Genomic DNA, 70,213 nt, shown 5'->3' with positions numbered 1-70,213 from the left:
AAATCCATTCCACAGAAATAAAACCTAAGCCAAGCAGCCACACAAGGTATAGCAGCAGCTTCTTGTTTACCCCCTATTTCCATAGTAGTTTTAGGCTCCATTCACAGCACCTGGATGTACACTTGGGTCACACTGATCTTTCACCAAGCCCTTTGTCGAAGGTGAAATGCTCTGAACACCAAAGCATGGGCTGCCTGGAGAGATGGAGAGTAAAGACAGAGTTGCTCTCAAGACATCTCACTGTGATTCACTTTCAGCATGCCCTTCCTTCAGGATTGGTGTTTTGCAAGGTACAGAACAGCTTACAGCTGGTTGGATTGCAAGAGGCATAAACGCCAGAAGCATAAAAACACATCTCCAGAGCTGCAAAGTAGATGTCTTCAGCCAGTCCCCAGGACACAGAACTGAAGCTAGTAGGAGATTGGGAGCCTTGGGGGTCAGAACATGTGGTGGGCAAGGCCAAGCAGCACATTATTTTGACTGCTGAAAGGTTATGGCAGCAGCACATCTGCCAGACTGGAGCAATCAAAGTCATTTCCAGTACTATGGCAAACGATGCACCTCCAGAAGAAAGCTGCATGCCAAACCATTTCTTCATAGCCAGGGGGTTTGTAGCAAATAGAAGGATGAATTCTTTCTGCTGATGTTATCCAGGCTTGTGCTCCTGCTGCAGTCTTCCCCTGCTAGGCTTTATTACACCATCACATCCAGTGCATTCCCAGAGGCTCAATTTCCCAGTTTATACATGGCAGCAGCAGATGCATTCCCCAGGCCAAGCAGGGAAGAGGAACAGCTATCACACCCTGTGAAGCAAGACCATGCACCACCTTGGCAGTTCCCTGTCATGGGCTTCAGCCCTTCCAGGCTCCATTAGTGAATCTGGGCCTGACCCAAGTTCATTTACACAGACTGGAAGAAAGCATGAACTTGGCTACAGCAGCCACAGCAGTGTGCTGTACAGAGCCAGAGACAAGAGAGATGCTGCATATGAGGGCATCAGAAGGAAGGGCTGGCCTTGGCATATAGAGATCTGAACACAAACATTCCAACTGAGCTACAGACACTCATCAGGACACAGACGTGCCATGCTGGAAGTGGGTTGTGTTATTTGCCAGGGGGACAAGCAGAAATTCCCACCCTGTGACACAGCCACCCTGCATTCAGCAGCAGCTACCCAGAGGTTGCTGTCACTGTGCTTACATTTCAGGATGCTCCTGTGAATTATGCTGGGATTGTATTTGGGTGGCAAGGTGAGTATAAATCCAAATGTATCATCACATCCATCCACAAATCCCTCCTCTTTTCAGGTAACCTGGCCACATCAGGCCTCACTTGCTGCAACCTCCACTTTGAGTGAAGGCAGATCTTTGACAGAGAAGCTTTTCTTAACCAAACCTCCCTCTGCATCTGAGGGGTGCTGCATTTCCTCCCCTTAGTGCTCACATCCATGGTTTTCCAGAGAGTGTTTCCTGTGTCCTGGGCTGCAGAGATTAGTGTGCTGTTTCATGCTGACCTCACAAACCCCCTAATTTCAGAGCAAGCCTTCGACTCCCTTATTTCCATCAGGAACATGTGCTGCCTTCCACATTCAGTCAACATTTCCAGAGAGCAGCTTGAATTGCTAACCACTTGAAAGGCAGGCTGATTGCTACAGAGAACACTGATTACTATAAATCATCCACTCTCCTGGGACACCAGCAGGACACTGCTGACAGCTGGGAACTGGGATTTCAGGGCTCAATACCAGGAGCCTGCAGAACAGCCAAGGGACTGGTAAGGGGCACAAGCCACACACCACTTAGCACAGGCATGTGACACTATAAATACAGACCCACACCATCGTACAGGGAGTGTTTGCTTAACGTCTTCACTCATGCTACCTTGGGTATCTCTGTAAGCCAACAGCACTGCCCAGAGCTGCCCAGGCCCTTCACAGGTTCTAGCATCGTTTGACAAAGCTCCTTTGTTTCGGTGCTGCTGCTTCCATCCCTCCAGGAGAGGCAAGCTCTGTGAGCTCAGTCTGCTCACTACAGCAGATCCCAGCACATCTTAGTTTAAGTCGGCTGGCCACCCTTCCTGCAGATGCTCAGGGGTGATCTAAGACCTCTAACAGCAAGCATGATTTTAGTCCCTTGTAAAGAAGCAGAAGCTTTCCCTTTTGAGAGAAAAAAAAAAAGCATTGTCCTCAAAAAGAGCTCCAGCATTTTTCTCCCCTAGCTGCCTATGCCTTCCATCCTGGACAAGCTGCTCAGATCTCAACCACAAAACTCCAGTGCAGGGGATATGGTGGGGCCCAGCCTCTCTGCAGCATGCCAGCAACTGCTACAGCTATTTTAAGCTTCCTCTAATTGACTTCATTTGCATGCAGCTTACTCTGTAGGGCAGGAACTCTTATTTCACTCAGCATTTACACAGCACCCAGCAAGAGGGACTCCTTGTCCATGCTTAAGGCTCCTACACACTAAATAACAGGAAGAGTCATGTACCCAACTGTTGAACTGTCTCTGGCTGGGGGGATTAATACAGCACCCCAGGAGCATTAGAAGCAAGGTCTCTCAAGGTATTTGAGTGACACAAGTCACACACCATTTTCAGTCATTTGCCCTTGGAAGACCTTTCTTCAGATCCAATGCAAAGTTGTGATGTGTCCATCAGACAGGGCTTCCCTTCATCTGCTTCAGACACAAAGCCTCTGGCTGACTAACACCTCTAGGAAGCTGACACTCAGGCACCTCGATGGTGAGGAAAGTAGATTAGCAAACCAAAACACCACTACATTCATGCAATCCCCCTGCCAACGCTTCTTGAACCATCTCACACTCTTCTTCCCCCAAGATCCTCCTGTACCACCAGGGGCTTCACTACATCCCTCATTTTAAGCATCCCTGCTCAAAGTTCTCAACTCCCTACCTGTGCTTCTCTCTGACAGAGGAGAATCCCCAGTCCTTAAATACCCCTCTTACACCTTTTCACATGGTCTAAAGCACAGAACCCAGGCCTCACCAGCCCTTCCTCTATTCAGCAATTCACAAGACACATTTGCATACATTCACTTGCATGAAATGCCTTTCCATGGTAAAATGTGCTTTGCCCACAAGCAGCACACACCACATCCAGACTGGCTCTTAATTAGCATCGCATAATAAGCACCTTCCGGCTTGAATTTGCTTTCCTCTCCTGCTAAATAGCAGCCACCCCAGCCAGCCTTGCACAAAGGGCTTGCACCCAAAAATAACCCTGATGAGGGCATGAAATCTTGTTAATGGCACACGTCCTGGCTCCTTGTTCAGCCTTTAGGGGATTTTGTTAGCTTCCAGTGACAGATAAAAGGCTACACAGGTACCTGCAAACAGCCCTGCTAGGACACTGCTCTGACATCTGTGCACAGCTGAGGCAGCCATCTGTTCTCCAAACAATCTGTTCCACCAGATCCCTGCTAGTGCCCACTGAAACCTCACAGCTGTCCTGTGAACAGACAGACAGACATACCTGCAGACCAGCCTGGTCCTGCCAGGAGCATCTCATTAAAGCCTCAGCCTGGGCTAACCCTGCTTCTCTCCCAATGCCAGATAAAAATCCTGACCTAGAAAACATTTCCTGTGGAAAGCAGTCAAAGAGCAGAGTTGGAATGGAATAGAGGATAAAAGCACTAGGGAAAGGCACTATGCTTCTTTGGAGGCCCAGGGAGAAACGTAGTTAAGCTTTAATGTGGCATGACACAAGCAGACCCAAACTGTTGTTAGATCATGATCCAGCCTACTGCATCCTCCTGCCTAAGTTCCTAGCAGGGATGAAACACCAGGCTCTGGTCAAAACTGGTCCTTCTCCCCCACTTAAATACAGTGAGTTTATCAGGACAACAGCTTTTACCACTTATTTCTCTTTATCTGTTTGTCCCATGTGGCAACTCATCTGTCTTCTACTCAGCTCATGCAGAGAGGTGAGCTTCAACTCATGCTCCTTCCTCCTTACCCCACTGACCCTTAAGGGCCTTGTAACCCTTCCCAGACTTCTTACTTAGCAGGGTGTGTTGAGCAGATGCTCAACACGAAGCATGACTGGCAATGGAAAGGCTCAGCAAGGGCTCCATCTTCTGGGACACCGGGCAAGCCTCAGGCTCTGGTGACACTCCAGCCCATGCAGGGCTTAGCAGGAGCCTCGGTGCCTCAGAATCAAAGCTCTGATGCATATGCCTTCAGTATGCTCATGCAGCTGCAAATCCAAGCAGCAGGCACCCAGGTAAGACAAAACCTCCGTGTCCTGAACTCACTCAGGCTCAGAGCTCTACCTAAACTCATTTTTCATCATCGACTGGACTGGAATGCTCTGTGCTTCCCACAGCACTCATGATCCAGCACCAAGACAGGTCACAGAGCAGCCAAGTGTGGCTTCCTACCCCTGCTGGGAATCACTGCGTTTGAACAGAGGCTCCAGCTCCAGCACAGAGCAGACCCTAGCCAGCCAGCTGCCTTTCATACCCCTTAGCATCAGCAGTTTCTGTGCTAAGGATGCTGCCTGATGGGCCCAAACCCTTGTCAGGCAGCGCTCATTCCATGTCTGAAGATAACCATTGCTAACACTGAAAGTGCTGGCAGCCCCCCAGGAGAGCTTGTTACGAAATGGAAGCAGAAGGGATGTTCCTGGTGTGTAGGAATGAGCTCATTTCACACACACACACCCCTTTCTTGTGACAGAAACCCAGCATTTCCAAAGCAGCAGGGACTGATGGGCAGGCATTTCCTTTCCCCATTTCCCACTGCATTCAAGGAGATTCTTTCCAAGACTCTGCAAGCATCCCATCAGGAGTGCAGCGTTTTCATATCTGTTTTCTTATCAGAGATCCAACCTGCAAAAAGCTTTAAACCCATCAGACACCCAGCACACAGGAGGTTCACCCACAGTGAGTCTGAGATGGATTCCCAAGGAACCAAAAAAAAAGGAGGTGGGAAGGTGAAGTGCTGCCTGTACTACCACCACAGTACTGAGGCTTGGCAGTGCTGAGGGGCTGTGAGTAGAGGAGTTACTGAATTTAGGCAGGAAGCCCATTCCAGTTCAGGACTAAGTGTCAGCAACCAGGTCAGCGATACCCACAGCTCAAACACTCACCTGGCTCCCTCAGCCAAACCCTCTGCCTAAGACCCCCTCTCCTAATCTCTTCCCCTTGAAAATAACAGCAGGGGTGCACATTGTTCCTCTTCCAGGTGGGATACAGCGATTTTAAGCCACTGCACATGTTAACTCCAACATGAGACTCACAGCTTGACCCCCCAAACAGGGGTTCTGAGCTCTCCTGAGCAGCCAGTTTGTGAAGTCACAGGGTTTTTCCAATCCTTTATTTCTTCACAGAGATTAAGGAGACCTCATCATTGCGTGCAGAGAATTCCTCCCACACACCCCCCTTCAGCTGAGTACAACAAACCCATGTACGTGCCCTGTGCTCTGCTATTAAGAGCATTGTTTTCTTCTGTCCATCACTGTCACAAGACATCACCACATGCAATAACTGGCTTTGTTGATGCTGCAGGCCAGCAAGTCCCAAGCGTTCTCACCAGCACCCCTGCCTCTGAAAACATGCCAAATGTTTTCTCTAGGAGGAAGAAAGGTGTATCAGCTCATCACAACACAATTTGTTCTTTTAAGGACAGGAGGACAGCACAGAAAAATCACATTCTCCAAAGGCATCTTAATATTGGCAGGTGGAACAGTTACAGGACAGCCTCAGATATTAGAAACATCAAGAACTTCTAGGCTGCTTCTCCATACCTCATGTCTCAGAGGGATGTGGGATTTAGCATCAGCCAGCAAGCTAAGCCCTTGGAAATCCTGACTGAGAGCACAGTGCCCAGGAAGTGCAAGTTCCTAAAGCTTGTGGTGAGCAAGGTGTTGTTGGCACTGTTCCTTTGACACACCTCTGGCACAGGTGCCCAGGAACTCCAGGCCACTACCCACTGCTTTTAAAAATGCCAACTACCATCTCACAGATGGGCATTCCCTTACTCACCAAGTGAGACTTGCCTACTCCCCACCGCAGCCCCTCTTACTCCCCCAGCATCAACCCGGGAGTAACCAGCTGGCAACCTCACCAGGCAGTTGCTGTAGGAAGGCAGCGTGGCTGCGGGGCAGAGGCAGCAGCACAGCGCTCCGGGGATGCCGCCAGCCCTCCCGAAGCCCTGGGGAGCTGCTCCGCTGCCCCAGCCCCGCCGCCCGTCCTGCCGCCCGCGCACACTAGGTGGCACCGCTATGAAACGGATCCGAGCCTGGGAGCTCCGCTGTTTGACACCAACCAGCAGCCGAACACAAACCCCCCGGCTTTCGGCCAGGTTGGGAACCGCGTGGGGTTTTGTTAAAGCCACTTTCCCCCTTAGCTGAACGCTGAGAAAGGGATCAAGTGATCAGGATCTGTAGAGCATCTGACGGCAACGAGCGCCGCTCCGAGTGATGCTCTGCGATGCTACAGCAACCCAGCTCAGGCTCAGCTGGCCCCTCTGAGGGACAGGGACAGACACCGAGGCTTTACTTCCCTATAATTGCGTTTTAACAACAGCTACTGCCTGGACTGAAGTTCTAATCAACCTGTGCCTGTCATGCCCCAGAGCTGCCGTCCTGCTGTGCATCTCCTCCCCAGCCCTAATTTTCATAACGACAACATCAACAGAAGCACTGCCACCAGTGCCACCAGTTCTGACACACGCCTCTGTTTCATGATTGGAAGAGACCACTGTCTGCCTTCTCTCTCCCTTGTCCAACTTACAAGCCTGGGATTTATTTCCCCCCCCATTCTACCTTCAAATGCCAAATGCACTCTCTTTTGTTACAACACTGCAGCCAGCAATGGCTGAGAAGTGTTGCCTTTTCGGTTGGCTCCTATACACATACACTTCTCAGCAAAAAAACCCAACCCACCTGTTTTCCTCTCATTGCAGCAGTTTAACAAATGCCTCTACGACAATATAAATACCCACAGAATGTGTACCAGAGGTATCTAGCACAAGCAGAAATTGTACCCACTACAAGCCCCAGAGATCAGAGTCAGCAGCTTGCACACACACTGCAGAGTGAACTAACACACCTACTCACGGTGGAGGATGCACAGGTAGACACATCCCACTCCCACGTTACCCTCTCTCAACTCCACAGCAGTCTCCCCGTGCTGCTACCGCCTCTAAATCCACTCACACCTCCAGGAGATAAAAAGCTGCAATCAGAGTTCGCTGAGATCAGTCCTGCCCTGACCCCACTTGCCTGAGCACAGGGTGCACTGTCCTACACGATCTTCTCCAAACCTAAAGGCACAAAACAGGAAATAAGAATGGATTCCTAATCCTAAACCTGCCCTAACTTCTTATCCCCACTTATCCACCAGTGTCTTCATTATTTCCAACTCCACTGGATATCCATAGCCAGGCTGAGCAGCTCCCAGTGTTCCCTGCAGAGCAAGAAAGCTCAGAGAATCCTGGGTTTTTGCTGCTAAAGATCATTCTGTCCTTCTCTGAGATCGCTGTAATCGGTGTGACAGAGGAGAACCTGAAACAAGGTGACATTTTCTACCTCACTGTGCAAAACACAAAGCAGAGGAGTAGGCTGTGTTCCCAAACTACCCAGCATCATACCAGCTGAACGAGAAAGCACCCGGACAAATACCATGCTGTGTGTGGTGTGTGCACAGTGTGTGGATGGCAGAGCCCTCAGACCCCCAGGGTACCTTCCTGCCAGGGGTGTGACAAAGGGACAGGCCCAAAACTCACTCAAGACTTTTCCCATACAAGTTTCCGTTCTTCCAACACCGCAGCCACAGAAGACACGAAAGCCTTCCCCCTCCTTCCCCCCGAAAGCAAGGCAGGCTGTGAGCACCCCAAGGCATCCTTCTTGTTTCTCCTCCCCATCGTTTTCCAGCTGGGGAGAAGCTTTGGCTGGGACAACGCAGCTCCTTCAGAAAACCAGGGCAGAGGCGTTGGGTGACAAAGCATCCTCATTGTTCTAGCGATTTGTTCTTTCCCGGCTATTTACAGAAATTAGCATCCAGTAATCACAACCCCAACACAGAAGCTACAGGGGAAGAAAGGGCCCCTGATAAGCATCTGCCCAGCTAGAGGTGCTGATCCTAACAGAGCTCGGTCTGTGAATTATTCATTAAGCAACATTTTCCTTCCCTTTTCGCAGTTAGACATGGAAAAAAAACCACAGTATCTGTAACATTATCTGTAACAACTTGCAGATCTGCCTGAAACATGTTTTCCCTTTTAACCGGCTTCTGGTGATGTTCGGGAGAGGGTGGGACTTCTGCCTTCAGAAGTCAGGGACAGGTCCCCAAAGGTCTGTGCAGCCACAGCAGAAGCACTCAGGCCCCAACCCCCCCCAATTCTTGGGGTGCACATCCAGCCTTAAGTTCACATCACACTGACATCCCCCTTTTGATCAGCAGATGAGATATTCGAGTTCATCTCCCGTCTGCCTTCTCTGTTACATAAGCCCTTCAAGCCTCTTTCTTCCCTTCAGACATCCTATCACCCCACTGCAGCGAGGCCATGTCAAACCTCCTGCCAATCCATCCTGAAGAATGGATACATTGAAGGCTGCAGAGCTGTCCATCTGGAGCTCTGAATGAACATCCACTTTCAGGACCCAGCACCAGTCAACAGGACAAGCAGCAAATCACTTGACCCCCACGGTGCAGACATTTCCTAGCCAGTCTCTGACTTGCAGAGGAATATTTGCTGCTCCTTCCACATCAGCCTTTCCACCCCTGTGCCTCACACAGTCCAAGTGGGAGATAATTACTCACACCACAGTTATGGGACACTCAGGAAGCAATGGAAGGGCTCCTTGCAAGGAGCACAAGACAGCTACAGGCAGCTGTCCTTGGCCCTGAGCTGAGCTCACACACACTGCAGGAAACAGCACCAGTGTCAAACACTGCAGCAGCTGTTGCTCCCCAATCTCTGAGCATTCCTGAGCTGAATGAGGCAAGGTAAGAGCCAGCTCCCAGCACTTCAATACCTTCAGCATCACCTTCATCAGATGTGGCTGAATACAACACAGCAGTGACCTGCTTAAACAGACACTACCCCATCCATGGCTGCTCGCAAAGGGGAGCACAGCCACCCCCCAGACTACACCCTAGCAGCATAGGAGAACAGCTATGTGTGTGCTTTACACATGCCATCATTTGCTGCCCACACCCATGACAGACCACCCACCATCCCCCTGCTCAAAGACAGCAGGGCACACACCCCTACAAGCTATGCTCCAGAGAACTTCTTGCTTTATCACCTCCCAGATGCATTATTTGGTCTTCAATTCCAGACACACACCATACCCAGGAAAGGTATTTATGCTTTGAAAGCACTTCCTCTAACTGTGGTGGGGTTTTTTTCCCTTGATTTTCAAAGGTCAGGCATAAATAATTCAGAGCTACATGCTGAAAGAACATGCAAAGCTCGACATTTTTACATACACTAGAGTTAGGGGACCAACTTTCCATTAATAGAGAACCATGGAGCTGGTAATCTGTGTGCTGTCACATGCAGTGTGTAAGCAAAGGAATAATGCAGCACCAAACACAAACCCATGAAGTACTTCAAGGAGTTCAGCTGTGGTAACACACAGGCATCCACCATCCTGTAACACAAGCAGATGCTCACAGGCCACCTTATCCAAGCACAACAGGCACATTAAAAATGCCAATTACTTAATTCCTGTCCCCAGCAAGAGGCAAGGGACAGAGGGGTGGGTATAGAAATACCAGAATACCTCATTCCAGAGGTCAAGGTACTTCCTTCCCACTTGTTATGATTGTTTTCCCACTTTAAACCATCACAATGACTTCATGCAGCAAAATGTCAGTGCTGTGACTAACCACTAATCTTACTTTACTGAAGTAAAATTTTCTTCCACTTAAGTTGCAGTTCACACATGTTATTAGCTGCTGGCTTCTGCTCAGAGTTACTTTTTCTTTTCTCACAGCTGTAAACCACAGAATGGAAATTCTAATCCTAGGCTAAGAAACCCCACCTGCAGAACCAGCCAAAATTAGAAGCTGAAGTAGGAAATTGAAACTATCTGAAGCTGTAGTTTGGAATCAGCATCCATTGAAAGGAAAAAAATAGGTGTAAGCAAGTCATCACTTGGAGTGCATGGAACAGATCAGTGTCACTGTCAGGCAGCAGAGCTTCCCTTGGTTTCCCTTCTCACACTCCTGTATGACTGCCCCACCACATAGCTGGGAAACCTTCCCCACACCACCAGCCAGGAGCAGCTGGGCATTCCACACACAATACAGATCATATTTAACACAAACCCTGCCATCCTCAGCCAGTGCATTCACTCCAAGCATCCTGCTGTGCCAGGAATCCAGAGCTGAAAGCATCCCAACACAAGCTGCTGCATCTAGTTCCAGCCCAGGTGTGAGCAAGCATCCCCTACTCTGCTGTACAGACCTGAGTTCCCCTGGCCACAAACTTCTCCTGCACAAAGCTGTTTCCTCCAAGCAGTAACCTTCCTACCCACAGAGCCCAGACAGCTCAGGAGAACGTGTGTGTCTCAAGCCAAAGGTTGAGTGTTTGGTTGTACTTCACTCTCAAAGCTCCAGTGGGAGGTGGGAAGGGAAGAGCACTTCCAGGTGGGAATTCCCACACTATTTCCAAGTGCCTGTCTGTAAGCTGACATAAAGCACAACCTGGTTTGAACACTCACTGCCTTAACAGAGATTCCCAAGCACCACTGAACATCTCCCTCACAGCCTGAGCTGCATGACCTCGCAATCACAGTCCTAAGCATCAATAACCAGCTACCCTGTCTGCTGCACAGTGATAGCTGTCTTCACCACACACCTCAAGCCCTAGGACCACATCTCATCCAGCTCTCAGTCTGCAGGTTGATTAATTCTGTGAAATTTATTGCCATGACAAAAGACACGAGTCTTCCCCAAGACAGACCCATCACCTATCTGTAAGGAGCAGGAAATGAGTCACCTATATTTGGGATCTACTTTCTCTAGCACCTGTTCCTCATCTGAGACCAGACAAACAAATAGCACAACTCTGAGAATTAGCTTACATACAGGATACACGTATTTGAATAACACACAGAAGAAGGTGTAGCTGCTGAGGGGGGGGTTGGCCAGAGGCCCTGACCCATGAACAGTTTTCTCCACACATGGTTGAACAACAAGAGAAGGAAAACCCTGCTCCAAGCTCAGTGTTCCTGGCAAAGTCACAGTATCTAAGACTAACCCAGCAAGCAAACATCTGCAGCTGGCCAGCACAGTGCAAGTGAGATTGCTCCCCACACCACTTCTCAGCTGAAACATCTCCATTCCTGCCTTTAACCTCTCCATCCTCTCCTCCCCTGCCCCATCCACCTCTTAAAAATATTTTGTATTTTAAGTTAGTTGCAGAAACACAGTTTGGAGCTTTTCCAGGTTGGAGCCTTCAAGTCCTTGTCAGCAGAAGCTTGTGAGATGGGAGGAAGAAATTTGCAAAAATCTGACACCTGCCACTTCCCATTGAGCTCTGGGTGGAAAATGTCCCTGGCCTCTTCCATTTTTAATGTCAGACTCAGCCTGGCAGAAGAGATTACCTCCAGGTAAAGTCATTCAGAACAAGGGTTTTCCTGCCAAGCCCCTCCCCTTCCACCACTCCAGTCCTGTACCAGAGCAGACATGGGTACTGAGCCTGAGCATCTCTTGTTCAGCCTGCTGTATAAGGGGAGGTATGTGCAGTATGTATGGACAGGACTGCTGCCTCCCACATCGCATTTGTGAGGATGGGACTGAACATCCCCATGAAAACCTTGAAGGAACAGAGTATTGTCCTTGGCAGGTCTCTCAACAGCAACCAGCTTGTTTCAGGGGCCAGAAGAGGTGCCAGAAGTTAGCAACGTGAGAGCCTCTGGCTTCCCATTTATTTAGCAGCCCTCAAATGCCTCTATTAGTCCTCAAGGGGAGAATCTCAGGTGGAAAAGTCAGTTTTGTTCCAAAGTCTATAGGATTGCACACTTTAGTTCTTCCCAGCCTGGGCTACATCTGTACTAAGTGCACAGCATCTCCCTGTGCTGTGTATCAGCACCTGCAGAGCATTTCTGCACTGCAACAAGCAAGCATGTGAAGAGTTATGAGAGTTTGCTTGAGCCAGGAAACTACTGGGCATAATCAACAGTTGTCCAGAGCTTGGTCAGCTCAAGGTTAAATACATTTATCTTAAAAGCAAGTCACAAACACTTGGATTCCGCCCCCCCCCCCCCAACAGCCCCTGGTCCCTTTCAGGGAGGTTGGGCATGGAAAACTGACAGACCAGTGTTCCCCTGGAAGGCTGAATCAGCAAGGTGGTACCAGCAGTCTGCAGTGGTACAGAGCTCTTGACACAAGAGCAGCAGCCAATCCCAAGTACAGATAGTGCTCCTTTCAGGTCAGGACTCAAGCAACAGTTGCCTGTGGGCTGCCTAACCCTTGAGTAAATGGCTGATCAACAGGACACTTGGACAGGGAAACCTGGAAGGGACAAGGAGTTCTTGAAGGAGAATGATCTCAGTAACTGAATAGCCCCCAAATGCTTCTCCCATCTAAGAAGTAACAGTTCTGACATGAGAGCAAGATGTTACCAGCTACCAAAGCAGCTAAGTAGAGTTCATGTCAGGTAGCACTGGACTAATTAGTTCTAAAAGCACCTTGATCTCTCTGAAGAAATACAGTTATTGTCCCTGACAACCCAGCAGCTCACTCTGCTTCCTTCCTTCCCTGCACATGCTTATTGGGGAACCTGCACTCCTAATATTCCTCCACCACCTCCTCAGTCTGATGTCAGAGCATCCAAACCTGCCAGCCAGCTACCTCAGACACCGGGGTGCCCCATGGAAAGGGCTTTGGGACATCTTACAGCTGCTCCTCTCCCCCACAGAGCTTAATGAATTCCTTTAGTGCAGCACAAAGCACTTTTTTATCAAAGCCTCAGAAATTTGCTTCAAGTGTCATTTCAGCTGAACATTATAACCTGAATGTTCTAAAATAGAAGGAAATAAAAGCAAAAAGGATGTCATTCTTTCCTCACTAATGCCATAAGATACTGATGCTCTTCATTTATTGATAGAGTGCTCTCACTCCAGCCTAGCAATCTCCACATCTTCATGAATATTTCTATGCACACAGGAAGGAGATCCTTCTGCTTCTCTTCTTACTACAGGGACCATGAAAATTGGTTTCCTTAGAGATGCTAGGCTACTGTAATTCAGCTATCAAGAAATCTGAGCAAAGCCATCTTCTCTACCTGCTGGCCTTAAAGCAGAGCTCCATCAACTCAATCCATAGCCAAGAGAAATCAAGTTTCAGACAGCCAGCACTACCTCTGAGAAAGGTGACTCATTTAATGACAGGATTAAATCACAGCACATGTGCTGTAAGCCTTCTCCAAACACTTCAACCCATCCCACCTCTCAAAAGTAGTCACAGTAGGTGGAAGAAAGTGAGGAACAGAGCAGTAACCCTCAGGTGAAGTTTAACAGGACAGTAACTCTGTTGGGTGAAATTTGTCAGACTCACAATAAAAAGCAAAGAGATTAAGACTGCTTCAGAATTAGTGCAGGCTTGAAGGGGCCAGTCCAACACACCATCCTGGCACCTGCACAAAAAATTCCAACAGCAACCAGGCTGTGTTACCTCAAAGGAGAAGGAAAGAGAAATAAGATGCTCTTGTCAAATAAGAAGAGACAGGCACCTCACATCAGCAAGCTGAAGCAGGGGGCAAGAAAGACAGCTCCCAGTGAGGTGCTGCCTCCTGAGACAGCAGTCTGTATAAAAAGGAATTGCCCCCCAGCTGCTTGGGGAGTTACCAAGCTGCTCCCATTCACCATCACCCTGATTCTTCCAGGCTGCCCACTGGTGCCTGAACAATTCAGACCACCAGACAAGAACATGGTACCGTGAGGAAGGACTGAGGGGACGGCCAACATGGGCTGGCAGCACTCCCTGCCTGAGCTCTTCTGAGCCATGGGGTGGATCTCACCCAGCCACAGCTTGAGAACAAAGGCAGAGCTGCAGAAGGAGCTTGAAGAAGGTGCCCTGCAGTAGCATCACAGCTTCCCATGGCCTGCATACTTTGTTCAAGATTTCCTATCACTTCTCAAGAGTTCTTGGGGTTTAAATGGCTTCAGTTGGTGTAACTGGGACTGTCAGAAAAGGTTTAGTAACTGAGGAGGAAGCCTTTCAGAGCACTTTTTAGCCATGCAGTCAGTGCCACAGCCTTAGTGGCCGTGCTGGGGGTTTAACTGGAGCTGAAAGAACAGGTCTGGCAACCTTCACTCCTTCCAGCTCCCCTTAAATTAGTAATATACGTTAAATGATTATCTTAGATGGCATTATTTAAACATAACCTCACAGGACATTTGCCTCAAGCAAACTGCAGCAGAAGAGCTGAGCAATTACACAGCTCATATGCATGAGTGTGCAGTGTGCTTGCACATCCAAGTGTGCCCAGGCAAGCCACAAGCTCCAGCACTTTGTGAAGCATATGGACATCCAGGGCACAAACCCAAACCCATCAGAAGAGCCTGTACTGAGAAGCCAGGGCTTTAGAATTGATACAGACCTTTTTGAACACGCTGAAGACACCCAACTTTGAGGGAATCAGCACGTTACTGCTTCTGTTAAAAACAGGAGCCATCCCTGGGTCAGGCACCCAGAAGCCTCAGGGATTTCAAGGACTAAAGAGAAGTACCTCAGCTTACCCACACAGAGGTTTGCCTTGCTTTATTTAGCACAACAGGACACTAAACCACAGTCTGCAGCTCACACACAGTGATGGGCAGCATGACACAACACAGTCTGCAGCTGCGACTTGCACAAATCCAGCTCGATTAGCAGCTCGTGCAATGAAGCCCTCACCAAACACAGCAACCCTTGTGCCGAGGATCACACACAGAGCTTAGGGACACAAAGAGAAGGGACCTGCACCATAACCCCAAATGTACCAAGCCCAAGACCTCTAAAAGGAAAAGCAGCCCAGAGTTCATGACGAGCCTGAAAAGTCTCCTCAGCAGAAAGCCCCAGCAACGTAAGGACCCTCAAAACCAAGCTGTTAGTACTCAGAAGTCACAAGTACTTCAAAACACACACCAGTTACCCCAGGCTCCCCAAGCAAAGGATTAGGCAGAGCAGCACCTGGCACAAGGCTCCCTCACATCACCCCCAGCACCTCCTTGTATTTTACTTCATCTCACGTGCTTAAACTGCTCCTCAGCACGCAACCACTATACTCCAGATCTATAAAAGAGAAAGAAGGCTCTCAGAAAAACAGTCTTTCAAAGCTATCACCCCACAGCAAAAACGCAGGTGACCCTGGTTATCTAAAACCTTCTCCACCTCTTTAAACATCACTAAGTTTTACTAATCATTATTTATTTGCTGCACTAATTATAAAAGAGCTACTTAAACCTTACACATAACAGCATCATAAAGTAGACCTTACACCTTTACACATTTAATGTTTGTTAGTTCAAGCAAGCCAGGAGCACAAAATAAGGCTTTTTAACTTAAAAACACCAACAAAAAAGCTGCCTACTTAATTAAAACCTTATTTAATTAAACTAAACTCACATTAAAGCATTAAAAAAACAACCCAGCTTTTCCTTACCTTACAGCAACAGCAAACGAGTTTTCTCTGCTTTGTTTTCTTCACGGCAATATTAGCACACAGAGCGTCACCTAACGAGCTTAATTAACTTCAGACTTTTGCGTTTAACTTTAAAGCTTCAGTCTGACACTCTCCATCACCCCCTCTTGCACTCACGTAAAAATATACCCTAAAAACCCGCAACTTTAAAACTTCAGAGCTCTTTACAACTTCCTCCAGCCAACGTCCCTCACCTAAGAGCCCGCCCGCCCTTCTCTCCCGCTTTTTAAGGTGGGTCCGACCCCACCTGTGGGTCCGACCCTCCCGCTCCACACCTGCGGCCACTGGTTACTGATGGGCGTCCCTGGCCCACCCCATGGCACAGCTGGGGAGTCAAAGCCTGGCCTTTCATTGGCTCCTTTCTCATGGGACCAGAGCAACATCCAGTATTTAAGGGGTGGCACGTGGCTGGGTTTTTCTTCTCTCTGTTCTTTTTTTGGGAGGGGTCTGTGGTAAAACGTAAGGAGGAGGGTTTGTTACTTTTAGTGGCTCTGTCTATCATGAGGCTGGTTGGTAATGTTTCAGTCAAGGTAAGGCTTTCCTCAGCCAAGCTATACTTAGGGCTTTGCTGGTAAGTAAGTGTTGTGCTATAAAAACGTTTCAAGTCTTTATTGTTTGTGAAAGTGAAGCCTTGTGTGCTGAGTCCTGCTTTGTTGTCTTCTGCTGGAAAGCAGCTTACACTGTTCTCAGCTACCCTGACAGCAATGTAAAGCTAACAGCGATTATAAGTGTTGATGCTGTGTATAAGAAGTGCATTTTTTTCCTTAAAGTATAAATTCATTTAGTTAAGAGAAGTATTGAGTGTAGTCCTACAGAGCAAACAGAAATGCATGTGAAGCAGCAGTCCAGGCAGGCTGAGGCACTTCAAACTCACTGGAGCCTTTTTGGTTGTTTGTTTTTTTCTGAGATGCATTTGGTGACAGTGTGAGCGCTGAGGCTTGTTGAAGTGAGACTTTTTGCTAATATTAAATGACTAATAATGCTTTTATGATCAATTATTTAAGCCTACTTGAGAGATGAGAGCTTCTTCAACAGCAACTGGCTTGTAAGTCAATAATTGAGTCCTGATACAGTATGAAGTTGTCTTTCTACTGCTGGCTTCTAGTGAGAAGGAATCTCTCTGAGGAGGTTTATTTTCTGCCCTGATGGTTCTTGATGTCTGGCTTGAGTTCTGCTGTCCTGGGACTGGTTTGTTTGTGTGGTTTACTTTTCTTTGTCACGGTACTTGTCTGCTTTCTTCAGTTGCAAAGCCAAAAGCTGGACTGAGCTTTGCTCAAGAGGTTCAAAGTGCTCACCTGGCTCCCTGGGTGGGTGAACCCTGTTCTTCTACCAGCTGTACAAATAAGCTGGTTATTTAATTTGAGCTGTGAGAGAGAAGTGTGTATTGTGTGCCTCAGAGAACAGACTTGATAAGGAAGAGAGCAGGTTTTCCTGGCAGGGGCTACTTGGGTAGATGTGATGAGGCTGTAGCTGAGACAGGGCCAGGGAGAACCACAAGAGAAGCTGATCTGTGCCCCGTGAGGATTTCCTATATATTTCCATGTTGCTGTTCTAATCTGAGCTGACCCCAGACTTAAATACCTGGGCCTGTCAACAGTAGCACAGGAGCTCTGGCAAGCTGTTATTGTGGTATGTTGTCATTTCATTGCTCTCCCTGCTGAGCAGTGCTGGACACCCTTCTCCCACCCTGTGCTGGCGTTGTGTGTGAGGGGTGAAACTGTTTGCAAGCCTACTCAGAGAACTGTTAGAGATGCCCTTGCCATAACGGGAATGAACACCAGAGGGAGAATCCCCACTGAACCCCAAAGCACAGCTTGCTCTTGAGGAGCTTCCTGAAAGGGGCTGAATGTAATGTGAGACCGGGCTGTGGAATGGGCTTCTCGGGGATGATGGAGAGGAGATTTAGCATGCGTGGCTTCCTCTCTCCCGCTCCACCTCCCCCTCCTCCTCCGCGCACATCCCTCAAACACCCTCTCTGAGGGTTTCAGTGGAGGCTGGGCGGTGAGGCAGGGTGACAGGGCTCCTCTCTGTCTCGCTTCCTGATGCATCGATTCTGTTCAAGCAGAGCAGCACACTGGGTATTCACAGTGGAGCTTGGGACGTCTCGTGTCAGACTCGTAATGCAGAGAGACAAGCTCGGTGCTGCTTGGCTTCAGGAGGGTGGGGGAAGGGAGGAAATGCACTTTTCTCCATTGGATTCTGTCCTCCCCTGGAAATCAATCATGTTGTCTGAGCTCTGCTCAACGGTTTGAGCACCAGCAGCCAGCTTGGGCAAGTGTGTGGGGAAAAGTTCTGGAGGAACTGGCTCCTGCAGCATGAGCAGAGGTGATAGATGCAGCTGCTCTGTAGGGACTGTTATATTCAACTTGTAACGACTGCTTTGGTGTCATCAGCCTGTATGAGTTGAATATGCTGTTTCAACTATTTTCTTGCTGTTAGAGAACAGCTGGTTGGGAGAGGAGGAGCCAAATGCTGCTCTTGTTCCCATCTGAGGCCAGGAGGGGCAAATGAAACTTTAATGAAACAGGATGCAGAAGGATAAATTTTATCCATGTTATTTCTTTCTGATGGGTCTGGTGTTGTCTGGCATAGCAGCAGTGTTTCTTGTCTTCCAGTAAATGCTTGAAGAGCTGAAGCACTGAATTCCTACACAGCTTCTAAGCATTGTGCTCCTTGCTATGTGCTTAGCAGACAGCTGTATTCGTTTTCCCCCCTGAAGAGGGAGAGCAGGGTGCCATCCCTGATTTCACAACCAAGGCCCATAAAACTAGATGGGGCTGTGTGAGGAGCTATTGAGAGCTTGAAACTGAAGTCCTAGGTGTGGAGCCACAGGCTGGCAGCCCTGCATGCCTGCTCTTTCTCTTGGGTCTTAGAAATACTTGTGTAAGTGTTCTAAAGGGCTTCTGCTCGCTCCCCCAGAGCTTTCCTTTGACCCTGAGTTGCACAAAATGGGCAGACTTGCTTGATTTGCAGTCAGCTCTGTATGGTGGATGTTGACTTCATGAATATGCCTGTATTTTAGGACAAAATATGCAGTTTCTGCTTATGTTGATGCACCCTAGTACATGTTAGCTATCTGGGGTCCTGGCATCTGCTTATTTGTGGTGACATGCAGGTCAGCATGGGGCAGCCACCAAAATGCTTACTGGGCTGCTTGAATGGTTCTGATGCTGGGGTATTCCAGGTAGCTGGAGGTACTTCTCTGTCAACACCAAAGGAGGCTGCAGGAAGGGCTTCCCTTGTCTAACAAACCCAGATGTATCCTAAGGCACATGGGTATAAAGGTGGGTAAACTTGGCCTGTGTATGTCTACAGAGCATCCCATCACACATTTAAGCATCACTGCTGCTGAGTCCTTGCTGTGCCTTACTAAAGAAAGAAAAAGTTCTCATCTGGCTGATTCAGCTCTGTGGATTGTCCAGGTCACCTCCTACGAGCTCTGCTCCCCACTGCATTTGCTCCTTCTTGCTGGAACAGGGAGGTTTGACTTCCCTGCTCTGATGGCAGGAACAGAATGGGGGGTGAGGGAGCTTTTAAAACATGTTAACTTTGCTGGGGTGGAGTTGAGGATGGGCCAGAGAGGTCTCGGGCTGCCTTAAAACAGCGTTTGGGAGTGAGTTATAAGTTGCATTCCATGGCAGTCACTAAATGCAGACAACTGATTTCTGCTTGGCTTGGCTTTTCCTCTCGTCAGCATTGCACAAATAAAATACAAAATCAAATCAATTCTCAGGCATCTTTCTCTCCCAGAAATGAGGAGGGGAAAAAACCAACCCAACCATGAAGCAAGTGGAGCAAGGATTCCAGCAAGACCAAAAGCTTCCACTGTGTAATTTACTTGGCTGGAAGGGAGAATAAAGCCGATGTGTGCGTGTTTGTCATTCTCAAGAGCACGTATGTGTGTTCTTCTGAGAGTCTCTCTAGCCCTTGAGTGACGAATCTGATGGTGTGGGGTTTCTTCTCCTCTGTGCTGGGTTTTTCCTGCCTCCCAACTTAACTGGGGAGAAATCCTCTTGTTTCTCCTCCGAAGGTAAACGGATGGATAGATCCTTGCTAGAAATCAGCTCTACCTCACCCACATGACTGGTCTTCACTATTAATCCCAGCTGATGGCAGGGAGGGGCTCTTCTGGGAGGCAGCCATGTGCTGAACATTGAGCTCAGTGTTTTTCCCCCCTGCTCCTCTCCTTTTCTTTTCAGGCGAGTGAAATTGTTCCACGCTGCCGTAGACGTGAGCTCCTCGCTGCACCGCCTCTGCCTCTTCTCCTTCCAGAAAACTCAAGGGCCTGCACTGCCAGCAGCAGAGATCTGAGAGCCCTCGCTGGGTCTGGGCGGGATATGGACAAGGAGACGAACAGCAGAAGGGGGAAAAGAGCGAAGTTGGTTATTTTTCTGGCACATGGATGCAATTACACTCGGCGCATTCCAGAGGCGTTCCTTTGAATCCCGTGCAGGTCTGCCTGCCGAGCCTGGGAGAAGGGAAGAAAAAGGGAGGAGAAGTCCCTCTTGCTGGGAGACGGGATGTCTGCACTTCCAATTCTCCTCTTAGGTAGGCTGCATTTTGGTTTTGTTGGGCTTTTTTAATGGAACTTCTGTGTGTGTGTGTGTGCTCTCTCTACAGCCAGAATTCGTTTCTGATGAGCTCAAGGAAGGGATTTGTAAAGGAGAAACTTTTATGGAAAACTCTGATTTCAGTGTTCGGGTTCTGGTGCTTTTCGTGCTGCTTTATTTACCAGCAGGTTGACAGCCTGAGAGCTTTTAATACCAGAATTAATTCTGTTTTTTTAGAAGGGGTGGTTAAATGGACTCCATTGGGAGTGTGTGTTTCTTGTTTGGAGGGCAGCGTTTTTAAGCTGTGAGCTAGTGTGGAGCCTGAACCTCTTTTGGCAAAACAAGGTGAACAAAATGTCTTTGTTTCAGGCGTAGTGTCAAATTTGTTTAACTCTGTTTTGATTTGCTTGGGCATTTAATATTCAGATTTTAAAAATAAAAGGGCTTATTGTTTCCAATTGATGCCTGAGATGAGAAACAGATGTGGTGAAGCGCAAGGGGGGAGGAGGTGGGGGGAAGGATAGGAGAGGGGAGATAAAGGGGGAAGGCAAGAAAGGGGAAGAGGGCTGCTGAAAGAGGGGAAAGGGGTTGACTGCTGAATAGGAGAGGAGGGAAGAATGGCAAAGGAGATGTTGTGGGGGAGCGAAGGCAGAAGGGCTGGTGAGAGGGCAGCTTGGTGAAGCTGTAGCTCAGGAAGAGAAGGGTTTGCAGCCCTGAGGTTTTTAGTGGGCTTGCCTGAGACTGACTCGGAAGCAGCTTGGGTTTCTGCATCTCCAGAGGCACCATAATGTGATGAGTGAGCTTCTGTCTCCGTTCTGCTCACCAGATCGTGCTGACAGGCAGGCTGTGTTGAAATCTGTGGTGGCTGGGCAAAGGCTGTGATTCCCGGGTTGTCCTTCCCCTGGGAACCTGGGTGCAGGTGTGAAAGTGAGTTGGTCTTTGATTCCCTGGGAGGAGTTCAGCTCCACAGGGCTTTGGGCTGATCTGGCTGATCCCCTGGGTACAGGGGAGTTTTTGGACAGCTATAAAGAGATGCTGTGAGGACAGCCCTGTTCCTGAAGTCTCACAGGTGTAGAACATGGACTAGCCAGGTATCTAGGCATCTGGGGAAAAAAGGGTTTAGAGAAACCAAGGAAATGGGAAGGAAACTTGCATGGCCTGGGGTTTTGTTATTAAACACACTAACTAGCAGCATGGCTAATGTATACAGTCCTTATCTCTTAGCCTGTTTACCTCTCTGGGGCAAGCAAACAGTTGAGAGGAGACAGGAAACTGGAGCCAAAGAGTTAGAAGGAGACTTAAAACTAGGTAAGATGAAAGACTTTCCTGAGTGTGGGCATGATGCTGGCTGTGCTTACTTCCCCAGTAAAGGCAGGTAGATGAGGCAGGAAGGGGAGAGAACTGGGGGGTGATGTGTGTTACTGGGTGTGCCTATGTGTCAGTGTTTGACATCTGATTCTCGTCTTGGTCTGCAGCTGGTCAGAGCCATTTCCAACTGCCCCTGTAACACACCACACTCCAGAAAATGAAAATTGAAATTTCCAAGGGAAATATCTGATTTTTTGCTTCTGAGTTTAAAAGCTTCATGATTGAATGAGATGCTTTTCAGGCAGTTAAGAAAACCAGCAAATAATGTAATTTAAATGTTTCACTGAATTGCTTTAAGTTTTTAGGTCTCCTTTGCCCTTTTAACCCCCTCCAAGTCAATTTTGAATATTTTTAATGAGGCTTCCACTGAAGAGCTATGTTTATTTTGCAGCCCAATATGTTCATGGAGCTAATGCTTGTATGTCTAGTGTAGGTGCTGGTATGATGTGCTCTCTTGTCACTGCTTGGCAAGTGTATGTGCTCATGGAGCTAATGCTTGTATGTCTGGTGTAGGTGCTGGTATGATGTGCTCTCTTGTCACTGCTTGGCAAGTGTATGTGCTCTGCCCAGCAGAAACCAGAGGGCTCTAGAGTGGATGTGCCAAGACGAATTGGACCCCTGGCCTCCTGGTGCTGTGCAATTGCCACCAAACCTTGGCACTGGTGTTATGGGTGGGCTCCTCACCACAGTGTGTGTTGAGTCTGAATTTGGCTTGTCTGACAAAGGTGCATCCAGAATCAGGATGTGGTTCCACAGGGGTGATGGTGTGGGAGTGGGAGGAAGATGTAGCAGCAGGAGCAGCTCTCACACTGGTGCAGCTGGGCTCTGAGGACTCTCTTACCACTCTGTCCCTGGGGTATATGGTTGCTGTGCTGAGCACCCAGACTCGGATCATCTCTCTGCACTGGGAAAAGGTTATGGTGCAGATCCTCCCAGTGCCTGTTGGCATGAGCGATTGGGTCTGACAGCATGTGCTTGCCTAGGTACTCAGCAGGCTTCCAGCCTGAAAGTCTGTGATGATATAGAGGCAGCTCTGCAGCGTTCAGCCGGGGAAGGTCAGCCTGGGGCTGTGCTCTGGTACACTGACTCTGGCCTTCTCTCCTGCTTAAAAAGCAGAGGCAACCTGCAGTGTGCCCTATTGCATCTCCTTGAGATGCTTCTCCCTAAACCCCTGCAGTCCCACGCTCCAGTGAAGCCAAGAACCATGGTGCTTTTGTTCTAAACACCCCACTCCTTTTCCCAGTGGGGTTACTGGGAAAGCTTTAGACTTCAATGGAATGCTTTTGCCTGGAACCTCTTGAGCAAGGGAGAGTGCTTTAAGGTACTTGAAGTCTCAGCTGATAGATCTTCCTTCTGCTGGCTTTCCCGGTGTCTCCAGAATTCAGTGGTAACTTACAGCACATAAGGCACTTGCTATTGCCTAGTGTTCCTATGAGGACTCCTCATTTGCCATTTCCTTGTTTGTTCCTTGATGTACTTGGAAGCTTGGCAGATTTCACCCTGTGCTTTTACAACACTTAAAGTCTTAGATCAGGAGTATAGAAAGACAAATCTGTAGCTCTGAAAGGAGGTGATCTGCGTGTGACTTGTCCCATGTGGATTTCCCTCCTTCCAAAGCCAATGACACAAAAAGCTGCAGGTACCATCAGTGTATTTGGCTCAAGGCTATTTTCCCAAGGATGGCTTCATACAGCTGATGAGCTGTTTTTGTCATGAAAACTCTAAAAAGGCAACAAAACATCAACTGTCTGCAAGATGCAGCCTGTTAAAGGAGCAGGAATTGAGTGCTAGGACAGGGTGAAGAGCTCTTCCACAGAATGCTGCTCTAGGAATACCTAAGCAGCGTACCCATTAGGAGCTCCAGGGGGAATTCAAAGGAGTGAGACATAATTAAGTGAGTTGCTATCTGGCTGGGTATCAGGGTTAACACTCCTTGTGAGGCAGTAAAAATCTTGTAAAGCCAGGGATGGTTTGCATCAAATGTTTTCTGTCAAGGCACTTGACACAGAAATGGCCTATTTCTCTCTAGCCCTGCGTTGTTATTACGAAGGCTTAAATTTTTAGCATTTAAAGTTTATTTTGGGGGTTATTTTTAACCTTTCTTCCGTTTTTCCATTTTATCAAGAGGAAGGAAAGGAGGAAAAAAGGTCATGCTCCAGAGTGAGGAACAGTAGCATGCCAAAGCTGAGCTGGAATTCTGAAGACTGGTTAATTTTAAGGGGGAGGGGGATGAGGGGACAAGACATGAAGACTTCTTGGAGTTTCCCATGGAAAATAACTGGTGCCTTGCCTCCTTGCCAGGCCTGGACCTCGTCTCTCCTCCATGTAGAATTAGTGGTCTGTTTCTGTGGGGGACTCTGGCCCACTTCAGAAGGACATTTTGTGTAAGAGCAGCACAAGCTTCCCAGAAATGTCATTGCACAACTGGCTTGGAGATATCCTGATGTTTATCCTCAGGATCACAACAAACGCCCCTGTTTTCCTCCAGGCAAACGCAGGGCTTTATAGGGAACTTAGCAGGTTTGCAGCCTGGGATTTGTTGGAGCTTTCAGGAACTGCCTGGGAAGAAATGTAAACAGTCAGAGGCTTGTGTGTGTTGGAGGAGCCCTCTCTGCACAGGGGTGCTCTCTACACCCAGCTGAATGATGGCAAAGTGTGTGTGTGAGGCTGGTAGCCAGCAAGCAGGGTGCTGCAACCTGCTGTCTGTGCCCCCTCTCCTCAGAAGCCCAACTTTACCTTGGGTTCCTAGCTAAATAGCTCTCTGGAGGCAGGAGCTGCTGCTTGTGCATCCCTGATGTGTTTCAGATGCTTGCAGAGGAAGCTTGGCTCATGCCCACAGCAGTGTGGGTGTCTGTGTGCACTGATACATTGCACAAGAGGCTTCTCCAGGCACAGTGGGAGTTCGGTGGTGCCCTGCCTGAAAGATGAATGGGTCTCCATTTCTTTTTGTTTTCCCCAAAGCTGTTTGTTCTTCTGTTTTTAGAAATGGTTAGTTTATAGCAGCAGCCCAGCAAAAAGCCAAGGGTGAAGTCAGGTCACTGAGGTCTGTGAATAGATACTCAAATGACAGGATAGCACAGGGCACAGGAAGCACAGTGATGGGAAATGTGTGGGGTGATGGGGAGCTGGTGGAAGGCAGGAGTGTGAATCTTTTGTTCATCTGATCCTCTTTTCTCCCTTCCCTTCTATGTGCTGCTTTAGTACTGTGAGTGAGGTAAGCTCAGGTCTGCCAGCCAGAGGTTCAGACCTCACTTAAAACACTCTCTGCTTTGGTATATGTGGTAGTGACTGGGAGCTCCAGTAGTGGGTTAGCAACCCAGAATAAACCTGGTCCTTTCCCAGAAGTTCACTGTTTAGGTACTGGAAAAAGCAACTGTGCAGCACAAGGATGATGGGCACTGCCTTGCCTCAACAAAGCTAGATTATTTTTTCCTCAGGATGCCCTTTCTGCACCTCAGTTTCTTCACAGGACTCATTAGGCAGAACTCTTCTCTTTGCAACAAGTTGTAGAGGGGACTGAGCAGTTCTAAGGTGCACTGACAGTGGTGAATGTGAGGGAAAGCTGTGAAACCAGTCCTTCATACATCCTTTTTCTTTGGAAAAGCATTGGGCAATTTCAAAAGGCAAATGGTGTAACTTGGTGTTTCTCTTAATGGGCCAGACCCAGATTTGTGATGTCAGAACTGCTGTGCTACAAGAATCAATATACATTACAGTCTTTCTGTCAGCCTGTCTCTTATGTGTGGCTGGAAAATGATTGTGAAACCTTAGTCTGTGACTTGTTCCCAACTGACTCAGTAGGAAGGCTGAAGCCCCATTTAGTGCCTGCACTTCAGTTGCCTTTGGTAGGAAAAGGTCCCGATGTGCCCGGATGGTATTGAATAGAAACTGGGCTGCTAAGAGGCCTTTCCAGAACTGGAATGTGGAAAAAGAGCAGCTCCCTTTCCTTCCCCTCTCTGTGCCTCAGCAAAAATATCAGAACTAGGTGTTTTTTTCAGTGCTGGGAATATGAAATGCAAGCTGGCTGGGGCTCTGCTCAGGCTGCAGTGTCTGGGGGTTTTTTTGTTTCTTATAGCTTGATAAAATTTTAAAGGCCACAGAAATTCCTAATATAGATATGAACCTTTATCTGCAGGGCAGGGCTGGGGAGTGCCAGGGAATGGTGTTTTTGTGGGTGCAGGGGGAGGTCTTTCATACAAAACAGTGAGCCTCGAATATTGAACTAAACCAGAACCAGGCACTCTATTTTTTTTTTAAACAAAAAAACCCCCAAACTTGCAGGGTTTTCAACCTTGAAGGCAAATCACTTTATGACTTCATTGTTTAAATTTAGGTTTTGTTTTGCAGGGGGGATCGTTAGACTTGAAGCAAAAGCCTTATAGCCCAGGGACTGTCACTTCCGATTACTTCCAGTGACACTTCCAATTATTTCCAATCACAATTCCAGGGACAAGAGGAAAAAGGAGCCATGTTCTCCTACATCAGGGCTTTTATTTTTTTCCCCTGAACAAAGGACAGTTTATCAAACCTCTGCAGAAAAAGGTACAGAGCCAGATTTGGCAATCTGCTATGGTGGGGTAATTCCAGAGCAAATCTGCTGGAGTGGGACTTGAGGTCTGTGTCTGGAGGGATGCTGGGAATCCTGCTGTTGATCCTGCCTTGTTGAGTAATATTAAGGAAATTGCTTCACTTTCCCTGGGCATTAACTGGCACTGGGACTCATCTCAGAGCAGCAACATGCGGCTTCAGCTGTCCTGTGAGGGGAGACCAGTGTGCTTGTGGTACAACTGATGCTGCTGTAATATGCAAGCACTCTGCTGTGTCAGCAAAAGTCAGAAATTCAATTCCAGGTGAGCAATTTTGTGTTGTCCTGAGACCTTCAAGGTGTGCTGGTCAGCAGCTCTGATGCTTTTCTGGCATGTTCTGTTTCGGTGCCTGGTGCAGGTCTCGTCAATCACAGAGCGTGACTGAGGTGCTTACAGAGATGGGTGCTGGTCCCCTGGGAAGTCTCAGCCTTTCCAAAACTGTTTTACTGAACCCATTCCATCTAGATGGATGATTTCACAGTGGGACATTTGTCTGGTTCTAATGTGGTCTGTGCTGTGGGCAAACCCCTTCATTTCTATTGTTTCCAGCCCTTGCTTGGAGACAAAGGGAATTTCAACCAGACAAAGCATAGCTTTTGTGTTAGCAAATGCTGTGGGGTTTTTAAAAAAAAATTCTTCTCCAAAGGGAATTTTAAGCAATTGTCAGGGCTTTCTGGTCAAAGCAGCATTCAGGATGTCTCGATTCCATTCTTGGTTTGGCCAGTCAGTGATTTAGTAATTCAGGCTCCATTTTTAAGTGCCTGTTTCGTGTGTATCCACTTCCAAAAATTATAAAGGGTCAGTCCTTCTGAAGATGCAAGTCTAGGGACATGTGAGCTTGGTCACACTGACTGTGTGCTGTCAGGAACCCTTTGAGCATTGAAAGTTTCAGGGGCATGTTCGAAAAGGCTGGTTTCAACTGCTTTGTGCCTCATTTCCTATTATTATTATTATTATTATTACATGGAATAAGAGCCCTGGGTTACAGCAACCTTACCCTCCTGAGCTGTCAAGTGCTTTGAAATCATTGTAGACACTAAGCTGTGAAAGTCCAGAGTGATAAGCCTGTTAAGAGGTGTGAGGGTGAAGATAATGTTCAGGAGTCTTCCCATCAGGGCCACTCAGTGTAGCAAATGGATCCCAGCTTATCTGGCTCTGTCCAGCTCCTTCCCTTTAGCCTGAGGCTACCCCTGGGGTAAAACAATCTCACAGCTGCGAGCTAATTCAGGCCCAGTATGACCTGGGCAAAGAGGAGTTGCAAAGTCTGAGCTCCTCTGGGCTGGAGCTAACGATCCTGCATTGCACAATACTTTACCCTCTAATTACTTGAGCTTGCATCTTTTTCCCATTTAGTAATGCCCTGGGCATGCTGCTCCCATTGTGGGGCAGCAATGAGATGAATATGTACCCATTAGTGCAGGGCACTGGCTGCAGGGGAGGCTGCAGTCCCTTTCCCTCTCCAGCTGTCAGCATGCATCTTCCCTGCCCCATATCCTGGCCTGTGAGGGCACTGGGAGAGGAGGGAAGCCAAAATCAGGATGTGAATGGAACAAACTGGGTCTTATTGCCCCAGAGGGAACTACTTAGGATGGTATTTTCTGGCCTCTGCGTGCTCAGAGGCAGGGACTGTCCCTCAGCCTGTCTGTACTGTCCCCTGCACCACTGTGGCCTCAAAAGCTTGTGTGGCAGCCCAGTGTCTATCTTGGTTTGCTTCCTGCTTGCTGCCTGAACAAGCCAGGCACTGGGCTATGTCTCCTCATGTAATTCTGGGTGTAAGCTTGCACAGTGGGAAGGCAGAGAATCTGGGAACCCGAGGTGTTCAGGCACCTGAACAGCCTTTCAGATGGGATGCTGAGGGTCCCTGTTCACTGTAGGCTTGTGGAAACCAGGCTTGTTCTGATCAGATCACAACGCAGCACCTGCTAGAAGGTTTATTATACTCTGCTAGTGGCTCTAACTACTGTGCTGCTCTGTAGTGTGCAGCTGGGGTTGTGGGACTTCTCAGCATCTGTGGGCTTTAGCACTTGTAAGGCCATGGAAGAAAATGCAGCAGACATCTGTCTGTTACAGGCATACCTGGGCAAGCTGTGAGGTGCTGACAACAGGGGCTTTCAAGTGGTCCTGCAGACAGAACCCCTCTTCCAGGGTAAAGCTTTGAGGGCAGTGTTGAAGATGGCTGGAGTACATGTAGAGGGCAGAGGATTTCATTGTTGTTATCCCTGCATTCATTTGAATCAAATGAGTCAAGTATCTCTCCCAGAAAGTCACCTGGGCTGTTTGTTTGGAGGCCTCAGATGGCATCAATTTCCCAACAGTTTGTCACCAAGACTGTGTATTTTCTGAGCAACTTCAGTTATGTCTCTCCTATCTGTGCTTGAGCATACCTTTCAGTATGGATCTGCCTGGCAGTGTGATCTAATCCCCCTGGGTTTAGGAGGTTTGTGACATTCTTGGCTCTTACTGAGTACATCCAAGTCTCTCCAGCCCTTTATGCTCTGGTGTCCTAGTTAGAATGGCTTCTGTTGTGACACCAGGGCATAAGCACTGCAGCTCATGGAAGGGGGGTGGGGGTCTCCTTGGTACAGAGCATTGATAATCTTGTCAGCAAGGGCAGAGTGTTGGCACAGCAGGGTGGGGGCTGCTGAGGGGTCTGTGACTGGTGTGCTTGGGTGAAGGTCTGTGTGTGGCCAGGTCTGGTTGGATCGCAGGAGGGGAGGATGGAGTCGCTGTGTGTTCCTGGTCCTGAGGGAACAGCCCTGCTCATTGTTTTAAATCGTTCTGGGGTTTTATTTTTCTGTGTCAGCACTGTCAGAGCCTATAATCCTCAACCAAAAGAGGCCATCCTGCCCTACCAAGAGAAGGTCTTAGTGAGGAATCCCCTTCAGCAAGGATGTGGCAAGCAGACTGACAGTGTAAAAGGAGGGGAAAATATCCTGAGCCAATATGCATAGAATTAGGGCTTGATTATGATGCAGGATTAAAAATAAAACATGAAGAATTCTCCCTATACAGGGGGCTGCTGGAGCCCCACAATGGGCAGCATTTTGTGCCAACCATGCATTATCCCAGCAGTAATTGAGTGGGTAATGATTACACAGGCTTTATAAGCACCCACCATCAGTTAGGCTCGTGCTGTGTGGACAGGGAAGACTTGGTGTAGCAGCTAAGAGTTATTTCTGCAGACATTTTAAACAGCAGTTGTGGCTCATAGATTCTCTACACCCCCCTCTATGATCCAGGAGAGAGTAGTACATAATAGATGAGGATTTGGAATAGATGCCTGGGAAAATGTCTTAGCCAGCTGTGAGCTAAGAGGGAGCAGAGTGTTAGGCTTGCACCAGCCCTGAGCTGTGCTGTGGGTTTTGGGACAGGTGGGCATTGTGGGCAGGGGAGCTCAGCTCACTCTCTGGCTTTCAAGTCTCCTGGAAGACTGAGGAAGATGCTTCTTCCCTTGTGCTTCAGGGGGAGATGGTGGCTTCCTGCAGGAGGTCCAGTGTGGCTAATGCCTGGGAAGTGACATTTGAGACTTGGTGGGATCTTTATAGTCAGATTTGTAAGGAGAAGAGATGGGAAGGCAGGAATATGTCATTTTTTGCTTCCATTTCCAGTGGTGACTCTGTAGCCATGTCATTATGGCAACTTCTCACTGGTGAGGTTCAGATCTGTAGGTTAACTTGTCTCATCTCAACTGTAACCTCAGTAGGTGGTTTCACAAGTCCTTTTGGAGCCTTGGTTTCCCCATCTGTAGAAAGGCAAATGTCTCCCTGTACAATGTGGTTTTCACACAAAGCAATTCGTGCTACTGGCAAGCAGTTTGATTAGGGCTTTCAGCAGCCCTCTTGTTCCTGAGAGCTGGGAGCTGCTGTCGATTTGCATCTCGTGGCAATGGGATGTAACTGCTCTGACAGTGCCAGCTCTTCCAGTGTTTAGGGAGGAAGAGTTTGAAATCTTAGAGCCACAGAAGTCCTTACTCCAATTCTTTATAAATTTAGTAGGAAATACTTAGCTGTACTTCCTAAAAGAGGAAATGCTTGAGTCCTGTCTCCTGTGTTTAGAATAAACAGAATCCGGATAATTCAATCTAAAAGGAAAATGTTCTTTTGAGGATAAACAGCCTGAATAAAACATTCCTGAGCCAACCCACAGTAATGCCCCTCCCCTTGCACCATCCCCCCAACCAGCAGTTTTTCTCCTGAAGGATGCCAGAAGCAGCTGGCTGACCAAGGGAACTGGCCTCACTGCAAACCAGACCCTAAATCATCTTTAGAGTACCCCTGTTATGCCCGCTCCAATCATGCTGGTACCTAAAACCATCCTGAATGACCCTTTAGAATCAATGGGGACCCTATAAGTGGGCACATCTTCCTTGGGTTACTCTGGGTAAGTGTTAAATGAGACTCAGTGCCTGGCAGACAGACTTTGGTGTTGTTTGTAGACGTTAATGAGGGCCAGATGTGGAGATTTGTGTGGTCTGGGGCCGATGAACTGCTGTTATCTGCAGCACGGAGCCATTTGATTTCTTCTCCTTTCCCTGTGAGGCAAACATAATAAACCATTTCCAGTGTTAGGAGGCTGCTGCAACTCTTCTGTTTGCTGGGCTGAAGAAACACAGGAGGCAGAGGCTCAGAGGGTGAACTCCTGCTTGAGACAGGGAAGTGGGGGTGTAGATCTCCTGTCACTCCAGATACAGCAACCAAAGAGTGAACAGGCATTTCAACTGTCAGTGCAAGATTCACACATAAACAATGTGTCCTGAGCAGAATGCAGCATCTAATAAGCATGTGCTACAGGATAAGAGGAGCAAGAAAGGTTAGGGTACTCACTTAGCTGCTTGTTTCTAGGAAGCTGGTCTGGGGAGGGGGGAAATACAGGAACAAGGTAAAAAAGGGGCTGTTCCCTGGCCAGATTTATCCAGCTATTTCCAGTCAGCATTTGGCCTATGTACTCATTTAGCTGTGGTTCCTCCTGTGGCCCATGGAATTGCTGTGGTTATTCACACCCTGGATTCAGCCCTATGAGCTGTTACAATTGCATCAGACAGATGCCTCAGAAATTCTGCAGTCAGTATTTCACTTCTCCTGCACGGATTCACCCAGTGAGTCAGGCTTCTGCCCGAGAGCAGACGTGGAAGTGAGGAGCTAGGAGCCACTGGAGCAGATGAGACTGTTGATCTAAATGGCCCAAGATCAGATGGAGGTGCAAGAAAACCCACCACAGAAAGCATGTGGCATCACATACTTGTGCAGGAAACTTATTGCTGTGGATGTTAGGCAGTTAAGGAAAATGTGGTAGCTTGAGTCCTGCTCTTAGTGTTCTTGGCTTGTTAGAAAGGACAGGGTGTCAGGCTCTGGTGCTGCAGGTATGCTGTTATGTTACAAACCCACTGTCACTGGGAGTCTGTGTTCCATAGGAATTTAAGCACACAGCAGAAGCACCATGTGCTCAGAGGTGGGATGCTATTTAGCATATACACATCCCTGATGTGATGCCCCCAGCTTGTCATGGGAGAGAGGGAGCCAATGGGTGGAGACAGCTTTGCCTAAGATGTTTGTGTGGCTTTACTGGGTTTTTATTGGGAAACATGCTTCACAGCCAGTACCTGTGTGTAAATAAAAGGCCCAGACACCAGCTGAGGGTGTACGTCTGAACTGTTGAACTGGAGTGCATCTGAGTTGGCTGTAATACAGGAGACAGGCTGGGTAACTTCTCTAAGAGCTGGTAGCTGGAAGTTAAACCTCAATGAATTCAGGATAGGAGCTAAGATTTGAGGGGTTATCAGGGAGTAAATGTGTAGCTGAAGCAGTGTATCAGTGGAGCAAGTAGGAAAGCAATGCAAATAGAACTGCAGGCTGTCAGGCTGCAGCATCGTGGTGATGTGATGGTCTGTGATCTCAGCTGCACTGAGAACTCAGATGGATCAAACCTCATCTGCTCTGGCTTTGAAAATATGTTAATAAATGTTGTGCTTCATTCCTAATTGCATTATTGATTGAGGCTTAATTTGGTAACACTGGTGAAACTATGCACTAAACAGTTTAATGGGACATTTTATGGGCTTAAAAGATGCATTTTGAAGCAGAACTGCAGCAGCTCTGGGGCTGCATAATGCACTGCCATTAAGTGAGGTGGCAAATGCAAATGTGGGTAGACAAGTGTGTATCAATGAGTGAACCAGGTCAGTTCTTGGGCTCTAAACCAGACTGTGTGTGTGCCTGAGCTGCTTTCCTCTTTGTTTTCTTTAGCTTGTCTGTTTATCTTTTTCCTTATCCCTCTAATTTTCATATTGCAGAGGCCTGGCTTATCCTTGGTCTTAATTCTAAAGATAAGTACAAGGCTGCTTCTGTTCTGAGAACCCCTGTGGGGTTTGTGGCTTTGTCAACCTCTCCAACTATTTTTTTTTTTAAAAAAAACAAAGCCTAAATAGGAGCTCACATCTCAGGCTTTCCTGTTGATGCCCACACTGTTTGCAGTCTGAATCAGGTCTTTAAAAACAATTGACTTCGTGGATACACAGCAGTTATCCCAGTGTTGCATCAAGAGGCGGGTGCTTGAATTGCTTTCCAGAGCAGCGGGCAACAAGCGAGTACTATGCACGCACCGGCAGGGAGGATGCTCCTTTGTTGTTCCTTTTGTGTGTGTTCTGTGGTGCTGCTTTTCCTGTCTCTGCTGCTTCTCTGTCAAAGAGCCTATAGAGCCAGAGGAATTGGAATCCAAGTAACAGATTTATCAATTTGTGGTATTCAAATGACTTCAAGATTGTGTGAGGAGTCAACATCCCTGTTGCTTTGCAAGAGATCTTCAGCTCTCCTTTTATTTTGCCAGCCACTTGACAACATGAAGTCTCAGATCCTCTCCTGAGTGTTCTCATCGGTCTCAACTTGCCTGTTGTCTCCTCTTATAGGCAAATGTTAAGATACCCAGAATCACATCTCTTATGCTCAGTGCAGTATCTAAAAGTGCATCCCTGTCTGAGGGCTTAGCCCAATGTAAATAACACCAATCCACTGTCCAGCTGCCATCTCCAATCAGCCAAAAGATGTAGTCAGAGAAACAGGAGTAGAAATGAATTTTCACTAAGTAATTTGGCCCTAAACATGAAAGTCTCAGACACTGTTCCTCAACTGGCTTTGAAGTAATTCACCCCACGAAGAGCCTTACAATAGGAGGGAGGCACCAGGCTGCAGCCTGTGCTTGTCACACTTATTTTCAATTGTTTGTTTATTTCATTTTAAAAGTTCTTTGGGGAATCTCTTATCAGCTCTGAAACGTGGCTGCGCTGGTAAATAAGAAGCAGTGACATTAAGAGTAATTGACATTAAAATGTTGTGACATTAAAATTAATCATGTTTGATGGATGCTGGAGACTGAATCCACAAGGCTCCCGGGTTTGTGTTTTAGCAAGTTCTGACATTCATTCTCCCCCTCAGTTCCTGCAGTGGTTATGTAACTGCCTTCCCTGCCCGCTGGTCCCAGAACCTTGTGCAGGGAGGTGATGCTGGTTTGGGAAGGAGAAGGGGTTTTCTTGGCATTTGCTGCTTTGTAGCCTGGGGGGAAGGATGGCTGTGGTATTTTCCTTCCATCCAGTGAGCTGGTGTCAGCTTCTCAGTATGGAACTGGTGATGCTGGCTCCCTAGTCAGTGCTGTGAGGATGAAGGTGAAAGGAGCCACTGGGGTGTTTGAGGTGATGGAGTTATGGGCTCTGTGTCCCAGGTCTGGGCAGAAACAGCCAGGCAGGAAAAGCTGGCTCTTGCAGTGGGGATGGGGATGGTTTTGTTGCTGTTTTTAGTAATCCTGGGTAAATATTTACACAAATGTAACCATTTGTAACAGTTGTGTGAGGTTGGAAGGAAACAGTGTCAGTTGCCAGTTCTGCTCATGTGGTACCAGCTCCAAGCTGATGAGAACCTGGCAGTGCTGCTGCTCTTCAGGGTCTGGAGTGTCTCAGAGCTGGAAGGGGATGTGGCATAACCTGACACCTGTATTTACAGCCAAGTTCTTGAGCAGCAGCCAGGAACATGGTGTTAGGAGTGCCTGATGGCTGGTCCCTGCTCCTTTTGTGAGGCAAGAACTGGGTGAATTCACAGCAGCCTGCTTCTCTTAGGGTGCCTACAGATGGTCCCTCCAGGCCAGGAGTGAGAGGGAGAGATGCAGCAGTTCTTGTTTCCAGCAGCAAGTTTTCCAACTTCCTTTTTTAGCCATGTGAAGCTTGAAGTGGCCTCAGAAAAATGAACTGATGTGTCGGGCAGGAATCCAGCTACCTCCTTGCAGCCTGAGCTCTGTGCTGGCTCCGCTTTCTGTCCTATTTGGAAAGTAATGAGCTGACATCAGCTCGCTCTTTTCCTTTCCCACTGTGGTCTGTATGGGGTGCCAGTCTTGAAGAGTCAGCAGTGAGTGCATGGTCTCCTTCCATGGCCTCTTCCTGGCACTGAGGGGTAGCGTGCACGAGATTCATGTGACCTCAGCTCTTATGAGAAGCAGAAAGGCAGAGCTGCAGGGTAATTTAAGTTAAAGCTTGGCCTGGTGGTTTGGGGCACTGCATTCCTACCTTCTTCAAGCAGCCCCTTGAGGTGTTTCTGGGCTGGTGTTTGGTTTGGATGGACCTTATGAGATGTAGATCTTACTCCCAGCTCTGCTGCTGATTCCTTGTGACCTTGGTTGGTCTCATGTCCCTGGCTCTCCAGGGCCAAACTGCACTTCCAAATTCTGCTCGTGCTCTGCAAGCTGAAAATGACATGTGGGCTGAGAGGGGAACACAAAGATCTTGGCATGGGATGGTCCATGGGAGAGTCATGATTTCATCCTTGAAATTGTACCATGTGCAGGAGTCTCACTGGGGCATCACTGGGGAAGTTAATGTTAAGGATGCTTTTGCTAATCCTGTATGGGACTAGTTAATTGCCTCTGGATGAAGTCCATAAGGTTCTAAAGTAACGAAGTGACTTGAGAATGAAGTGTCCTTTTTTGAATATACTATTTAATTTTCTTTCTGATATCCATGTCCCTGGGGAATAACAAATAGGCTTGAGTATCCCCAGCTTGTGGGTGTGCAGGGTAACACACCAGCGAGTTACAGCTGAGGTTTGTGGATGGCTGGTTTGAGGTGCTGAAGGCCTGCAGCAGTGCACACCTTGAGTGAGGGGTCTGTGGGTGAGCAGCAGCCTGGGGAGGCAGAGCAAGACCAGAGTGCTCAGGTTAGAGCTTTTATCTGGCTTTCTGGCTGAAAATGGGGTTGGGGGTGGGGCAGGGGAGAAGCTGTGTCAGCTCCTATTAACATGGATTTTCTGAGAGAAGGCAAACCTGTGAAACCCTGTGAGTACTGCAGAGGCTGGACAGACACTGTGGTGGTGCTTTGTGGCAGCTCTGGCTCAAGAACATTGGGGGGTTATTGACAGTGAAAGGAACCCATGGTAACACTGAGTAGCAATAGTGCTGCTAGTGCATCTCAGCTTGGAGGAAAGGATGCTTTGTAGCTCTTGCAGAGGGTACTTCTCTACAAACTGAGGCTTGGATCCAGGATCACCAGTAGGGTATGGAGACAAAGGCAGTGTCTGAGTTCTCCATTTCTTGCTTTGATTCCCCAGATCAGAGCACTGATGGATAATGTACTGTGCAAACATAAAGCTTTATTGTGGTGCACTTGCTTTGCCCTGTTGTGCCACTTTCACTCTGTGATTTAGCTGTTTTCCTGGCACTTGGGAGTATATGAATACCTTTCAGTATTGGCCAAGTAAATATTGGGGAAGTCCAAGTGTTAAACAGGTATGTCTTGCAGGTTCAGTCATCAATATCAGGTGATGATCTGATCAGTTACAACAGCCCAGTGGTTTTGATGTGCAGAGCAAAATTAAGTATATCATACTGGAGTGAAACCAGCCAGAGCTGTGACCTGCTCACAGATACTGTCAGCAGTGGAAAAAAAAGCTGAGTTTATCAATTAAACTGTGCTCAGCTACCCCCACAGACCACACATGCAAGGAGAGCTGGGCTTTACTGTAAATGTAGCTGACAGATGGCTGCCAGACATTACAATGGACTTAATCATTGGACCCCACCACCCTGATCCAGCAGCTGTGTACACAGTTTGTGTCACGGCTGAAACCAGCTGTGGCACCTCAGAAGGTCTCTAGTGAAGGCAGGGGGAGAGGAGCATCAGATGGTTCTTTCTGGGTGCTTTAATGGGTCTCTCCTGGACCTGCTGTAAGACCTAGAGCTTGTTACAGAACAACTTAAATGGGAAGGCATTTCTGGAGGTCTCTGGCTCAGATGTCAGGCTGCTCAGGGTTTCAGCCAGTCTGGTTTTGAATAGCTCCAAGGATGCACATTCCCTGTTCCAGTGGCTGACCGTTCCCATACTGAGGTTCTTCCTAATATCTGACTGGAATTCCTGGTTTTAGAACTTGTCTACTGGTGCACCTCTGAGAAGCCTGGCTCTGATTTCTCTATAGCTTTGTTGTTCCCTCTGTGTGCTTTACATATGCATCCCTGAGGCACACACAGGCTTTCTTACATAAATTGGAAAGGACAGAAGTGAGGTGTGGGGAAGCTGCTGCTTGTCCAGGAAACCTTGCTTCTGCTGGAGGTTCTTTTCTAGCTTGAGCTTTCTGACTGGGAAGCTTAGATGACCTTCTTGAGGACTCCCCCCTGCCAAGTCTCCCAAATAATTCAGTACAAATCTCTTTCTCCATTGCTTCTTGCCAGACTGGACAGAGCCTTGTTTCCATGGGAGGCCTGTGTTCCTGTGCTAGCTCTGGGCTCCTTGTACCCATAGCCTGTATCCTTTCTTCTTCACATATATACCTGGGTTCCTGCAGGACAGCATGGTGAGGATGAGCCAGAGGGGTGTCCTTGTGGAAAAGGCCCACAGACTCCTGGGCTGCACTCAGAAGAGTAAAGGTAACAGGCCAAGGGAGGTGACTCTTCATCTCTGCTCAGCACTGGTGAGACCATACATAAAGTACTGGTCCCAATATGAGAAATGCTGGAGTGAGTCCAGCTAAGAGCCACAGAGATGATTAAGAGACTGGAGTGTCTGCTTGGAGCAGGGTGTTGGACCTCCCTGGATGTCCCTTCTGACCCCTGTTCTGTGGTTCTGAAGCAGTTTTGATGAAACAGGCACATCAGGACTTCCCAGTAGATGCTATAGATATCATTGTCCGCAACAGCAGCTTTAAAAGTGGCTCTGGAAGATGCTCACACACTTTGATCACAACAGAATCCAAGTTACAGCTGTTGACAAGATAAGAAGAATGCATTATGGTCTATTTCTGGTTCTCAGAGGCCAGCATTCTCTCCAGCACTCTAAATTATTTCTTCGACATCTTCTGCTCTCTGGTAAGTCTGGGCTGTTGTAAGAAGCACTGCTTGATATTGAGGGGATGAGTTGGTCAAGCTGTGGAAGGGACTTCAGCCTGAATCAAATGTCAGGGGAAGCATAGCCCTGCTTGGTCAGACCTCCTAAAAAGGAGGGTGGAAATCCAAAGTCCCCCTGGGAACTGGTCATGTGTGCTGCCCATTCCTCCTAGGCTTACTTCTGTACACTTCACCTGACCTTTACAGTATGCTTCTCCACAAGACACCTGACCTTTTCACATCCCATTAGAAGATTTATTCAACTGTTGCCTGAATCCTGTTTTTTACCCTCTGCCCCCCTCCAAGCCCTTCTTCCTGTTCAGCATCTTGGAAACATTGTGCTTGCTCACCAGAGCTCAATGATGCTCTGCAGCTCTCAGAGGGGGCTGTTTGTCCTCTCAGAAGGCTGATACCCACTGCCTGCCTCTGCAAAGGGCTCTGCCTCTCCACTCTTACTTGGGGCATCCCTTGCTGTAGGAAAGGGATCTGTGCCAGAGAACTAGATTGCTCTTTTGAGCAAAGGTCATGGGAATATTTGGCAGGCATGATGCTTGCATGTTCTCATTCGGGGTTCCCCCTAGCAATAGCCCTGGGCTCTTGCAGATTTTGTTGCTTTGCAGAGCCCTTGGTATTTGCAGACATGCAAAATACATGTAGCACACATTCCAGCTGCTGGCATCAGAGCCTGATGGTGAGTGGAGGAGAAACCTGCTCCCCCTCCCATTCCTACTGCAGAAGCAAGTTGTTTGATACAACCACTAGAAATGAATTTCAGTGGGGTTCAGCTCTGATTCTGAGCTGTTAAAACCCAGAGGAGTGTGTCGTCCCCCCCCCTTAAAAAAAGACTGCAGGTTTATTTAGCTGAAGTACTAACAATAAAGCTTTGGTGTAGTGTTTCCACCTGCAGGTTTCAAAGCCAGTTAAAACTGGGTTTAAAAAGTCACACTGGGAGCATGTTTCTATTTGAGGGAAGCAGAGTGGATTGGCTTTTGGGTTTAGTCCATGTGCCTTGTCCAAGCCTCTTGCATGGTAACTTTGTTCCCTCTTGAACTTTGAAAATAAGAGCCTGACAGTGTTTTGATAAACCTACACTGAGATTAAAAAAGAAACAGCACAGGTTTGTAAGGAAATGAGTAGACTGAAAATGGATGAAGTGAGTTTTTCCACGTGTTCTTGAATACTCAGAACTTTCACAGAAGCAAGAGAAATTTAGTTCTTAATTTCCTTTAAGCTGCAGTTGCAGCCTTGTTGCTGCACTTAAACATCTTGATGAATGCAGCTTTATTGTACAGTCATGTCCTTTCAAAGATTCTAGGCTGTTCTGTCATGGAATGGATCCAGTAGTGAGAATTTGGCCCTCAGCTTGTGCCACAGTCCTGTGGGCAGTGGGATCTTCTTCCTCAGCCCTCACAGTCTCTGTCTGTTATCAGTGCATGAGAATGCCTTAGGCTCATCTGTGACCTGGCAGTGACTGAAAAAAATCTCTGGGCAGGAATCCATTGTAGTTTGTATTGTGTTAAATAACATCTCCTTACGTCCTGTGTGTGACTTCTCAGCCCTCCTCTTCGCTTCAGAATCACTCACAGCAGCTGTGCAGTGCTGCTGTCAGTTAGAATCCCGATGCCCCTGAAGGGAGAAGGCTTTCCTAACCATGCTTGTCTGAAAGGCAATGCCCTTCTGAGCATTCAGTCTAGTCCTTGGTCCTGGGAGGATCCTCTTGAGCACAGGGCCTCACCAAATTCAGGATCAGACTCTCTTCAGTACAGTGGGAACTTAATACTCGCTGTGTAGAGATGTAGTAGTGAATTGTCTGTGAGATGCCAGCTTCCTAAAACGCAGTGGATGGGTGTTTCTTCCAGCACTTGGTTTGGTTTGCATTCCTCAGTAATCCCCACTTGATAAATTTGTAGCTGTGAGTTGGACAGTGGGATTTTCAAGCTCCTCCTCTACTTGCCTGAGACCTTAGTGTATGTGTCCAGATGCCATCTTTCCTGGTAGCAGTGGAAAAGGAGGAGATGTCTGTTCTCAGTGTCTGCTTGCAGCTGGTGTGCTGTGGTGCCAGACACTAGGGAAGATGCTGGGAGGGACCTGAGCCATAGCGATAAGATAGTTAAGAACCTCATCCTCCTTTTTCTTCCTTCTGGTTCATGCTGAGGCCAGTGCAAGGATGAGGATTAAGAGGAAGAGGCTTCTCTCACTTTCTAACCTCTGTCTGGGTTCACTGAGTGCAAAGAAACTGACCCAAACTATTGCAGCATTGGTGAGAACTGATGGCTGCAGTCAGCAGGGTAGAAGGTATCTGCAACTACTCATGGGGAGTTTGCACGTTGTTGCTCTTGGTCCTGTGCTCAGGAGAGCAGACTGCACCTTGCATTCATTCCAGAAGCGTTGCAGAATTTAATGTCTCTCTCAAGTCTTGTGGGGGTGATGGGGAGGAGCTGCTGTTCATTTTCTGCCCTAGGGTAAGCTGTAGCTGAGGATTTGAGATTGAGTGGATATGAGAATATGAAAAGTGACAGAGTGCTAATACATTAGGCATTCACTTTGTATCATATTAGTAGTGCTTGTAGTGGATAAGTGAGATGTCATACCATGTTATGTGCAATTATGGGTATGCAGCTGAACATCTCATTGAAGTAACATGGATGTGGTGAGCAGGGGCTGAAACTTGGACCTTAAAACCACATCAAACTGTGCTGAGAAATCTCTGCGAGACCAAGATGCGGAGCAAGGCATGAAGTTTACCTGTGTGTTGTACCTTTTCTGTCCAAGCTTGAAATGAGTTGAATTTCTAGGACAAAAAAACATCAGAAAAGCACAATCAGTTCAGTGCTTCCTGACAGCTGCTAAGGAATAAAAGGAGAGGGACTCCTCAGTATAAGAATGGCTTCTTTGGGATCTTTATCAACCTTTCCAGTATCTTCTCACTGGTTTCCAGAGTTACCTCAGCTGATGCAACCTGCTCCTTGGATTTTTGAAGTCTGAGGAAAGATCTGATGGAGAAATCCTATTTTGAAAGCAGTTTTGTTGCTGTCTCTTCTGGTTTGTGTTCTGGGTTCTGCTCAGTGTCTGCCTTGGGCAGATAACTTCATTTCTGTGTGCCTTCATTTTTATGTCTGTGAACTGACAGCAACAATAGGCTTGCTGGAAGTCTCAGGCCTATGTGTATGCCTCAGAAGGCACCCCTAGAAATGATTACTGAAAGCATCTTTCCCTTGTACATTCAAGCCTTGCTTGGAACTAGGGAAAAGGAGTGGAGTTCCCAGTGTTTAAGGGTAGAATGTGTTGTTTTCTTGCTTTCCTCAACACAAAGCTTTGCAAGGCACACAAAGCGGCCCAGAGATGCTTGCAGAGGAGGGAATATCAGACAGTCATAGGTGCTTCAGCCCCCAAGGTATCTGTGATATGTACTGACAAGCTTTCTGTACAGATCTAGTCCATGCAGCTTGAGATCACCAGCTGTGTTACTGAAAGGCTTAGCTGGGTGGTGTCACTGTAAACAGAAGACACCTGGACCACTTCACTGATAAAATTGCCTGGACTAAAGGCTAAGGGACTTCACACATTCCCCTGTACAAACACTCTGTGAACCATTAAATAGGAAGATGTAGTTCTGATGCCTTGTCTTCTGTTCTCTGGTCTCTGGGGATGTAAACCCAGAATCTCTTCTTGCACTTTGTTTTAAAAGGCAAAGAGAAAAGGGAGAGCCACAGTACATACATAGCTGCTGGCTGCCCGTGAAGATACTCAGCTAGTGGAAAGCTTCCAATGTTTTTCCAATATTCCAAAGTCTCTCCAGGCTTTGGATTCAATTGTGTGTTGGTGCTGAAGGCAAAGTTCCTGTTGGTGTTTTTAGGGCTGGAATTTTACCTCTTGATTCTGGGATCACATAGATAAGATCCTTAGATTGTGTGCAGCCACAGGATCCATCCTTCATCTGCCTTTACTAGAGAAACCATCAGTTTTCCATAGGGAATATCCTGTCCTTGCTGCTGGTGTCACTTGTGAGACTTCAACCTGCACCTGGAGGTAGGGGGGAAGCATCTCACATGTACTTAGTGCATTGTGAAGACATGGTGCCTTCAGACACACATCATGTGTGCCTCCACAGTGCTGGGGTAAGGGCTGTCCCACAGACCCTGTCCTGCCTCATCCAGGGCTGCCCAGGGAAGGGATGGTGGCCAGCTCCTGCCTATGCCAGCAGAGCTGGTGATATCTGGTGTCACCAGTCAAATTCCAGCCTCCTCCTGCACTCTGTAGCTGTTGCAAAGCTTTAAAGAAGGGAGGTTTTGATTTGTGAGCCGTTGCTCTCTCTGTTCTCCCTGGGCAGCCCCGGCTCCTCGGCGGTTTCCATTCCAGAGGCTTCACGTCACCGTTGGAAGCTCAGCAGTGTGCAGGGCTCATTCCCCTCTGCTTTCTGTTTCCCCAGCCCCCTCAAACCCCCAGCACATGTGGCTCCAATCAGGGAACCGCTGCGGCGCTGTGTGGCTATGGATGGGGGGGGCTGACCTCTTTGTCTGAGCGCAGCCAGCCCGGTCCTGCGGGAGCTGACTGCTGGCTCGTGTTGTTCTTACTGAGATGCTTTTGCTTCACAACTGGATTCCTGAAATCAAAGGGGAGGCGGAAGGGGAGCGGGCTGCAGGCAGCATGCACTGGGGGCCAGGTCCTGGTCACTTGGAGCACTCAAGCTCTCGGGAGAAGGCGACCCTTGGCCTTTCTGTCTCTGCCAGCCAAGGAATACAGAAAGCAGATGTCCCAGAGCGCAGCCTTGGCTGAGTTAATTATCCTTAGGAGACTTCGGCTGTCCCCAGCTCTTCCTCCCTCTTGCAAAGAATGCAAAATAGCAGTCTGTAAGAAGACACCATCTTAGATTTATTTTGGCTTGGAAATGCTGTCAGGGTAACTAACTGTTAGGGGTAGTGTGGTCTGAGGGCGAGTGTGGGGTGCTGACCTTGTGGGTTCTCCTTACAGCCCTGGAACAAATCAACATAGCTATCCACTGTGGTGTATCCGCCCCAGGAACTGTGGGGGGAAAGACTCAAAGGGGGAGAAAAGCCTGAATGTGCCTGTGTCTGACATTACCAAGCAGTAAGTGGGGGGAAATGTTTGGTTTCTCACTGGAGGAGCTTAGTTTTAAGGCCTCTTCTGAGCCTGAAGTGCTTAAGAGTAGAACTAGTGTCTGTAGCGTCTTTAGCGCTTGGCTGATTTGAGCTTCCAAGCATCTCTGAAGGATTTATTCAGGATGTAATTCTTTGTCCATAAAAGTCAGTCAGCTTCTTACTTGAGCATGTAGAGCTTGCAATTTGCTTATTGCAAAATGCTCCTTGGGTTTGCTCATTACCACTATGACGACCACTGGTGGGAGTGGGAGGCGGCTGCTGCTTTTCCATGGAGCAGCTCAGTAAATCATTTCCTGCAAGACTTGAACAAGATCAAACTCAAACAGATGTGAAATGTCTTAAATTTCCTGTGTGGAATGGTTCAAAGCTACAGCCTGGCAAGCTGTCCCGGGCTCTGTTGTTTAATTCTTAAACACATTATTTGTGTATGTATCCAATTTAGTGTTTTCAAATACTTTCTTGAGTGGGATAAATGTTTTTAGTGCAGCAGCAGTGAGTCAGATGTGCAGGATTATTCAGCTAGAGGAGCACTGCAAGCCTGGATAATTCTGTGGATGTTCTCTGTGGGCTAATCTAAACTCTTGAAGTAGAAAGTTTGTGCTAGTTTGGATTGTTCTGACTAAAACTAGGTCCTTGGGCATGAAGGTCGGCCTCCAGGTCTGAGCCCAACACTGGACTGTTGGGTGCACTGAGGCTTTCCCAACAGCCTACCTGGATTTTGAGAGCAATGTGTGTTCCTTGGGGGTCTGCAGGGCCAAAGCTTCCTTCTGGGAAGGACCCATTTTCAGCTAGTGGAATCACATGAATCTGTGAACCATTTGAAGAGTATCTGAAGGACTCAAAATCAGACCACGTGTTCATGGGTTACCTTGAGAACTTGTCTGTAGGGGACTGTTCCCCTTTCAGGAGGGATGTGATGTGCCTTGACAACAGTGGCCATTCACTTCTCCTGCTACACTTTCATCCAGGAAACGTTTTGATATTAATGAACAAAAGCAGATTGGGCACCTATCAGAGGTGGAATGGAAATTGCCCAGACAGGGCTATAAACGGTGCGTGTGGATCCTGCTGGAATTCCTGCTCTTGCTGCTGCACTGAGGGGAGCTTTCCTCAGCAGCAGGTCTGAGTCACTTCCTGAGCACATTCCCTCTGGTGCTGCTATGGCATCTCTTGAGTCGCAGGCAAATGACAGGCTGCATCTCTGCTCCTCCTTGGACATCAGTGGCTTGGGAAGAGTCTGTTGTGAAGGTCACCCTTGATTTTAAAGAAAAAGCCAAATTAAATTATAAAAAGTGTAGTTGAAGCTTCACAGACGTTCCTGGAGCGACTGAAGCTTTTCAAGACCCTTTTTGGATGTTCATGTCTTAAATGAACTTGGTGTGGGTATGGTTTGGGCCGAGTTTATGAAGCACTATTGTGGGATTCTTGTATCTCAATTATCAGAATCTTTTCTAGGCTGTTCCTCCCAACTCCAGTGAAGTGGAATAGCTTAACTCATTACTCTTTAAAAACTATAATCTGTATTTCTTATTGCTCCCTAATTCAAACCTTCTGAGCCTAATGAAAGATTTAAATCTGAAGTTCTTTAGCTTTTTAGTACATGATTTTGCCAGGGAGTAAAAACGTCAGCAAAGCATTTCTTTTCCCTTTGACTCTGCTGGTGTGTTTATATCCATTGGCTATTGCTGGGATACACATGTATTTCTCTGCATGCCTGATGCTGGATGGGCATGGGAATCAACTGAGCTTCATCACACTGTGTGCAGAGGAGAATGTGTGATCCTGTTAGGGATTTGGGTTTGGAAATACCACTTTGGGATGGCCATAAGCTGTGACAAGGCCAAATGCAGGCTTTGCTCAGCACTTGCCACACTGCCCAGGGGCTGGTTCCTTCCTCCCTTCCCAAGGGCAGGCAGAAGTCCCTGGCATTCAGACCCTCTCATTGCCTTCTTTCAGAATCATTAATCTCCTAAAAAATGGTGCAGTGGGGTCTGGGAAGTACTTGCAGGTTCTTACTCACCCTTACTTTTTCCTGTGCTGGCTAAAACTCCTTTTGGGGGGCCCTGTCCCCATCGGTGCCCTTCTCCTGGCAAACCTCAGCTTGTGCTGGCTGTGCAGGGCTGGTTTAGGTGTGCTGCCTTTGGGTTTGTTTCAGATATTTGTTGCTTTGTGTTTCTTTAAAAAACACAGCGAGGGGTGAAAGACAATAATCTTTCCTCCCTTGTCTGCGGGGTGTTGGGTGAGTTATTGTCTTGTGAACAATAGAGCAAATATTTAAATGTTAGAGTGGTCTCCTCCCCCCCAGCACAGAGCACTGCACTGCCTGGGGTGCGTCAGCAAGGCTGGCAGCTGCACTGATGCTCTTCAGGCCTGTGGCCAACGCTTTCAGTCGCAATAAGCTCTTGGAGGGTTCCTGCTCTGCAGGAAAAACAAACCATCCTTCCTCTGAAGTCATGGGACGGGGGCTGAGTAAGGCCTGAGTAAAGCTGAACTACGCAATTCCCCAATTGCCCTTTGTAGTATCAAGAGCCGCACAGAGGATGTGGAAGGGGAAGAGGCTTTTCGGGTAAGGGCTGTGGAGCCTGCCTGGAAATGGTGTCACTGAGCCACTCTTGGATGGTGCTCCCTGGTCTTGTGCCTATGTAGGAGATGAGGTTACAGGTACAAGGCTCCTTCTCAAATCCAGAGCCTGTTTGCTGGGGAGCAACAAACTGGACCAAGGTATGAGGTCTCCTAAAAACCATCTATCCAAGCCAGAGAGGAAGGAGGCTGATGCTTGTTGCACTCCCTCAAAAGGTGCTTTAAAAGCCTGGGTGAGGTGTTGAACATCAAACTCTGCTTCCAAATGTAGAACAGACCATGAGCTGCACCCAGACCCGTGGTGCTCTGCTGGCCCAGGACTCCAAGAACACTGAGAGCATTATGTGAATGCTCCCTGGTGCCTAAATTAAACGTATTGATCGGTCATCTAGTGCCTGTCAGCGTGTTAATGAAGGCAGCCTGCAGCAATGCGGGCTGGGGCAGAGAGCAGGCGCTCATCTTGGGCACAATGTGTAATTGCATCTGGCAGGTGGAGCTCTGAGACTGGGGAATCCAGCGATGAGCTGTGTTGTTTTACCTCTGAAGACAGCAGCTAATGTGGTTGGGGTTTCGGTGCTTCACACAGGGATCTGTGTAGGGGAGGAGAGCTTAATCCTATGCTGGACTCCCTGTCTTAAAGCTCTGGGTGTTTCATGTACATGGTGGATCCTATACTTGAGAAATACCTGGCAAATATTAAGCATCAGAAGCTCAGGAGCTGAGGGATGGTCACACTAACGACTCAGAGGCAGAGCTGAGAAGGGGAGTGGAAGCAGAAGGAATTTTCCTAACCCGGAGTTGGTCCTGAAGGCACAGAGGCATCTGAGGAAGAGTCACATTGGATGTTATCTTTCCTGGGTGGGGTTTTTGGTTTTCTCCACTTAAAGGTAAAGGAAAGATTAAAGTTCTGCTGGGTAACACACAAGTATAGAATAAATTTAGCATAACTAGAGCTCCTAATACTCCTGCCAGTCCTCTTGCTATGTAATCACAGGGCTGCGTGTACCATCACACATGTGACTTCCCAGTGCTGCCCACTCAGTTTTCATCATAACTGGTCCAAGCAGCAAGATATTCCATCCCACTTTCTTTCCCCCACCCTGTGAAATACACTTTTAGGCATTCTCCTTGCACAGTGAAACTGAAGAACAGCTCCAGTGCAGACAGAAGCCTGGAACCTCCATGAAACTTGGCTGGAAATGTTTGGATGTGGTGCCACCAGACCCGGAGGGGGGTGTGTGGGGAGGGTGTGAGGGGTCCCTAACCTACATGCCCATCATTTCCCACACCTCTGACCTTTTGGGGCACCTGTAACTCAGTCCACGTGGTCCCCCAGGCTGGCGGCGGGCAAAGCTGACCTCCGGCCCTGGTTTTGTTTGGCTTTGGCAGGGATGCGTTGGAGAGAGACTCTGGAGAAGACAGTGCGGGTGTAGAGCGGCTGGCTTAAGTGCCCACGTCCTCCTCGTCCCAAGTTTTCCGGGAGCTGCCCCGTGCTTTGGCTTTTCCTGGCCAACATTTGAAAGGCTCTGCTTCCCTCTCGTGGCGCAGCTCGGGAATGGGTTTTTTAAAATGAAAAAGTAGCTTGACAAACCGTTTTAGACATCTTAGCGGGTTTTTTTGACGTTGCTACCCAAAGCCACTTCGGTAGCCTACTTGTACCGTGCCTTTCTCAAGGTTTAACCCTGTTGTGCCCAGGCTGCTCCCTCATTCCCAGTGCTGCAATGCAGGCAGCAAACATCATCATCACCTGGTGCAAGGAGAAGGTTCTGATCTTCATCTGACTGACCTAGCAAGAAAGCAATGGGCTCTGAGGGTTTTTCAGGTGGAAGTGCTGCTCAGGAGTTAAGCTTCTAGAAGGTGAAGGCAAAACCTGAGGAGGTTGTCTTGAGATTTTGAGCGCACAAAGGACGTGGTTGTGAATTGAGGATTGACAGCTCTGGAGTGTGAAACCATCTGCTCTTTGTGCTTGAATATCAGTGTGAAACTAGCTGCTAGTGTGTGTAGATGTCCCCTTTAATCGGCTGCAATCTGCCTGGGGAGCCAGGCTGGTGGGTTTTCTTTCACACCAGGAAGTGACTGAAGAGGAATCCAGTGAAACCCAAGCTAGCAACGCTTGTCAGTGTGGAGAAGCATCATTAATCCTGGTCTCTGACCACTGGCATCTGTCTTTCAGCTTCCTGCTCTCTCTGGCTGTCCGAGGCTCAGACTGAATTTAAGAGGGTGGCTGAAGAGAACGTGACTTTGCCCTGCCACCACCGCCTGGGCCTCCTGGAGCAAGGGAGCCTGGACATCGAGTGGCTGCTGCACATCTCCGAAACGGTGCAGAAAGCGGTAGGTTCAGTCATGGCCGAGCATCTGTGGAGAGAACTCTTAGTCTGTGCTGAGGTCAACAGCAGCTCTTGATTTAAAGAGGCTTCTCAGATGATCTCCTTGAGTTAATGCTAACGAAGTAAAGGGTGTTTAGAAACCTGCAGCTGATTGATTGGGAGGTCTGTGGTGTTCCAGAGTTACCTGATGTTCCTGCCTGCAACAGGCTGTGCTGCAAGCACACTTTCTTTAATGCTGTTACATAATCAGTCGTCACTGTATAAACCTCAGATTCGCCCTTCAGGTTCTCAGAAGTGACCTTGGATCTCACAGGCCACTTTGGAAACCCAGGTTTTGGGAAAAACTGCAGTAGTTTAGTACTTAGAAAAAGCAGGTCTGCAGCAACTTCAATGAGGTAGCTGAAGGAAAGCTGGCTTGCTTGTATTACAGCATAAGCTGATGCCAACTTTAGCACTAGCACAAACATTCCAGTATAAATCTCTGCCACGAACATAGTTTGTGTATCAGGTCCAGACTCGCAGTCCAGGTTTGCTTTTCCACTCTGCCACAGCCTTCCCCTGTGACCTTTGGCAAGTCACTTAACCAGGCAGAACTTGGCCTGCAGTTCTGGAGAATGCTTTAATCTCTGGCTCTGTGTGAAAGTAAAATTATCAGTGGCTGATCTGTGCCTTATCTGTGCTCCTCAGGTGATCACTTACTCCGGAGGCCGTGTTTATGACGACCTGAATGAGGAACAGAAAGGGCGTGTTTCCTTCACATCCAACTTCCTTGCTGGAGATGCATCCTTACAGATCACATCCCTGCAGTCCAGCGATGCAGGGAAGTACATATGTAAGGTTAAAAACGCTGGGCAGTACGAGTGGGCTCGCATCACCCTGAAGGTTGTAGGTAAGGTCATTTGATTGTTCCCCCAAAGGAAAACAAACTGAAATGGCTAGATTCTTATGGCTTCCTGCAGAGAGATTTATTTCAGCAGGGTATACACACAGGCATCTCACGATCAGGTTTCCCTATCCGACTCTATATCTGCCTTTGCCCTTTTTTGGCGAAGGACAGGTGACAGGAAGAGCCTAAAGGATCATTCTGAGGTCAGGACGATCACCTGCAAAATCATATGAACTGCTATTTCCAAATTATCTCTATGATCTCATCACACAAACTGGGCTGATACTCTAGCCTAGCTGGCGATCACTCTGTCCAGATGTCCTTCTGAGGACTCTGGGTTCATGTCCCAGGACCCCAAACTGATCTAAGATCGTAGAGGTGACAAATAAGCTGCCAGGGTTAGGATTTCTCTTCCCTGGTTTCTGTCTGTTGGGTGGCTTTTGGCCCATAGCCTGTCATCCCATGGCTAAGTGCTGGGGCCTGCCGGATGCTGCGGGGAGAAGGAAGAAATGGAGAAGTAGGGGGAGGGAAGGGATGTTCTCCAAATAGCACCTAGAAGAGGAACACAGTGGTGAGGCTCTACTGATGCAAGTGTCCGTGAGGCAAGCTGCACCAGAGTATTGTATCAGGTTGTTTTTATGCCTGGGCCAGCCAGCTCCACTTCTCAAGACTATGAAGTTGCACAGGGTTGTAGCTAAAGTCCTCTAACAAACATTGCTGGTGTCATTCCATAATGCAGTCCAGGGAAAGCAGCTCTTGGATGCTGCTTAAATCACATACTTGCCCCAAGAAAGGTTTTTCCACTGAGAAAGCTGCATCTGCATGACCAGTCTTCTGTTTCCTCTAGAAAAACCTTCCAAGCCCAAGTGCTGGCTGGAAGGGGAGCTCTTGGAAGGAAAGGAACTGTCCTTGCAGTGCCGGTCTGTCTCTGGCACTGCACCCATCTCCTACCGATGGCAGCGCATAAACGAGGAAGACGAGAGAGCTGAACACCTCCCGCCCACATCGAGAGTCAGTAAGTCAGGGCACTTCCTCATAGGGTTCTTGGTATGTTCCAAGCCAGATAACCACCCTAATGTGCACCCACTGTCACGTTGCCTGGCTTTTAAACGGGGTTTATTTGATGGTGGCATAGCAGGATGTCTTGCTACCGCAGCTGGATGTGGTGGTGAGCTCCACCCTGAACAAGGACGTGCAGGAGGACTTTGTGTGGTGTTCTGCTTAAGGCTGATAAATGATATTTTACGAGGCATCATCATTGGTTGTTCTTGAACCAATTTGATCTGGACTTCCAATGTGTCCTTGTGCATCCTTCTGGCTGTTAAAGCTTCCAAGTTTTTTTTTGATTCATCCCGGTGTTGTTCTTCCTGTTTCAGACATTTCTAATCCCGGGCAAGTCCTACTGAAGAATCTTACCCAGATGAGCACAGGGTTATACCAGTGCATTGCCACCAACGAGGCCGGACAGGAAAGCTGCGTAGTGCAGGTGACAGTGCAGCGTAAGTATTGGCACATCACTTGGGATTCGCACTGCCATGAGAGCTGCTTCCCAGCTGTCCCAGCTCTGGGCCACACCTTGGCCCTTTCCTATCTGAATCATACAAAGTAGTTAACATTTATGATGCTTAAGGTTTGCACAGCAGTCCTCTGCATAGCCTGAGGTGGTAGGTCCATTGTTTGGTCTTTTAGAAGTTCTGATTTTTGAGACCGACTAAGGAATTACAAGGTTAGAAGTCCCAGAGTCTCCAGCTATGAGGGTACTTCTGGCTGGGGGGATTGCATGGTATCCCTCTCCAGTACAAAATCTCCCTGTGGATAGTCTGGCAATCCAATTCCAAATCACTTATCTGTTGTGCTTCAGACAGTAAACTCTCCAAAGGCAGATGGAAAGGCTGACATGAAGCAATATCCGGGATGAAAAGCAACTTTTGACAAGGTTTGGGTTAAATCCAGGTGTAATAAGTTCTGTCCTGAGCACCAGAGATTGAAACCAATGTCCTACCTGATTAACCCCATCAAGGGTGGTGCCTGCCTTTGCATATGCACACAAGGAAGAGGGTGGAGTTCAGCGCCAGCACCCCAGGACAAATCCAAACAATGCAGTTCAGGGGGTTTTAGATGCAGATCTGCAGGACATCAGCAGGAGCTGGATGTGCTGTGATAAAAGGCTACTAATCCGTCTCTTCTGTGGAGATTCCAAGGCTTTGGAATGTTTCTGCCCAGCCAGGCCTGAAATAACTGGTATATAACTGGGAGGAAGAGAAACCTGTTCACCTGGGGCATGTGAAGTGAAAGCATCCAGGCAGCTTTTATGCCAATTGAAGTGAACTGGTTTAAAACCTCCCTGGCTTTGGTTCGCTAACCCCCCCACGGAGACAAGCCTTAAGGAAACACCGTTCAGCCAGACCCAGCCTAACTGCCCTGATCCAAAGCTGCTGCTGTGACAGGGCCCATGTACGCTGGGAAGCGGCTGCTCTTTAACTGTCGCTTCAGATGAAAAATGCCTACAGTTCAGTCTTCCTTTCCTCCTCCTCTACCCCCTGAGGTAACTCTTCCACCCTGCTGAATAGTTCATCCTGCAAGTGGATTGTAATCACTACAGAGTGAGTTGAGGTGGGGGAAAACCACCCTGGGGAAGCGCTGGCAGTTCAGGCACTCCTCTAGTGAACCGCTGGGAGCTTTGCCTTGCCTGGGGGTTGTCCTGTCTGCCGCAGTACTTTTCTGTGGTTCCACACTCTCAGGAGAGGGTTTTTCCTCCTCCTTTTGATTCAGGCCCACAGCTGGAGGCAGGGCACTTGGGATCCCACCCTGGTGCAGGGCAGGTGAGCTGTGAGCTGGGTTTAGAAACAATGCCTGAAGATAAACTGGTTCAACCTCTGTGCAGAGACACACCTACAGAAGCAGAGCAGTACATTCTGTTCTGGCTCATACCCCGTGCTACAAGTTGTAGGGTGGGCTAGAATCCAAGAGTATGCCAACTAACTCCTTTGTTTTCTGGACAATAGATGCTCAAAACATCGGCATGATCGCTGGAGCAGTCTGTGGGGTGGTGGTGGGCCTTGCCCTCCTCTTCCTGGTGGTGAGGCTGACAATAAGGAGGAAAGAAAAGAAGAGATATGAGGAGGAGGAGGCACCAAATGAAATCAGGTGATGCCTTTTATTTAATCCTTCACTGCCCAGCCTCCTTCCTTTCGGTTTCACACAGCTTTTCACTACAGTTTTAGGTCATCTTGGTATAACCGTCTTTAAACAGTGGCTCTGAAAAGCTCTCGCAGCCTCCCTGAAGTATCTCTGTTAAGTTTCTTGACTGTGACAACTCTTGTGAAGACTTCCCAGAAAATTAGATTGCTGAAAATATCTTCTCCCCCCTTCCCCCTGCAGATTAGCACACAACTCAAGAAAATGCTCACTCTCACCCTTGCAATGTCAGCATTTAATCCTCCCCAGTACCAAACTCAGCCTGCCTGTCCACTGCTGCTCTGAGAGCTTTCTTGGGTTTTTTTTTTGGGGGGGGGGGTTCTTTCAGTAGGTTGGTTGGTTTGGGTTTTTTTGTTGGTTTCTTTTATTTTCTTATTTTGTTGTTTTTTTTTTCAACTGCACCTTCTGTTGGGAAGGCTGCAAGGCAGGCAGGTCCTAACGGGCTGCCTTGAGCCTTTCCAACAACTGTGCTGCTGGATTTAGCTCTGGGTGAGAAATCCCCTGAGCTGCTGAGCAGCGTTGAGGAGCCTCACCCCAAGCTGCAGCACTGAGAGTGCTGATGCATGTTCTTTGAGCTCCCCTGTCCCACGCTGTGTGATGTGTGAGCTCTGCCACTTAAAACTCCCCTAAGCTGAGGGTGAAACTTCTCGGGAAGGAAAGTGCTGGAAAAAGGTATTTCCAGGAATGAGCTTTAGCTGCTCCAGCCCTTGAAGGAGTGCTGTGCCTCATTATGCTCTTGTGTCTGTTTGTAAGAGACTGCCTGCCCTCATATGACATCGATGCAGCATCACACATCCCTAATCCATTCAGCAGCTGATTGCTCTGCCTGCTGGTAAGGCTGCCATCAAGAAGGGAGTCTCTGCTGACTCCTCCTCTCTCCTTTTTCCTGTTCCCTTTGCTGTAGAGTCGTACATGCCTTTTTATTTTTAGCTCCGTCTTCAGCCTCTTGTTGTATCCCCTTTTTACGCACTACTGTCGCCTCTCCTCCTCTTCCTGTGCTGCTTTTGCTAACCACATTTCTTTCCCCACTAGAAGAACAGGTCTCAGCTCATCCTGAGTTAGGTCCTTAATCGTTAAGGAGTGGGGATTGCAGAGCAGACAGTTCTGCCAGCCCCTGACACTTGGCATCTGCTGCACAGGCCTCAAAGCTGCACACACAGAGCCAGGGTGTGCAGCACGTGCCCTAAATCCATAGCCCTGTGCAGCAAATGGGAGTTCAGCCCTTAACTTGGGACACCTTGGGCCCTGCTCATGCTGCTGGGTGTCCCAGCACTTTGCAGCTTCGATAAGCAGCTGATTATTGCCACAGCAGCTCGGTCTGGCAAAAGGCAGGAACACTTCTGTTCGCCTGGTATTTGAGCCCCTGTTGTCTGTTTGATTGCAGAGAAGATGCTGAGGCGCCCAAGGCCCACCTTGTCAAGCCCAGCTCCTCCTCCTCTGGTTCCAGGAGCTCGCGCTCAGGTTCCTCCTCAACCAGGTCGACAGCCAACAGTGCCTCTCGCAGCCAACGGACTTTGTCAACAGAAGCTACTCCCCACCTAACTCCTCCCCAGTACAGCCAGAGGGAGACGGGAGGAAAAGATGCTGAGCCAAAGAAAGTCGACTACAATAACCTGATGAAGATGGGAGCCACGTTGGTCATGGTGCCTGCCCAGAGCCGAGCCTTCCAGACCGTGTGACTGCTCACCAGGCTCCTGCTGTCCAGAAACACTTCACATACCACCAGCCACATAGGAATTGTTAGATTAGCCAGTTATCTTCCTGGTCAGCTTTAATCACCTGTGATTATTCACACCACAAGAAGCCCCCCCACTCAGCTCTTTCATACATCTTCCAGCACTGAGGTTCTTGATACGGAATTCTGTTGTTGAATGATATATCTGAGGGGAAAAGGAGCTGCCTTTAATTACCTTTTTTTTGGGGGGGAATAGATCACTGAGCATTTTAAAACTACAACAGTGAACTGCTGTAGAAATGAAATGAGGCTGAACCTCGGGATTTTCTGAAAGGGATCTACAGAGACATAGAATATAATAATCCCGAGAGGTTTCGTGGGGAGGGAGAAGTCTCTTGTGCTGGCTTTGGAGAACTTTCTCAAAGATGTGTTGTCCCACCTGAGGATGTTGAGGCAGACTCTCTGCTGAGGGCAGTCTGGCACCCAATGTCAAGGGAACCAACAGGCACTTTGCTGTTGCTGCATCCAGTCCTTCCAGGAAACACTTCTGGAAGCTGGAACCACAGTGGGAATGAAAGGATCTCTCAAAAAGGTCAAGAGATGCAGTCAACAGCATGTGTCTGAACAAACCTCTGTACTAGAGGACCCTTCATGTGAAGGGAATGGAGGTGCTTTAATTGCCACAATGAACTTCATGATGGACCCAGAGAGAGACAGCTGGGAGCCTGACTGTGCTTTAATGGACAGTGCTGTAGAGCTGCGGCAACTCCCTGGGAGTGTTGGTATCTGTGGCAAATGAGCCTTAGTGTCATGAGAACTGGGCCCTGAGCCTGGTACCTGAGGTGGTACCTCGAACTGGTGCCACCAATCTACCAAAAAGCCCGGGTGAAGTGTTTGGAAGATCTCTCTGCTCTTGCCAGGTTGTGGATTCACCGGCTGTGGGGTGGGCCCTGCTGCAGAAGCCTTATGGAGAGCTCTTCTGAGACGTGAGCAAGCAGCATTCAGCTGTCCAGGTAAGGCTGCAGCAGAGCAGCCAGTGAGGAAAATACACCAGGGATGGGGAAACAAGCACAACGCTGCTCCTGTGGGATGGTACCTGTGTGCAGCGTCCCGTTGATACACCCGATGCTGCTGTTGAGGCTTAAACCTCAGCACAGCTCTAAAAGAAACCGCAGGAACCATGGAAATATCTGTTCTGGTTATAAATCAGCCAGGATAAGCGTTTCCAAGGGGTATGAGGTTTTATGCTTGGAGTTGAAGGCTGATAGGAACTGGCGGGAGGTGGGGACAGGTTTCCTCTGGAGGCAGATCTGTCATTTATATTTTTCTGTGAAGGACTTGGTGCTGACTGTTGCCATACACAAGACACAGAGCTTGTAGGTTCTAGATTCCTGTATTCCTGGACTGGTAATTTTCTGTTTTAGAGTATGAGGGCTTTGGTGGGTTTGGTTGGAGAAAACCTTCCCTCCCCCAAATGGTAAAAAACCAACCAATTTGTGGAATGAGTCTATGGGAGATGGGTCAGCACAGAAGAACCACAAACCTATAGTTCTTACACTCCAGGGCCTGTCATTAATCTCCTGTTCTGACTGAGACCCAGAATTCTAGCTTCTTTGCCAGAGATCTCAGGCAATCTGATCAAAGCCAGACCCTGCCTGGGCCACTTTCTGACAGGAACTAGGTTTCAAAGTTGCCCTAAGCTACTGGAGAACTTCTGTTCCTAGGAGCAGCCACCCATTTTCATCATGGGTACCAAAATTTCCCTTGCTCCCTGTACCCCAGAGCCAACCCAGCTACCTGTGGCCAGTCTAAGTACTGAGTCTCGGATGCAAAGAGGAGACATATGGTATGGGGTGTCTGATGAGCTTGGACTTTCCAACAACTCCTGGCTGTGGGCACTGTCCCCTTTTCCCTGGGTGCCCCAGAGGTGTGCTCCTGGAGCAGCTGTGCGTGGGTGGGCTGGGCAGTGGCTCTCACTGCTCAGGAGCAGCAGCAGGGTCTGGGGTTCTGTTGCGGTGGCTCTTTTTGTGGACCCCAAGAGGGCTCAGGAGAGCGAAAGCGCTTACGAGGTGCCTCCAAGCAGAGCTGCTCCAGTAGTTTGTGGCTTGTTACTGTGCTTAGTGTGACCTGTGTTGTGCCCAAGGATCCTCACTGTGTGCCTGTGAGCCCAGGAGTGCTTCTCCCAGTGAGGAATACAGGCCCGAGCAGCCGGAAGTGTGTTCCCGCAAAGCAAGGTAACCGTTGGGCCGGCTGAGCACTGGCTGCCATCCCAGCACTGTGGTTACCTCTGAGTCACAGGCTGGGCTCCCAATTAACGAGGAGGAGGGTGCTCTGCCTCCAGCCCAGAGGCCACTTGCTGCTGGCTAGGAGAATCATGCTGGCCTGCTCCAGGCAGTGTCTTTCCTGGAGGAAGAGGCTGCAGGGCAGGCCCACCCCAGCAGCCCACTCCTGGCCTCCAGCTCTCCTGGAGAAGTCAAGTCACTCCTTGTGTGATGAGCAGACCAGGACACCCCCAGTGTCACAAAAAGCCCCGTGGTCTCCTCCCTCCATGGAACAAAGACTCAAAGATCTGCAGGCACTGTGGCGATTTCAGATCACTGTGTCTGAAACACTGTGGTGCGCTCTGGGCCTCAAAGGTGAACGTGAAGTCACACCTGGGCTTCACTGCCCAAAACAGCCCAAAGGGACCTGGTTGTTACCCAAAGGAGGTAACACCACAGCAAACATTTCAAAGGGATGCTTTCTGAGCTCCAGGCCATGCTGTCAGGGGTTGCACAAGGGAAGTGAATGAACCCTAAGCCAAACTGTGTTGTAAAATAGTGTACTTAAAGCATTTACTGTCCTAGACCAGTTATTACTCGTGTGATTAAATGCATACAATGCCACGTAGCTTGCTTTTGCTTCTCAGCAGCTAAACTAAGCTTCTATCTCTTCTCCCTGCTCTAACTGGTGTACTTGTACTGTGTCTGAACAACTCAGAGGAAAGCAAATATTTATTATTGATTCCTTTGAATCGATGACTTAATAATATTTTTTTTTTTGGTTGGGTTGTTTTATAAATAAACGTGCTGCAGCTGAGTGCTGCAGCTCAACTAAACTTGCACTAATGCTCTGTCTCCTGTGGTAAGATGTGTTGCAAGCTGTCAGGCTGAATCCAAGGGGGGAAAAAAAAAGAGGTATGGAGTCAAAAATAGCATTTTTAAGCCCACAAGGCCTACGTGCAGGGTTGTGCTGTAAGTATGGTGGAAGCTGGTCTCTTTCCTGGGTCTTCTTTCCTGTCTGAATTCACTGACATGGGATGAAATGCATGAAACCTGGGGTGCACTGAATTAAATGGGTGTTTTGGCTCCCACACAGCTATTTCACCTGAGGTATTTTGGCTGCGGGTGTAGGTGCTTCAGGCTAACACAGTGAATAAGCCTGTGCAGACACGGCAGAGATACAGGCCTCTGGTGCTGTGTCACTCCTGCACCTGTGACCCGCGCCCCGAAACACCCCAGTGCAGTTCAGAGCTGGGAAACCTTGAACAACTAGTTGTGTTCAGGCACTTTTTAGATCATTTCTGCAGATAAACATCTTGAACTGGCCAGAAGGAATCTCTGGTCAGGGAGATGGAGGTAGAATTTAGGGTAAGGAAAGACGACTCTGGGTGCTGCCTGTTGCCTCCCTCTCGCAGTGGTTCAGGCTTCCTTCCCTGGGGCAGTTTTGCGTAGGGGTCTCCCAGGATCAGCAATCTTCTCTACAGGAATCTGGGAGGAAAAATTGCAACATTAAGGAGGCAGGATTTGAAACAACACACAGTGATGACACCGTGGCCTTGGGGGTGCGTCCTCCTGTCTCTCCCTGATGTGGGAGGAAACACTGTTGCTGGCTCACTCTGGTGCTGATGACATCCCCAATCCTGGTTAGGCGATGGCATATTTTGGGAAGAGTTGTGCAATCGTGTGCCTTTTGTATGGTATCGGGAATTTGGGGTTATTTGTAGCCAGGCTCAGCCCCGATAAACCGAAGGGGGAGAGCTGCCTTGGAAAGGCACCAGACCCATGGTGTGTGGCTGCTGGTGCTGTGAACAGGAAGCCTGCCTCTGATAATCTCCAATCCTGCTGTGAGTGCTTGAGGAAGTGGCAGTGCTTGATCTTTATGCTAAATGAGCTTCCCAATACAATGTTGAAACTCATCATTTATTACCCAGTTTCCCCCCCACCCCCGATGAGCAGAGTACTTGCTAGTGTCCAGCCTCCCAGGCATTAGTTCTTCTGACACACAGCAAATGAGCTTACTTCAGCCCAGCCCCTGAACAGCATTTGATTTTTAAGGTTGGGAGACACTTGCCAAGCTGCCCTCCTCCCTGCTCTGACTCACTGCTGGTTCAGGCTGCCCTTGCTCGCTCTCAGCCTGCTGTGGTGCTGCAGCACACTGAAGTGTCACCATTTAATTTCAAGGCACAGGTCCTGCTATTCTTAGGCCCTACTGAAATTCTGCCCGTGATTTAAAAAAAAAAACCCAAACCCAAACCATGAAACAAACAAAACAGCAAGCCAAAGCAAAGATATGAAGTGCAGGCAACCCCTGGCTAGCAGTGTGGCTTCTGAGACACAGAGCATGGGGTTTTCAGGGAGCAAATGAGCAGCACATGCCTTCTGAGAAGCATCCCCTGCTGCACAGGCCATACCTGGTGATCGTTTGTACTGACCCCCTTTAGTAGCATAGGAGTGACAGCCACGCAGTGAGGCAGAGCCCCTTACCCTTTCCTGCTGCACTGCCTGTCTCTCCCCTCACTGGCCCCAGTTCTGACTCCAAGTGACCCCTTTGGTCCCGGTTCAGGTCCCAGCACTGTGCCTGGCAGAACAAGGGCTGGGCGAGAGCCGCAGGCTGGTGCCCAACACGAGCCATGTGCTGTGGCACAGGCAGGGAGCCTGCAGCGGGTGCCAGGAGGGGGCCTCTCCAGCCTGCCCCGAGCGTGTGCTGCGGGCCTTCCCGTGCGGCTCCTGCAGCATCACTGGCTCGGGAAAGACCTTTAACACCACCGAGTCCAAGCGCTCCTGCCCTGTGCTAACCCACATCCCGGGACACCTCCTCAAGGCGCCGGGGAGCGCGGGGGGTGGGAGGGCAGGGCGGTGAGGCCGGGGCAGCGCACGGTGACGGACGCACGGAGGTAACGAGCCGTCACCGCCCGTGGGGAACCCGAGCGATGCTCTCTTCCTCCCGGCCGGCTCCCATCCGCCTGCCGCCCACCTTCCCCCCGCCGCCATCTTGGTCCGCCATCTTGGGCCCCCCCCGACCCCCTTCTATGTAAATGAGCCCGCCGGCGCCGCGACCTAATTGGCCACTCCCGCCTCACGGCGGCCTCCCCGCCTCCCGCCAAATATGCAAACGAGCCCCCCTCCGCCGCGTTGCGATTGGCTGCCGCTCGCTCCCCAGCGCTCTTTTCCTGCCCCCGACCCCTCTTTCTGCCCACGCTCGCCGGTGTCGTCACCGGCATGCGGTGGCCGGAGGGCTCTCATTGGCTCCCGCGCAGGCGAAGCCCCGCCCCCCCCCGCGGGCGGGGAACGATCGTTGCGGAGCGGTGGGCGGTTGGGGTGGGGGAGCGGGGAAAGCGCATGAAGGTTCGAGAATACCGGCCGGGCCGGCGGGCACGCCCCCTTCCTGCGCACGTCACGAAGGGTGCGGGTTCCGGCGGGCGGCCATTGGCTGGAGGGGCGGCGGCAGAGGCGAGCGGATTGGCTGGGGCAGCGAGAAGAGGCGGGCGCTTCTGGAAGGTTCTGCGGCGGTATTTAAAGGCGGCGGGGCGGGCGCGGAGCGGTCTCATTGAGCAGCGGCTGCCCGGCTTCTTTCTCTGTGCGCCTCAGGACCGGCCAGCGCCGCACAGGTAACGGGGCCTGCCCCCGGCGGGGCGGGCAGGCGGGGTGGGGGGAGGCAGGGAGTGGGGTGGGGGGAGGCAGGAGGGACTTGGGGGGGCCTTTTTCGGGAGTGGTCGGCGCGGCGCGGGGGGGGCCGGGATCTAGAGATCCCTGTGTCGCTGCGGCGGCGTTTCCATGCCCCGGGCGCGGCTGCTGGGGGCGGCCTGGGGGGCTGGCGGCGGTTTCGCCCCTTAGTGAGGCCTTGGGGCGGGTGTTTCCTGCCCGTTGCGAAGCGGTGGGGACGGCGGTGTAGGTAGAAGGGAGAGGCTTAGCGGCCATGTTCGCCCAGCGGGAACGCTCGGAGCGAGCGGGTGGGGGGGGGGAAGGGGGGGGGGAGGCGGAGCCGCGCTACTGGGACCGGCGGGCTTGGGGGGCCCGGGGGTGAGGGGTGGGTAGAGGTGGGCTTGTGGAGCCACCGGTTCTTGATCGGGGGGGCCCGAGGGCTGGGCGGGGGGCAGCCGGGGGCGTTAGTGGCGCGTTGCTGCCGCAGTGGGGCTGGGGCCGTGCCAGGCCATTTATCCCGCCGCAAGCTCGGCCCACGCCGCCCGGCGACTCCATCTCCCGGCGGCCCCGGGAGCTCCGCTTCCGGCCACGTGGGGCGCGGTGCACGGTGGGACCGGGGGGTCCCGGCCACGTGCTGCCCCGCGGGGGGGGGAAGGGGGGGCGGGACTTTGTACATTGCTCCGGCGCTGGGAGCAGCAGCGGGTCGGGCAGCGCCGCATTCTTCACGTTCCCTCTTGTGTTCTCCAGGCAAGATGTCGAAGGGACCAGCTGTCGGAATCGATCTTGGCACCACCTATTCCTGTGTTGGCGTGTTCCAGCACGGGAAGGTGGAAATCATCGCCAATGATCAGGGAAACCGGACCACGCCGAGCTACGTCGCCTTCACAGACACAGAGAGGTTGATCGGTGATGCCGCGAAGAACCAAGTTGCCATGAATCCAACCAATACAGTTTTCGGTAAGGCTGGGGAGAGTCCAACTCTTTGTGTGTAGAATCACTAGTTTGAAAAATCGCCTTGAGATCGAGTCCAACTGTACATGTTCTCTACTAAACCATATCCCTGAGCACCTTCTCTACTCATCTTTTCAACCACTTCCTTAGTTCCAGTGTTCGATAACCCCTTCAGTTAATTTTTCTGTGATCTGAACCTGCCGTGGTGCAGCTTGAACTTAATCCCCCTTGTCCTGAACCCAGTATTGGTGCAGCCTCACCAGTGCCAAGTACAGGGGCACTATCACTTACCTAAACCTGCTGGCCACGCTGTTTCTGATACATGCCAATATGCCATTAACTTTTTGGCCACATGGGCACACTGCTTGCTCATATTCAGTCTGCAGTCACCCAACACCCCCATGTTGTTTCTCAGCCAGGCAGCTGTCTAGCCACTCTGAAGATGCAGATGTTTCCTGGCTATAAAAATTAGCAGCTAATGGCTGGGTTAAAGTTACCCTTAAAACATTTAAGCTCATCACTACTTTGGTGTGACACAACTGCATTGCTAATTAAGTTTGTATTATCCTCTGGGAAAGCGTATGGCTTGCAGGTAAAACCTTGGCTTGCTCCAGGCTGTTCCCAGCAGTTAGTATGTAAGTGGCCTGGACTAAGTGTCTCTGCCTAATTCCTGGGCTGCCCTGTGGTGTAGCACTGCTCATGCCTTTGTGCCTGAGACATAAGGCGTGTGCCTGCAGCAGGCTCTTGGCAAGGCAGCAGTTCCAGGTTAAGCATAGTGTTCCAGGCTTTTCTGCTTTGCTTTTAGGGGGAACTTAATGGCTCTTGTGAAGGAGTGTGTTCAGTGTGGCCCTCTGTTCTTTCCCAGATGCAAAACGGTTGATTGGGCGTAGGTTCGATGATTCTGTTGTCCAGTCTGATATGAAGCACTGGCCTTTCACTGTGGTGAATGATGCTGGCAGACCAAAAGTCCAGGTGGAGTACAAAGGAGAGACAAAGAGCTTCTACCCAGAAGAAATTTCATCCATGGTTTTAACCAAAATGAAGGAAATTGCAGAAGCATATCTTGGGAAGGTGAGGCTGGGGATTTCCCTGGAGCGTAATTACCCACATGTATGGGCTTGCTCTGTTAACACACACAACTGATGGGTTTTTCTTTCTGTTTTCTTTTCAGACTGTTACTAATGCTGTAGTGACTGTACCAGCCTATTTCAATGACTCTCAGCGCCAGGCAACAAAAGATGCTGGAACCATTGCAGGGCTCAATGTGCTGCGAATTATCAATGAGCCGACAGCTGCTGCGATAGCCTATGGTCTGGACAAAAAGGTACAGTGTGTCTCATGCCCAGAGGTGCTGGGGTGGGGTAGCAGTGGAAGGTGAACTGTGTTGCTGAAATGTCTCTTCTTCCAGGTCGGTGCTGAAAGGAACGTTCTTATCTTCGACCTGGGTGGTGGCACCTTCGATGTGTCGATTCTCACTATTGAAGACGGCATCTTTGAGGTGAAATCCACTGCAGGTGACACTCACTTGGGTGGGGAAGACTTCGACAACCGCATGGTCAACCACTTCATCGCTGAGTTCAAGCGCAAGCACAAGAAGGACATCAGTGAGAACAAGCGAGCGGTCCGGCGCCTCCGCACTGCCTGCGAGCGTGCCAAGCGCACCCTGTCCTCCAGCACCCAGGCCAGCATTGAGATTGATTCTCTCTATGAGGGGATCGACTTCTACACGTCCATCACCAGAGCTCGCTTCGAAGAGCTGAACGCCGACCTGTTCCGCGGCACCCTGGACCCCGTGGAAAAGGCCCTGCGGGATGCCAAGCTGGACAAATCGCAGATCCACGACATCGTGCTGGTGGGTGGCTCCACCCGCATCCCGAAGATCCAGAAGCTGCTGCAGGATTTCTTCAACGGCAAGGAGCTCAACAAGAGCATCAACCCCGATGAGGCCGTGGCGTACGGTGCAGGTAAGGAATGGTGACTGTTGGGTGGTGGTTGCAAGCCCTGTGCTCTGAGCTCAAGTCTCAGTGCTGGTATAAAGCCTTGGGTCTTTCCAAGCTTTTCAAAGCTGTAAGAAGCTAATTTTAACTTGCTATGATAAATTTGGATTCCAAAGCTACTGATAGCTTCCACCATAAGTCTACTAATGATGACTAATAATTAGTCTTGGGTGTCTGAGCAAGCCATGTGCTTAAGTGTGGTGAGCAGTGTGTCTCACCGGGCTCTGTATGTTGCTTCTTCCCCCTCCAGCTGTTCAGGCTGCTATTCTGTCTGGAGACAAGTCTGAGAACGTGCAGGATCTGCTGCTGCTGGATGTGACTCCCCTGTCTCTGGGCATTGAGACTGCTGGAGGTGTCATGACAGTCCTCATCAAGCGGAACACCACCATCCCCACCAAGCAGACGCAGACGTTCACCACTTACTCTGACAACCAGCCTGGTGTGCTGATCCAGGTACGTGCTGTGCTGGGGTGTGCAGGAAGCAAATCCAAGGCCAGAGGAGTTGGTAGGGGCTCAGTGCTGGCAAGTGAAATGCCTGGTTGCTGTGATGAAAGTGATTCCAAAGCCATTCGTAGTTTCCACCAGAAGTCGAAAGACTCGTGTTGGTTCAAGTACCTTCCTTGGATGTCTGAGCGACCAAGTCCCTTTAGGATGATACCCCATGATGACTTAATAATACCTGATCAAGCATAAATGACTTAATTTGCTGGTCTTTCTTCCTAGGTGTACGAAGGAGAGCGTGCTATGACTAAGGACAACAACTTGCTGGGCAAGTTTGAGTTGACAGGTATTCCCCCTGCTCCCAGAGGTGTACCTCAGATTGAAGTAACCTTTGATATTGATGCCAATGGCATCCTGAACGTGTCTGCTGTGGATAAGAGCACTGGCAAGGAGAACAAGATCACAATAACAAATGACAAGGGTAAGTGTCTGGGTTCTTTGCCTGGGGTGGAGTTGAAGTCCCTAAGTTATGAAGCTGGATGGGGCTGTGGGACAGCTCACCCAAGGGTAGCCAAAGGCATATGCCATCCCATAGGATGTGCCCAGGATCTAAGAGGAGCTGTCTGGGGGGAGGAGTTGGCACAAGGTGGCCTGTGGTGTGGATGCACCTTGATTGCAGCCACTCTGTTATTAGTGTAGGCACCCCTGAGGTTCTGTCAAGTGGTTTAAGAGGCTTACAGGCCTCCTGCCCCAAGGGGAGGTTCTGGGGTGGGGTGGGGTGCAAGTCCTCCCCTGAAAAGGGTGGGCTGGGAACACCCTGTGTGCAACTCTGCTGTGTTCTGCAGGCCGGCTGAGCAAGGAAGACATCGAGAGGATGGTTCAGGAAGCTGAGAAATACAAAGCTGAAGATGAGAAGCAGCGTGATAAGGTGTCATCTAAGAACTCCCTGGAGTCCTATGCATTCAACATGAAAGCTACTGTGGAAGATGAGAAGCTCCAGGGCAAGATCTCTGATGAGGACAAACAGAAAATCCTGGACAAATGCAATGAGATCATCAACTGGCTGGACAAGAATCAGGTATGTCACCTTGGTCAGAGCTGCTGCTGGTGCCTTGCTGAGCTGCAGATGCTCCATAGGTGGAGGAGAGCTGCTGGTTGCTGTGATGAAAGTGATTCCAAAGCCATTCGTAGTTTCCACCAGAAGTCGAAAGACTTGTGTTGGTCCAAGTACCTTCCTTGGATGTCTGAGCGACCACAGCTTGCAAGCCCCAGTAGCTTTTATTCCCCTGCATCTGGCTTGCAAGTATGATCTCTAAACCTCCTGTGAGCTCCTCTGGCTCCATCTAGTGATGGATACTTTAAGTGGGGTCGAGTAGGTCCTAAATAAGGCAGAAATCTAACCCCAGTGCAAGCCTGGCTAAAAACAGGCTGCTAATACCCATCAGCTTGGTGTGCCTGGGGCACATAAACTACATCCCCTTAGGGAGGGCAGCTGGCAATGAGCTTTTGTCTTGTTTTTCAGACTGCTGAGAAGGAGGAGTTTGAGCACCAGCAGAAAGAGCTGGAGAAGGTGTGCAACCCCATCATCACCAAGCTGTACCAGAGTGCTGGAGGAATGCCTGGTGGGATGCCTGGAGGATTCCCTGGGGGTGGAGCTCCTCCTTCTGGTGGAGCTTCTTCTGGACCAACCATCGAGGAGGTGGATTAAAGCCAGGGAGGAATGCATTCCACTAGCAGTTAGTGTTGGAGGACCCCTGGGTGGGGGTTAGAGTGAAGGACCCAAACCTGTAGGCACATCTGGGTATGTTTTGCCAGATTAAAACTCCATAACTGAGCTGCTGTAAAATAAACCATTTTCTGGGCATTTTCAATACTTGAACGTGTGTGCAGGAGGGAGATGAATGCCATTGCACTTTACAGTACTGTCAACAAGTGGAAATGCAATTCATGTCCTGAGGAATAAAAACTATTTAATGGGCATCACCCTGTGTCTGTGTTGGCTTCTTTCTGGGTCTGGAAGTAAAGCAGGAACACACTTGGCTGTAATCCCCTCTGAGCTGTGCAGGGCTAATGCCCTTTCCATGGTCATGAGAAGCTCTGGAAGCTGCTTAGACTGTTGTGTGTTTGGTAATAAAGGTAAGTCTGGTCTTAAAGTGGAAACCACCAGCTTGTTGCTTTTAATAGGATCTCTGCCTCTCCTATCCTGGATTAAGTTCAGTGTTTGACCCCTTCCCTCTTGAAGCCTCAAAAAGCTGGAATCGGAACTGATTGCCTTGGTGGCTGAAGCAGGTAATTTACCAGTGCTGGGCACAGCATCTCCCCTGTGTGGGCAGCTTAAAGCCCAAGTGCTCATTATCATATAGATGTGATTTACATCTATTTCTAGAGAAGGGCAGGGTTATGCAAATAGAGTTCCAGGAGCTTATATAAACTCCTCCCAGCTGGAGTGTGCTCAGTCACACGGGTTCTTCTGGTGGTCTTCAGCCCTGAAGGCTGGATGCCTTCCACTCGGTGAGCTCTTCTCTTTCTGCAGCTGCTCTTCATGGTTTTCTCTGGTCTCAAAGCCCCATTCTTGCACAGAGGTAGGAGTCCCTTTAGCTGAGAACTTTAGGCACTGATCTCGTAATTGGTTGTTGGTCTCATTTATTCCTTCCCTATCTGTGCTGTCTTTATTTTCAAGGCTGTTCCACTGTTAAAGGTGAATTTTATAGCTGCTCCGGCAAAATGGCTCCAAGTGGAGCTACACTCCCCTCACATACAAACCATGCCTATATCTTCTGTTCTCCTTGTAGTAAAGATGTACTGAGTATGATGTGTATCATTCAGGTACTCTACTGAAAGTGTTCCTAGTGCACAGCCTGACCTGGCCCCTGGTGCAGCTTTCAGCCTCCTTCTGTGCCTCCTTCATGTTCCCTCACTGAGTCACCCCTTTTCTCCAAACCAGCACACCTGCAGTGCCCAGCTGCTTGCTGCAAGCTGTGTCCTCCAGCCCCTTCAGAGTGTCTTGCCCTTGCTGCTTCCCAGCACCTTCACATCTCTTCTAACCCAGGGGGTCAGACAGCACTTGAAGCAGGGTCACACTGATGCTAAATTCATCAGGACAGACCCTTGGTGTTGCTGTGTGATGCCCTGTGGGACATGGTTTGCTCCGTTGGGACACGCTGCTGGCTCACCCAGACCCTGCCACCAACCAGGTCCCCAGTCCCCCCTCTGCAGGGCTGCTCCCCACCACTCCTCTCCCAGGTTACACTCATGCCCAGGGTTACTCCATCCCCGGTGCAGAATCCAGCACTTGGACTTGCTCAACTTCATGCTGTTATTGATTGCCCAGTGCTCCAAGCTCTGCAGATCCCTCTGCACGGCCTCCTGTCCCCCCAGAATCCCACACTGGTCCAGATACAGGCCAGGATGCTGCTGGCCACCTGAGTGCACTGCTGGCTCTCGTTCAGCTGGCTGGCAAGGTGCTTTTCTGCCAGGCTTTCCAGCCACTCTGCCCCAGCCTGGGGTTGTTATGACCAAAGTGCAGGACCCACCACTTGGCTTGGTTAAACCTTGTACGACTGGTCTCAGTCCATCAATCTGGCCAGACCCTTTTGCAGAGCCTTCCTGCCCCTGAGCAGAGGGACAGGCCCCTCCCACCCAGTTTGGGGTCACCTACAAACTGAGTGAGGGCGCGCTCCATCCCCACATCCAGATCGCCGACGGGCTGCGTCAGCAGGTGGCAGCCCGAGACCGGGGATGGCAGGGCGGCACTGAGAGGTTCGCATCCCCCCCACCCCATCCCAAAAGGATTAAACTAAAATTAAACGTTTATGGCATTGAACCCCGCCCGTGGCCGCGGGGGTGGTGGGGGGGAAGGGGATGGGGGTGCTTTCCTGGCAAGAGAGTGATTTCAGAGACATTGGCTGAGAGTAGTTTAGGGAGAGGGGCTTTGGCTGGTGTGGGTTTTACAGGGGAGCGTTCCTGGGGGCTGTGGGAGCTGCAGTTTATCTCCATCCAGCTTGCCAGGCTCGGCAGTGGCGGGAGGTCTATTGTGAGGAGGGTGGGCAAGCACAGGGATGGGCTGAGGGTCAGACTGTGGGGTGCTTGAGACCCAGATGGGGAGTGAGAAGTGCTGCTGCAGGAGGGCATGGGCAGCTTTTGTGAAGGGAATGAAAGAAAACTCATGGGGTTTGGCAGTCCTGGCGAGAAAGCAGCCTAGGAGGGGTGTGCAAAGGAGGGGAGGGGGCTTGGGGTAACATCTGCCTAATTCGAGATGTTCTTGAGCTCAGGTTCTTTCATTTTTAAACTTTATTTCTGGGTTTTTTCCCCCTTTTTTTTTCCATTGTTATGAGATTTGCATTTGGTATTTTTGTTCTCTCCTGCCACAAGTGTTTCCCAGTGAGGCACAGATTGGGTAATAGGCTGGAATGCCCCCCCAGCCCTCACTGGTGATGCTGGTGTCAAGGGCCAGCACCTGTGGGGCTGTGGTGTGCTGACCGTGCTGCTGCTGGGCTGCGAGACCAGAGGGAAAGAAACCACTCCAGGTAATGATTACACAACTTCTAATTTGTGTGTTTTCAGAGGCTCTTCCTTCCTCCCAAAGCTTGAGGTGGGCACTCAGCAGTATTTCTTTACCCATGAGCAAAATCTGTCTCTGTAGGGACACGCCAGGAGCAGCATCGCTGTGCCTGACAGCGGTGGGGGAGTTCTGCAGGAGGCAAACTCCCTGTTCAAGCCCCCAGCTTTCCCAACCACTGAGTTTCAGAGTTGAGCAGTTCTGGCAATGGTGTGATCCCAGGCCCCTCGACCCCCCGTTACAGCTGTTTCTCTCTTTTTGGTAAGATGTCCCCAGTTTTTTCCCTGGTTGTAAGGGCTGGGACGGAGCTGGCTATGGGAATCACCTCCTCAGGTTGCTGCCTGCTCAGGAGGGGCACAGGGAATTACCTTCCACGGCTTCTTGGAGAGGCAGGCGTCATTGAAAGGCAGTTTGTTTGGGTTAGACACTTTGGTTTTGCAAGTAAACCCAGGTGTATATTGTCTGCGGTAGCTCTAAGGGTAATTAACCGAGCTGTGCTTCACTTGCCTACCTCAGCAGAGAGGGAACTCCCTCACCCCCCACCCCATCCCTTGCAGAGCTGCTGTTACCTCCCAAACCAGGCTTAGGAGAGAGAGGGGAAAAACAAAAGAGAGAGACAGAATGATAAAAACACCTCGGGAAAAGTGAGAACCGGGCGATCAGAGGCAGCAGCTGGCTGTGAGGGAAGGGTAGGAGTCGGGGCTGTGCTCTGCAGTGCGATGCAGAGGGGCTTGCTGCAGAGGCAGGGTGCAGCTGGAGCAGGAGCCCGAGCAGCCGGCTGGCTGCGGCGCCTCGGCACTTGGCTCCTCTGCCTGGTCAAGTGCCTGTTTTTCCATCACACGATTGACTCCGTGGCTGTTTTGTTCGGGCTGAAAGACCGGGAGCGCTTGCTGGAGGAGGTAGTCAATGCAGAGGTCCTGGGGCCTTGAAAAAGCAAGGATTAATAGGCTTGTGTGGAATAAAGGCTGCTGCTGGCAGCCAGGATGCAAAGCTGCTTCGGGGTGCCTGGCTGGGAAGCGGGGTCATGGTCCCAGGGTGCATGAGTAGTTTGGTCCTGCAGTGCAGTCAGTGCCTCTGGCTCTGAAGTTCTCTGGCAGTAATGGAGGAAACAACCTGTGGGATGCAAAGGCCACCGTGTTATGGGCTCATTTATGAGCCTCAACAGAAGATATAGCAAACCTCTGGGCACACCTGCTCATGTATTGGGGGGACTCTGGCACTTAGAAGCAGCAGTGGAGCATCCAAGCCTGGTCTCTGGGAGCAAGGCAGAGATCGGTGCTCGTTGCCACCCTGGTACTCTCGGCTGAGTGAGCTGGGACCATTCAGCCTAGAGAAAAGAAGACTAAGGGGGGACCTTATTAATGTTTATAAATATCTTAAGTATGGGGTGCAGGGGGAAATGGGCAGCCCCTTTTCAGTGTCTGTGGGGACAGGACAAGGGGCAATGGCTGCAAGTTGGAGCACAGGAAGTTCCACACCAACATGGGGAAGAACTTTTCCCCAGTGAGGGTGAGGACAGGCTGCCCAGCGGGGGTGGAGTCTCCTTCTCTGGAGAGATTCCAGCCCCGTCTGGACGCCGACCTGTGCAATATGACCTGGGGAGCTGCTTTGGCAGGGGGGTTGGACCTGATGATCTCTGGACGTGCCTTCCAACCCCTATGATTCTGATTTATTCCCAGCACTGCCTCCAGCTAGCAGACAGGTGTGCACCAGGGAGCCCTCTGCTCAGCCCTCCTCCCCTCCTGCTCCTTCTGCTCTTCTCCTGCTATCCCACCTCCTCATCCCTCCCTTTTCCTGTCAATTTCCCCAACGCCGCCTAATTCCATTATTCGGAATGATTTCCCAGCGGGGAGGGGTAAGGGGGGGAGGGAAAGGGGGGGCAGTTTATTTCTGTCATCAAATCTCTGATGAAATCTTTAGACATGAAATATTTAGCCCGATCCCAGCGAACCGCACATCGTGTTAACGTGTCACGAGCTGCCCGGAGACAGCATTAGGCTGTGATTTGAAAGCGAGTGAAGTGATGAAGCCATGCGCAGTGCTCCTGTCAGCCTGCGTTAATGCAGCTGCAGCCGGGGCCGCTCGCTGGTGGCCAATCGACTCCCACTAATAGTATGGCGGGAGGGTGGCGAAATTGGGGGTGATGCAGAAAATAAAGCATATTGACCGGGCGACTGCGGGGCCTCAGTGGCCTTTAATCTATTATTGCCCTTGATGGGGATGTTTTAATGCAACTTTACTGTCAGCCGCATTTATAGTCGCACGCTCTGCCTGCTGGGGAGCGCTGTGAAAATGGCAGAACTCGGATCATGCTGTTGCTTAGAGCTCATAGTTATTGATCGTGGCCGGGCTCAGGAGTCTGGGTTATAATTATTTCATTAAACCATTTAATGGTTATCAAATATGAACCCTTCTACCGCTCCATTTAGGAAATGCAGCGGGCTTTAAGTTTTATTGCTAATCCATGTTGATCTTATTTTTCCCTAAATCGCCCGATGCTCCCAAGCGGCCGCCGTGTCCCTGCCAAGGCTTTTCTGAGCATCGATCCCGGGAGAGCCGCGCTCGGTGGCGCCGGCCTCTCGCCTGGTGAGGGGAGATGGGATTGTGTGTGAGTGAGCCCGCGTTAACAGGTCATCCCAAATAATAACTGGCTATCCTGGTCCTCTCTCTGGCTGGTTTTGCTGCCGTGGGGTCGCTCCCAGATTGTTGGTAGGGGAGCTGGAAACGCTAGAAAATCTGCTTTGTGCTGTCAGGGTGGAGAAAACATTCGAGTCTCTTTCTTTGTGGAAGACATCTCGTGCCTCAGTTTCCCCTCTCCCCCCCTGCCTCGGTTTCCCATTTGACCAGTGGAGTCACTTGTGTTTTTCCCCCACTCATTTAGGGATTAAGGGTGAGGAGGGCTGATCATTGCCAGCAAAATCCTCCCCTCACTCAAAGACAGGCTGTGAAGGAGGGAGGAAATTCCCCTTCCAAAGTGTTTTTTGTGGGAGGATGAAATGGGTTGTGTTCCTTTTCTCCAATACCCAGGGTATGGCTGCATCCCACTTGGTCCCACGTGTTTGAGG

General features: G+C 49.6%; 2 protein-coding genes across 2 annotated transcripts; both read left to right on the top strand.

Annotated features, from left to right (window-relative positions):
- Nucleotides 1–20,061: 20,061 nt before the first annotated feature.
- On the top strand, nt 20,062–53,302 carry CLMP (CXADR like cell adhesion molecule; the record flags this gene model as incomplete). Its single annotated transcript, XM_084274832.1, is given in 8 exon segments — nt 20,062–20,168; nt 20,170–20,207; nt 47,386–47,543; nt 48,227–48,428; nt 49,273–49,440; nt 49,802–49,924; nt 51,431–51,572; nt 53,008–53,302. Coding segments are annotated over 8 exon segments (1,233 nt in total).
- Nucleotides 53,303–59,119: 5,817 nt separating this feature from the next.
- Nucleotides 59,120–64,568, top strand: HSPA8 (heat shock protein family A (Hsp70) member 8). The gene is made up of 9 exons (XM_084274880.1): nt 59,120–59,167; nt 59,949–60,158; nt 61,018–61,223; nt 61,324–61,476; nt 61,561–62,116; nt 62,400–62,602; nt 62,873–63,071; nt 63,436–63,668; nt 64,113–64,568. The coding sequence occupies exons 2-9, from the start codon at nt 59,954–59,956 to the stop codon at nt 64,296–64,298; spliced, it is 1,941 nt and encodes a 646-aa protein (XP_084131006.1). The 5' UTR covers nt 59,120–59,167; nt 59,949–59,953; the 3' UTR covers nt 64,299–64,568.
- Nucleotides 64,569–70,213: the final 5,645 nt, after the last annotated feature.

This window comes from Gallinula chloropus (assembly GCF_964237585.1).
Source record: "Gallinula chloropus genome assembly, chromosome: 24".
NCBI lineage: Eukaryota > Metazoa > Chordata > Aves > Gruiformes > Rallidae > Gallinula > Gallinula chloropus.
Note: the sequence above shows the minus strand (reverse complement) of the source record. Positions and strands in the feature narration are given on the sequence as shown.

Excerpts from the sequence above, each read along its gene's own strand:
- HSPA8 (XM_084274880.1), top strand. The coding sequence starts at position 59,954 with ATGTCGAAGGGACCAGCTGTCGGAATCGATCTTGGCACCACCTATTCC. Across the intron at positions 61,224-61,323 it reads CAGAAGCATATCTTGGGAAG|ACTGTTACTAATGCTGTAGT; the intron begins GTGAGGCTGGGG and ends TTTTCTTTTCAG. Across the intron at positions 61,477-61,560 it reads CCTATGGTCTGGACAAAAAG|GTCGGTGCTGAAAGGAACGT; the intron begins GTACAGTGTGTC and ends CTCTTCTTCCAG.